The sequence below is a fragment of the Nicotiana tabacum genome, chromosome 3 (genome assembly GCF_000715075.1).
Source record: "Nicotiana tabacum cultivar K326 chromosome 3, ASM71507v2, whole genome shotgun sequence".
NCBI classification, from domain to species: domain Eukaryota; kingdom Viridiplantae; phylum Streptophyta; class Magnoliopsida; order Solanales; family Solanaceae; genus Nicotiana; species Nicotiana tabacum.
In genome coordinates, this window is record NC_134082.1 from 130,607,722 (window position 1) to 130,675,737 (window position 68,016).

General features: G+C 39.0%; 3 protein-coding genes and 1 long non-coding RNA gene across 33 annotated transcripts; 3 read left to right on the forward strand and 1 right to left on the reverse strand.

The window, feature by feature from the left end:
* Nucleotides 1-25,788: 25,788 nt before the first annotated feature.
* Nucleotides 25,789-37,458, forward strand: LOC107829108 (uncharacterized). 25 transcript variants are annotated; one of them, XM_075249917.1, is made up of 5 exons: nt 25,790-26,112; nt 26,224-26,381; nt 26,637-26,711; nt 28,157-28,368; nt 34,297-37,458. In XM_075249917.1, the coding sequence occupies exon 5, from the start codon at nt 35,802-35,804 to the stop codon at nt 36,777-36,779; it is 978 nt and encodes a 325-aa protein (XP_075106018.1). In that variant the 5' UTR covers nt 25,790-26,112; nt 26,224-26,381; nt 26,637-26,711; nt 28,157-28,368; nt 34,297-35,801; the 3' UTR covers nt 36,780-37,458. The 25 variants fall into 25 exon arrangements, 14 of the variants coding, with proteins under 14 accessions (XP_075106019.1, XP_075106018.1, XP_075106017.1 ...); XM_075249916.1 differs by adding an exon at nt 27,000-27,198 and having other exon boundaries at nt 25,802-26,112; nt 26,224-26,711; XM_075249914.1 differs by adding an exon at nt 27,338-27,415 and having other exon boundaries at nt 25,804-26,112; nt 26,224-27,198.
* Nucleotides 37,459-42,179: 4,721 nt separating this feature from the next.
* LOC107829106 (uncharacterized) lies at nt 42,180-44,549 on the forward strand. 6 transcript variants are annotated; one of them, XM_075249919.1, is made up of 7 exons: nt 42,355-42,545; nt 42,669-42,709; nt 42,885-42,952; nt 43,213-43,389; nt 43,549-43,655; nt 43,759-43,992; nt 44,077-44,549. In XM_075249919.1, exons 5-7 carry the CDS (start codon nt 43,638-43,640, stop codon nt 44,341-44,343), a joined length of 519 nt encoding a protein of 172 aa, XP_075106020.1. In that variant the 5' UTR covers nt 42,355-42,545; nt 42,669-42,709; nt 42,885-42,952; nt 43,213-43,389; nt 43,549-43,637; the 3' UTR covers nt 44,344-44,549. The 6 variants fall into 6 exon arrangements, 5 of the variants coding, with proteins under 5 accessions (XP_075106022.1, XP_075106020.1, XP_016512033.1 ...); XM_016656546.2 differs by lacking the exon at nt 42,355-42,545 and having other exon boundaries at nt 42,566-42,709; XM_075249921.1 differs by lacking the exons at nt 43,549-43,655; nt 43,759-43,992 and having other exon boundaries at nt 42,180-42,545; nt 44,077-44,343.
* LOC107829107 (uncharacterized) lies at nt 43,704-48,556 on the reverse strand. Its single transcript, XR_001657839.2, has 2 exons — nt 48,106-48,556; nt 43,704-44,371 (listed from the first exon to the last, which is right to left on the reverse strand). It is a non-coding gene; the product is annotated as an uncharacterized LOC107829107 (long non-coding RNA).
* A 1,439-nt stretch (nt 48,557-49,995) lies between these two features.
* Nucleotides 49,996-50,700, forward strand: LOC142177427 (uncharacterized). Its single transcript, XM_075245967.1, has one exon. It carries the CDS (start codon nt 49,996-49,998, stop codon nt 50,698-50,700), a length of 705 nt encoding a protein of 234 aa, XP_075102068.1.
* Nucleotides 50,701-68,016: the final 17,316 nt, after the last annotated feature.

Below are 68,016 nucleotides of genomic sequence, written 5' to 3' on the forward strand. Positions count from 1 at the left end.
TCCTAAAGGACTATGATCTTACTATTTTGTACCATCCGGGGAAGGCCAATATAGTGACCGATGCCTTGACTAGAAAAGAGATGAGTATGGGCAGTCTTGTATTTATTCTTGTTGGGGAGAGACCTCTTGCGGTTGATGTTCAGGCTTTGGCCAATCGATTTGTGATGTTGGATATTTCGGAGCCTAGTCGGATCCTAGCTTGTATTGTTTCTTGGTCTTCCTTGTTTGATTGCACCAGAGAGCGCCAGTATGATGATCCTCATTTGCATGTCCTCAAGGACAAGGTTCTGCATGATGATGCCAGAGAAGTGACTATCTATGATAATGGGGTATTGAGGATGTAGGGCCAGATATGTGTGCCCAATGTAGATGGGCTTCGGGAGTTGATTCTGGAGGAGGCCCATAGCTCGCGGTATTCCATCCATCCGGGTGCAGCAATGATGTACCATGAATTTGAGACAACACTATTGGTGGAGTAGAATGAAGAAAGATATAGTGGGGTTTGTAGCTCGGTGTCTGAATTGTCAGCAGGTGAAATATGAGCATCAGAGACCGGGTGGATTGCTTCAGCAGATAGAGATTCCAAAGTGGAAGTGGGAGAGTATCACCATAGATTTCGTAGTTGAACTCCTACGGACTTTGAGGAAGTTCGATGCTATTTGGGTGATTGTGAATCGGATGACTAAGTGTGCGCACTTCATTCCTGTGTGTACTACCTATTCTTCAGAGCGGTTAGCTGAGATTTATATCTGAGAGATTTTTTGCTTGCATGGTGTCCCAGTTTCCATCATTTCAGATAGAGGTGCTCAGTTTACATTGTAGTTTTGGAGGGCCGTGCAGTGAGGGTTGGGTACTCAGGTTGAGTTGAGCACAGCTTTTCATCCTCAAGCGGATAGGCAGTCCGAGTTCACTATTCAGATATTGGAGGACATGTTGCATGCTTGTGTCATTGATTTTGGGGGTTTATGGGACCAGTTTCTGCCACTCACGGAGTTTGCATATAACAACAGTTATCAGTCGAGTATTCAGATGGATCCATATGAGGCTTTATATGGGAGATGGTGTAGATCTCCAGTAGGTTGGTTTGAGATGGGAGAGGCTAGGCTTTTGGGTACAAACTTGGTACATGATGATTTGGACAAGATGAAAGTGATTCAGGAGCGGCTTTGTACAACTCAGTCAAGACAAAAGAGTTATGCTGACAAAAAGGTTCATGATATGTCTTACATGGTTGGGGAGAAGGATCTACTAAAGGTTTCACCCATGAAGGGTGTTATGATATTTGGGAAGAAGGGCAAGTTGAGCCTTTGGTTCATTGGGCATGTTGAGGTGCTTCGGAGGATTGGGGAGGTGGCTTATGAGCTTGCTTTGTCACCTAGCTTGTCGAGAGTGCATCCGGTATTTCATGTTTCTATGCTCCGGAAGTATATCGGCAATTCATTTCATGTTTTGGATTTCAGCACAGTTCAGTTAGATGGTGATTTGACTTATGATGTGGAGCCAGTGGCTATTTTGGAGCGGTGGGTCCGAAAGTTGAGATCAAAGAATATAGCTTCACTGAAAGTGCAGTGGAGAGGTCGGCCTGTGGAAGAGGCTACTTGGAAGACTGAGCGGGAGATACGGAGTAGATATCCACACCTATTTGAGGCTTCAGGTATGTTTATATACTCGTTCGAGGACGAATATTTGTTTAAGAGGGGGAGGATATAACGACCTGGCCGGTCGTTGTGTGAGTGATAGCCCTGTTTCCCCTATTTCTGCTTCCTTATGTTTTCCTCAATTGTATTTCATTATATCATGTTGGTTGGTTTGGGTCCGGAGTGGTTTCGGTGTGGAATGAGACACTTAGTCTCCTATTTAGAAGCTTAAGTTGGAAAAGTCAACCGAATGTTGATTTATCAGTAAACGATCTCGGATGTGAATTTTGATGATTCAGTTAGCTCTGTTAGGTGATTTTGGACTTAGGAGCGCGTCCAGAATGTGATTTGGATGTCCGTGGTGGAATTAGGCTTGAATTGGCGAAATTGGAAATTTGGCGATTTTCGGTCGGCAATGGAAATTTTGTTATAGGGGTTGGAATGGAATTTCGGAAGTTGGTGTAGGTTTGTAGTATCATTTGTAATATGTGTACAAAATTTGAAGTCATTCGGATTAGATTTGATAAGTTTCGGGTTTATTTTTGCGAAATTTGGAAGTTTAGAAGTTCTTAGGCTTGAATCCGAGGGTAATATGGTGTTTTAATGTTGTCTTTAGTGTTCCGAAGGTTCGACTAAGTTCGTATGTTGATATGTGACTTGTTGGTATTTTTAGCTGAGGTCCCGAGGACCTCGGGATGCATTCGAATGGTTAACGGAGAGTTGGGAAGTGGGAATAAGGAAGCTGAAGTTGTTACTTCTAATGTCTCCGCACCTGTGAAGAAGGAACGGCAGGTGCGATGGTCGCAGATGCAGAAGGTGAACCACAGATGCGGAATTTGGAAAGCTGAGGCAGGAGCCACAGGTGCGAATAGTGGAGCACACCTGCAAGACCGCAGGTGCGATGTTAGGACGCAGATGCAGTTAATGAGGGAATAAGTGGGAACCGCACCTACGATGCATTTTTTACAAGAGCGGCATCGCAGAAGTGACTGTTGGACCACTGATGCGGAAGTTCTGGGCAGAAAGTATAAATTGTGGGGTTAGGGCTTGTGATTTTTGGAGAGTTTGATTGAGGATTTGAGGGGTGAAATTGGGTCGGATTTTGATAAATCTTGTATGTATGGACTCGTGAATGAAATGGCTTTCTAGTTTTGTATTTTTTGGCGGATTCCAAGACGTGGGCCCAGGGGTCAGGTTTGAGAGAATTTTGGGATTTGTGCCTAATTTGATAGTTTTTCTTGTAGAATTCATTCCATTAGCGTATATTGATGGTATTGTTTTGGTTGTGAATAGATTCGGAGCAATTGGAGGCCAAGTTGAGGGCCAAGAGCATCGCGGAGTAGGGATTTTGACCGGTTTGAGGTAAGTAACGATTGTAAATCTAGTCCTAAGGGTATGAATCCCCGGATTTCGTATCGTTTTACTATTTTGTGGTGACGCACATGCTAGGTGACGGGCATGCAGGCGTGCACCGTTGGAGATCGTGACTTGGTCTGTCCCGTAGCAACAATAAGTTGCGTATTTGGTTGAAACTATATGATACTTATGTGTTTTAGAAAGAATTTCTGTAAATTGGTCTAAATGTCATATTTGGGCCTTGTGCCAGAGCTGTTTGGACCCTTCGAGGCCTTTTTCTTATTATCCTCTCACTATTTATGGTTGAAAATCTATACTCAGTCATGTTATACTTATTGGTTTCATAACTCAGTCTTTATTACTTTGTTTTGATGCATATAAAATGTTGTTTTGGGCTGAGCACCCTATTTTTACTGATAGCCCGAGTGGCTTGAGAGGTTTATGACTGAGTGAGGCCAAGGTCCGGATTTGTGAGGATATATATGGGATCGGGTTGCACACCGCAGCATGTTGTTACTGATTCATGATTGAGTGAGGCCGAGGGCCTGATTGATTTATGCCATGAGGTGGCTTGTTATAGCGCTTGGGCAGAAGGAGCTCCTCCGAAGTATGCACACCCCCAGTGAGCGCGGGTACCCTGATTGTGAGTGATGGTGAGGTATGCCCGAGGGGCTGTATACGATTGACTATGAGGTTTGCCCGAGGGGCTATATATGAGTGATGTTTTGCCCGAGGGGCTGATTATGTTTTCATCATTTTTGCTCACTGTTGCATTGAGCCTCTGTTTGAGAACTGTTGAAAAATATCTTCAAATGATTTTTACTGAAACTAAGTTTAAACAAAATGATTTGATTTAAACTCTGCTTTTAAAAGCCCATTGTATTTTTACTGAGATTTCATGGTATGAACTTTATATGTTTTATTGCTCGTCACTTCTTCTCAGCCTTTATTTACTTTGGTTACTTATTTAGTTGGCGTACTCACGTTACTCCCTGCACCTTGCATGCATATCCAGGCATATCAGGATCCGGTAGTAGTTGTTGACTATTCCAGCCGTAGATCTTCTCAGAGTTAGCAAGGTAGCTGATGGCGATCGCAGCCCTGCTCTTCTCCCTCCTATCTTCCTGTAGTTGTTTATAGTTACATTTCTAGACTGTGTCAGTCTCAGTAAATTTTTGGACAAATTTTAGTAGATGCTCATGACTAGTGACACCCTGATGTCGGGCTTTTTCTTTCTGCACTTTGTTATTCAAATTTTCTTTATGAAGTTGTATTATTAAATAGCTTGGAGTTATCTTTAAATTGAAATATCGGGTTGTTTTTGGTAAAGAGTCGGCTTTCCTAGTCCCACAATAGGTGCAATCACGACATGGTAGTTTGGATCGTGACATGTACTGTCATGGGCGGCTTTCCAGCCGTGCCCCATGACCCCTTGGGCGCGCCCCGTGGCGTCCTAGCAAGCCTTCCAATGCCTAGCGCCACGGACGGCCCCGTGGTCTTGGCCGCGCCAAGTGACAAGCGCGCATGTGCCTCTGTCGCCCCACCAATATCTCTCGCCAGCGCCCAATCGCAGGCAGATGTCAACAGCGCCGGCGCGCAGACAACGCCGCGCGTGCAGACCCTGATGCCAAAGACTATGCTGCCGACAACGGACCTGTTTTCTGCCTTATAGCAAACTAAGTCTTTTTCATTGTAAATATAGAGTAGTTTTATTTCATGTACTTCCATTATGTTTCTCTAGCTTAATCAAGTCTAGTCTTGTAGCTTTGGATTATTTTTTTTAAGCATTATTAGGGGGATCAAGCAATCAAACTTTCTAGCAAGCAAACAATTCTCTGTACTGGTGTCTCTCCCCCTCGACACCGCGTTGCCTTTCTGTAATAGCTTTCATTAATGCAATCAAGCTTTCTTTCATTCTCAATTCTCATTCCTGTTCTCTCAATTGCTCTTGACATTGGTTTTCCCGTACGGCACTGACAATCTAGTCTAGCGTACGGAGGGGACCTCAGTTGGCGGACAGCAACTGCACTGACATCAGTTGCTTAGCCTTACGTCGCCCTTCCAAGGAATCTCAGGAAGGCGCCGCGTAACAGTTGGTATCAGAGCCTAGGCTCGACATCGGACGAGGGAACGCATTGCCATTACCACCATTTCTGACCATGGTGAATCATGGGGACCGCATTGCGGCCCTTGAACAGACGGTTGACGGATTACTGCTCATCATGGATACGGTGCCTGAACTAAGAACCAGCCTAGGGCAAAGGTTGGATGACCTGGACCGCAGGGTGCTCCAGGCCGAAGTTGACATAGAAAACATCAGTCGTGACTCCGAGGGAGATCGGCAAACGGCAGCCACAGAGGCAGCCAAAATTTTTGGCAAATTCGAGGGACTCCAACAGGAGCGTGCCGAGGATTTAGCTTACAGGGCACAAGAGGCAGACAGGGTGACTACCATGCAACAAACTATTGACGACTTGACAGACAAGCTCAATGTTGTCAATGCTGCTTTACAGGGCCTACTGCGAGGCGGTGGAAACCAGATCGGGGGCGCTGCAAACCCCACTTCCGTGACACAAAAACTGAAAATTCCTGAGCCAAAGCCATACAGTGGAGCTAGGAATGCCAAGGAAGTGGAGAACTTCATCTTTGATGTCGAACAATATTTCGATGATGTTGGGGGCCTAGAAGAAGCTAAGAAGGTAGCAACTGCTGCCATGTATCTTCAGGGTGATGCTAAACTCTGGTGGTGGGTGAAATACGAAGCCATCAAGGCCGGTGAAGATGCTCTCGAAACATGGGCAAAACTGAAGGCAGCCATCCGCCTACAGTTCTTCCCTGAAAATGTTGAATACAATTCAAGGAGAAAGCTACGGGAGCTCCGCCAGACCAAATCTGTGCGGGACTACGTGCGGGAATTCTCCGCGCTCATGCTAAGCATACGCGACATGGGGGACAAAGACAAGCTCTTCACTTTCCTAGAAGGGCTGAAACCTTATGCCCGTATGGAGCTACAAAGACAACGGGTAGATACCCTGCCCAAGGCGATCCAAGCAGCTGAATGCCTTGGGGACTATCAAATGGAAGCTCGGAAGGATAGGCCTCAACCGCCTGCCCGAGCAGGATTCAAAGGGGGCCAGTCTAGCAATGGTGGCCCTAGCAGAAGTGGGGGAGATCGGAGCTCAACCAAACCTAAGGCTCCTTCCACAGGCAGCAACAGTGTTGCGTCTAACAACAATGATCGGGAGGAAGCCTCCTTCAGGATGCCGTCATTGCGGCGAACCACATTGGAACAATGAGTGCCCACATGCACAGATGAATGCCCATCAGACTTTTGATGATGAGACGGATGACGAATCAGACGATGCGGATCAGACTGAACCAATAGGTGCTTTCAATGCAATTGTTGGCTCCATTTCTGAGGCATTAGCAGAGGCTAGTGCTGGTATCCGTAAGAAGAAGGACCCATGTCCAGTCACCAAGAAAGGGAAAAAGAAGGAGGATGATGAGACTCCTCTTAAGCACGAGAGGACCTTAATGTTCGTTGAGATGAAGGTGAATGGCAAGCCCATTCAGGCCATGGTAGACACGGGTGCTACCCACAACTACTTAGCCTCGACTCAGGTGGAGTGCCTTGGTCTAGTTGTAGGGAAAGGTAGAGGCCGTGTCAAAGCTATCAACTCACCTCCCCAGCCAATGGGTGGAATAGCCAAAGAAGTACCGATGAAGCTTGGCCCTTACGAAGGAAAATTTAACCTGCGCGTGGTGATCATAGATGACTTCGAGTTGATAGTTGGATTGGAATTCCTGAGGCAAACCAACACCATGCATGTACCGTATGCTGACATGTTACTGATGATGGGAGCAAACGGGACCAAGCCCTACATTATCCCGTGCATGCCTATGAAGATGGCCGTTGAAAACATCTCGGCCTTGCAGTTGAAGAAGGGGGTCAAAAGAAATGAACCCACGTTCCTGGCAACCCTCTGCATCGAAGATGTAGAATGCTCCTCGGGTCCCATTCCTGAACCCGTGAAGGAGCTACTACTAGAGTTTGAAGATGTCATGCCACAAGACATGCCAAAGCGACTACCGCCTAGGCGCACTGTGGACCATGAAATTGAGCTGGTGCCGGGCGCGAAGCCACCTGCCCGGGCGCCTTACAGAATGTCACAACCCGAACTCACCGAGCTTCGGAGACAATTGACGGAAATGCTAGACACAGGGATTATCGTACCCTCCAAATCCCCATACGAGTCCCCTGTGCTATTCCAAAAGAAACATGATGGTAGTCTACGACTCTGTGTGGACTATCGGGCTCTAAACAAAATTACTGTGAAGAACAAGTACCATATTCCGCTAATGGCAGACTTGTTCGATAGACTGGGTGGTGCGACGGTGTTCACCAAAATAGACCTGAAGACAGGTTATTGGCAAGTTCGGATTGCAGAGGGTGATGAGCACAAGACGACCTGTGTGACAAGATATGGGTCGTACGATTTCCTGGTTATGCCATTCGGCTTGACTAACGCCCCAGCTACATTTTGCACTTTGATGAACCAAGTCTTCCGAGAGTACATTGATGAATTCGTGGTGGTCTACTTGGATAACATTGTGGTATATAGCCAAACATTGGAGGAACACCTGATGCACTTACGGAAGGTCCTAGCTCGATTGCGGGAGCATGAACTATATGCAAAGCTATCTAAGTGCTCCTTTGCTCAAAAGCAAATTGACTTCCTCGGACATGTCATCGAGGAAGGGCGGATCAAGATGGACCAGCAGAAGATTCAGGCAATCACAAATTGGCCGCCACCTAAGGATATCCACGCCTTGAGGGCGTTCCTTGGTCTATGCAATTTCTATCGGCGATTCATGAAAAATTACTCCCTCATTGCAGTACCATTGACAGAACTCCTCAAGAAGGTCACGCCTTGGGAATGGGGACCCAAGCGAGCGGAGGCCTTCAACGCATTGAAAGCGGTTATGTCTAGTAGCCCCGTCTTGGCCCTTCCTGATCTGGCCAAGCCATTCGAAGTACAAACAGATGCATCTGACTATGCCCTCGGTGGCGTCCTGCTACAAGAAGGGCATCCTGTAGCGTATGAGAGCCGGAAGCTAAAAGATGCAGAGTGGCGCTATGCCGACCATGAGAAAGAATTATTGGCTGTTGTCCACTGCTTGCGCCTTTGGAGGCACTATCTGCTGAGAACCCCGTTCGTGGTCAAGACAGACAACACAACTGTTAGCCATTTCATGACCCAGCCGAAGTTGAATGGTCGACAGGCCAGGTGGCAGGAACTCCTAGCTGAATTCCACTTCAACCTGGAGTACCGAAGTGGGAAGACCAATCATGTTGCTGATGCACTCAGTCGGAGAGCTGATCTAGCATCGATGTGCTTACTCGCCACCCTAAGGGGGAGCGAAGTAGCCACCTCCATCACGGACCAGATACAAGATCTACTCATCAAAGACCCTGTTGCACAGTATTTGGTTGATTTGGTAGGACAAGGCAAGACTCGCCAGTTCTACATGGAAGATGGTTTTCTGAAAGTGAAAGGGAACCGACTTTATGTTCCTAAAGGAGGAGATCTACGAAGGACTCTTCTGGCGGAATGTCATGATACTCTGTGGGCCGGCCATCCCGGTGAAGAACGCACCATGGCGTTACTTTGCCGTGCATATTATTGGCCTCAAATGGCTGATGACGTTGCTCAGTATGTGAAGACTTGTCTAGTATACCAGAAGGACAAGTCAGACCGCTTAACACAGGCGGGACTCTTGGAACCACTAGCTGTCCCAAAGAGACCTTGGGAAAGTGTTTCCCTGGATTTCATCACCGGATTGCCCAAGGTCGGAGATCTAACAACTATCTTGGTTGTGGTAGATCGGTTTTCCAAATATGCTACCTTTATTGCTGCCCCACAATATATATCAGCAGAAGATACAGCTCGACTCTTCTTCTCTCATGTCGTCAAATATTGGGGCCTACCCAAAGACATTGTTAGTGATCATGACTCACGCTTCACTAGCAACTTTTGGACCCAACTCTTTAAGTGCCTTGGGTCGAAGCTGAGTCACAGCTCAAGTTTTCATCCGCAATCTGATGGCCAAACGGAGCGGTTCAATGGTATGTTGGAGGAATATCTCCGTCATTTTGTAATCGGATCGCAGAAGAATTGGGTGAAGCTTCTGGATGCTGCTCAACTATGTTTTAATTCACAAAAGAGCTCTAGTACAAACAAAAGCGCTTTTGAAATTATTATCGGACAGCAACCACTACTCCCACACACAGTCAACGCACCAAATATGTCTAAATCTCCTCGAGCTGCTAGCTTCTCTAAAGAGTGGAAGCAAAATTTGGAGATAGTGCGGAGCTATCTTGTCAAGGCTCAAAAGCGGATGAAGAGGCATGCTGATCAGAATCGTCGCTTTGTTGAATACCAAGTAGGAGACAAAGTGATGGTCAAAATTCCAAAGCGTTACTTATTTGCGGGGGTCCATGACCCTCGCTTATTGCAAAAATATATCGGACCCTTGTCCATTGAAAGGCGTATTAGGAAAGTTGCATACCGGGTGGATACCCCAGCTTGGTGGAAAATTCATCCTGTCTTCCATGTCAGCCTCCTGAAACCTTTTCGGGAAGATACGGAGGATCCTTCCAGGATCCAGCTCACAATACCCAGTATTCGAGGGCCCAATTCAACCGGGAAAAGGCGTGTTGAAGCTATCCTTGATGATAGAGTGATTCATGCCTTAAGGAAAGATCACCAAGAGTTCTTGGTGAAATGGCAGGGCTGTGATGCAGAGGAGAACACTTGGGAGAGGGGAACAAACCTCAAACACTATAAGAGCCTAATTGAAGATTATCTTGCAAGTAAGGCGCCGAGGACGTCGCCAACTCAGGTGGGGGAGAATGTCATGGACGGCTTTCCAGCCGTGCCCCATGACCCCTTGGGCGCGCCCCGTGGCGTCCTAGCAAGCCTTCCAATGCCTAGCACCACAGACGACCCCGTGGTCTTGGCCGTGCCAAGGGACAAGCGCGCATGTGCCTCTGTCGCCCCACCGATATCCCTCGCCAGCGCCCAACCGCAGGCAGATGCCAACAGCGCCGCGCGCGCAGACCCTGATGCCAAAGACTATGTTGCCGACAACGGATCTGTTTTCTGCCTTATAGCAAACTAAGTCTTTTTCATTGTAAATATAGAGTAGTTTTATTCCATGTACTTCCATTATGTTTCTCTAGCTTAATCAAGTCTAGTCTTGTAGCTTTGGATTATTTTTTTAAGCATTATTAAGGGGGATCAAGCAATCAAACTTTCTAGCAAGCAAACAATTCTCTGTACTGGTGTCTCTCCCCCTCAACACCGCGTTGCCTTTCTGTAATAGCTTTCATTAATGCAATCAAGCTTTCTTTCATTCTCAATTCTCATTCATGTTCTCTCAATTGCTCTTGACATTGGTTTTCCCGTACGGCACTGACAATCTAGTCTAGCGTACGGAGGGGACCTCAGTTGGCGGACAGCAACTGCACTGACATCAGTTGCTTAGCCTTACGTCGCCCTTCCAAGGAATCTCAGGAAGGCGCCGCGTAACAGTAAGTTTGTCAAAATATCTTAGAAATAATTTTATTTTTTGTTTAATATTTTAATAGCCGCATTACCATTGAGACGAGACGGCCATAGAGACTTCAAGGTATATCTGCCATGTCCGCAGACCTCAAAGTTCCTATCTACTCTTCCTCATGATAAACACTTCTTGTATTTCCTTCTTTGTTAGATTCTGGAGATTAGAAGCATTGTTTTCTTCTTTAGCTTGTAACTTATGACATTCCTGGTTTTGGGAGAGTTTATGTACTGTTCAAAAGTGATTATTGTATATGCCAAGCGGCATCTCAATTCCTTATTTTAAGTTTACTTATTAGTCGATAGCTTTTATGTTTTTGTTCCTTTTTCCCGCAAATGTTAGGCTTACTTAGTCATAGAGACTAGGTGTAGTCACGACGGTTCATGAAGAGAGAACTAGGGTCGTGACATTTTGATACGAAAATTGCTTTCACTGCCTATAATAATCCATTTGACGAAATGTACTCAAGTAAATACATTTAAAAAAGAAGAAGAAAGGGCATAGTCTTTATATGCCTGGCAAACTGGCAGTATGGTCTGGCAAGTTCAAATACTCATTCCTAAATTCAACATAATTTGTTTTTTCAATTTCAACAAATATATGAAGAATTAACCTAAATAGTTTTTTTCTCAACTGTCTAAATTAAAAATAACCAAAAATATATATTTTATGTGTAATGTAATATGTACAAATGTATAGGGGCGGATGTAGAATTCAATGGACGGGTTCAATTGAACTCATAACTTTTAAGACGAAGCATAATTTTATATGTAAAAGTTAATAAAATTACAAAAACAATAGTTGATATGAACCCATAACTTTACAAATATAATGATTTCAATGTTAAAAATCTTAATTAAACCCATAAAATTTAAATTTTAGATCTGCTTCAGTTAAAATCTGTATAATCTATGTATACCGACTAATTAAGTAAAAATGAGTCTGAACGACTATTTACGTAAACATCTCACAAAATATCGCGCATACGCTATAGGGATTTTTACCTTCCTATACTATATATGAAAATTTTATTACCCTCCCTAATTAATTTTTAACTTAATTACATGGTCATACACAATTTACCAATTATATACAAATAAGTTTTAAATGAGTACCCTTTATATTAAGAATTGAATAAGGAATATCAGTTATTTTCTTATCCCTTTATACTTGCCCCCCTCCCCCTCTCCCCTCCCCCTCCCCCTCCTCTCTCTCTCTCTCTCTCCGTCTCTATATCTCTCCTTCTCTATTTTTTTCCCAATTTTTCTTCCTTTGATGTCTCTGTTTTTAATGCTTTCTTGTTGTATAGAGTTTTAATGGAATTCATCAATGGATTTCAATCGTTTTAACTTAGCAATTCCCATTCATATTCCACAATTGATGTTCGAATTAAAATTGTCAATAAATAAATTTTGAAGATGTTTGATTCTCCACCATTGACAATCATTAAAAAGCTTCGAGGCTTTAAATTAGAATTTGAATTTTCAAAACCATTATTTGTTTGGATTGGATGTTGTTGCAAACAATTGAGAATATTTTTTGGAGTTTATATCTCAATTTTGAGGGAGTTTGGTGAAGATTAGACTTGATTTTAGCCGAATTTCAGATTGAAAAACGAAGAAGAATAAGAAGAAGAACACATGACATACAATATACTTATGAAATTGTATTAAAGTTGTATTATAGTTATATTTAAGTTGTATTATGTTGTAGTTGTATTTTGTTTTATTTGAATGTTGTATAAAAGTTGAAAAATAGTTGTATAATGTTTGAATAGTTGTAAGAAATTTGTATTTAAGTTATAAATACTATCTTTTTACATAAAATTGTTGATATGTATTAAAATTGTATAAAGAGAGAAAATTTTTATTGGAATTTTAGAGAGAAAGAAGAACACACCACATATAAAATATATACAAATCAGATACAAAATACATACAAAAGACATATTGTATAATTTTTTCCTGAAAATTGTACTTAAGTTTTATGATGTTGTAGATGTATTTAAATGGGTAACTATAATGTATGAAAATTGTATATAAATTATAAACATGTTGTATCATATATTATTAGTTATATAAAATTTATTTTTAATTTATATATTATTATAGATGTATCAAATTTGAATCAAATTTGTACGGAATTTTATTTTTAATTTGTATATTATTGTACCATATAAATTTATCATTGTCGAATTTCTATTGATGTTGTTGCTGGTGCTACATCGATGGAGGTGGAGGCATTGAATATTTTACTTAATTTCGACTCACGTGTTCAGCCACCAAAATCGGCCACTTAAACCACTTTTAAACTCAACAAAATAGTCAACAAATCGCACACTTTTACACCTAAAACCAAGCTCAAAACTATCACGACCCAAAATCTAACTAGTCGTAATGGTACCTAACCCAATCCGCTATGTAAACCAATTAACAACTATCCAAATTAATGAGATTATGCAAGAAAGAAATGATAATGAGATTGCTTTTATACAAGAATTCCCAAGGATTGGTAGTACAAATTATGAGCTTCTAAGATCTAGAATTTACAAAGTTCGTATGAAATAAAGTACATCATCTTTCGAAATATACATGAATAGATCTTTCATAAGTTAGAGCTACTATGAATAAGTGGCAGTTATAACCAGAACGTGGGTATATCTTCAAATCAAGCAACATCAGCAACTAACATTTGAACGCAAGGTGCAGAAGTATAGTATGAGTACAACCATTCCCATGTTCTCAATTAGTAACAAACCTAAGCTTAGGCTAAGAGTAGTGAAGAGCTGGAACTAAGGTCGGAGTCCAACACCAATAGCCAACAACTGTTCATAACAACATGATGAAAGTAATAAAAGAATTAACTCGGAGATAAAATGCTTAGCTCATTCACAGTTCCAAAAAATAGGTCTGCTTTTGAAGTATATCAGTGAAAATCCAAATCCTTTACCGGAATCGCCAAAAAAATATGAGTAAGTTTGAAAACTGTAATTTTTTCCAAAGCTTTCAACATGTAAATGTTTCGTTTTTAAATGGCATGAGAAAAATACATCTCTATGCATATATATCAATATGTGTGAGAAGTTATGAATGTCGTGATACCGTACAATATAAGAAAAATGCATCTCTATGCATGTACGCCAAATGTGCATGTCGAATGTGATGCAACTCAGTGATAAAACCATATGCATACTCTCAGAGTATCAATTCACTCAATCCTCCCAGTAACTCGGTCCTTATAGCCACTCATCCTCATACCCACTCAGTCCTCACAGTCACTCAATCCTCCCAATCACTCGGCACTTGCACTCAGCACTCGCGCTCAGTAGGTATCTGAGCTCACTAGGGGTGTGTACAGACTCCGGAGGGGCTCCTTCAGCCCAAGCGCTGTAATAAGCCAATCATGGCATGAATCAATAACATCTACTGCGGCGTGCAACCCGCTCCCATCATAAATCAATATCCTCACAATCATACCCTCGGCCTCGCTCGGTCATCAATCTCTCCAGTCCCTTGGGCTCACAATGTCATGAAAATTAGCCCAAAAATGATGATGTGGTGTATCAATAAATGGTGACAGAGACTGAGATATGATATGCAAATGAATGTGTATGACTGAGTATGTAATCGCAATGTAAGCAAATAACTAAACAGCAAAAATGACCTCGGTGGCTCCCAACTGAATAAACATGTAGCCTAGACATGGATTCTAACATGAATCACAGCTCGATAACTCTAGTACGTAGAGATTTCATGATTACAGATAAGTTCAGGTAACTACACAGTACCACAGAAATAACGGAGTCACAGTTCACACGGTGCACGCCCACACGCCCATCACCTAGCATGTGCGTCACCTCAACACCAAATACATAACACGTATAATCAGGGTTCATACCCTCAGATCCAAGATTAAAAAAGTTACTTACCTCGAACAAGACGAATCCAATATCGAGCAAGCTAAACAATGCTCCAGAAATTCCATTATGCGCGTATCATCTTCTGAATGGCTCGAATCTAGCCACAATTAATTTGATTCAGTCCATACAATTATAGGAATTAATTCTATATGACAAAGGTCGAATTATTAATCAAAAGCCCAAAATCAGCCAAAAATCAAACCCAGGCCCGTGCCTCGGAACCTCATGAAACTTATAAAATCTGATAACCTATTTAATTACGAGTCCAACCATATTAGTTTCACTTAAATCTGACTCCGAATCGATTTTCAAAGCTCAAAATTTGCTCTATGAAACTTTAGCTAAAATCCCTCAATGTCTATTTTGGAACCCTCAATCAAATGCCGAAAACGAAGATAGATTCATGATATAAAATCAAAAATAAGTAAAGAACACTTAATCCAATCCATATGGTTAAAATCGCTTCAGATCGCCTCATTCCGAGCTCTATAGCTCCAATTATGCAAAAATGGTCATAACCCCCAAAATAGAGTACTTTATAACCACTGGGCAAAAATACTCTACGTGATCGCGGGACATCCTTCACGATCGCGAAGAACAAACTCAACAGCCTCTGAAAAATTCACTAGGCGTTCACGAGCATCACCTGCGAACGCGATGAACATATGAACCTGCACTACGCAATCGCGACAAGAACAATGCGAACGCGAAGAAGAAACTTCTGCCCCCAGCTTCTCAACTCACCACTATGAGAACGTGGATAAATCATGCGAATGCGATGCCCAATCTCCAGAGAATTATGCGAACGCGTAAATCTATTCGCGAATGCGGAGGAGGAACTACTCAGCTTCAAATTTTCCCTCACACGATCAAAAAAGAACACTGGGTGCACCAGACATCAGCAGAACCAGCAGTGAGAACATGAAGAAAAATAGTCTGAAATCAATCCGAAACACGCCCGAGCCCCTCGGGACCACGTTCGAACATCTCGACAAGTCCTATAACATAATACGAACTTACTCGGGGCCTCAAATCACACATAACAACATCGAAACGATAAATCACACCTCAAGTCAAATTTAATTGAACTTTGAACTTTCAACTTCCAAAACTCACGCCGAACATATCAAATCCACCAGGAATGAATCCAAATTTTGCACACAAGTCCTAAATGACATAACAAATCTATTCCAATTCCCGGAACCACAATCCGAATCTGATATCCTCAAAGTCAACTCTCGGTCAAACTTATGAACTTTTCAAACCTTCAAATTTCCATCTTTCGCCAATTTGTGCTAAAACCTTCTAGAAACATCCAAATGCAAATCCGGGCATATGCCCAAGTCCGAAATCACCATCTGGACCTAATGAAAACATCAAAACTCCAATTTGAGGTCATATACTAAAAAGTCAAACTTGGTCAACTCTTCCAGCTTAAAGCTTCAACAATGAAATTAATTCTTCCAAATCAATTTCGAATAACCTGAAAACCAAAACCGATGATCCATACAAGTCATAATACATCATATGATGTTTCTCGAGACTTCAAATAGCTGGACGGAATGCAAATGCTCAAAAAGACCAGTCGGGTCGTTACATCCTCCCCCACTTAAACATATGTTTGTCCTCGAACGTGCCAAGAGTTGTTGCAAAACCATCAAACCGTTGTGTAACCTTACCATGCACATACCCGGGGGTGATCCCATGTCACCCTATCCCATATGGGCCCGAAACTGCAACTTAACTGAAGATCATTACGTCAACCTTAGCCCGTAAACCACAAAATCCAATTTCCAACATCCAAAATTTCCTATTAGACCCGAACCTCGCATATATACATTGTGTAAGTCAGAACAAGTTGTATCAAGCCATAATCATAACCCAAGATGTGGTCAGATGACAGACCACACCACTTGCATACTCGTAGCAAAATTTTCGATCACAGTAGATGTTCAAAACAATCCAATACTGGTAATAAACCTCATATGAAACAAAGCCTCGTTCTAAAACCTCCGTACACCACCGATGATGAAAGAAACACGCAGAAACTTACAACCATTCATCAGATCAACAAGTCATGGAACTCTCCCTCCTTCGACAAGAACTATAGCCAATTTCTAAGCTGACTTCTGATATTATCATTCCAAATATACCGCAATCAGATCTGATATCACTCATTCTAGGCCAGACGACCTCATCTTATCAAATACAAGCTTACTCTACTGACATGCCACGCAATACTACACATAGCCACAAACCGTGTAATCCATCCACCAATACGCAATAATGCAAATGTACTCAAGATAGAAAATGACTCAAACGAGAGAACCGTCCCAGGGGATCGATAAGTACTACCACAACACAATGCTAAAAAACCCATCACACACCGTAGAACCACAACACACAAATCTAATACATAGGATTATCTCTCTACATAACTATGTTGCAATGCGTGACCCCATACAAATACTGGTCCATATGAAATACCTCAAGCCACCATGCTCAAAATCGATAACCACGTGCAATTCGGCATCATACCGAAGGGGCATGACTATAACCATGGAGAACAGATAACACAATACCACGGTCCAGAAGAACATAACCAATGCGCAATCAATCATTTAACACCCTAATATCTATTTCGCTTTAAGTCCACTATAAGGCCCAAATAGAACGCACCTTGTATTCTTATAACCAACAAATCACAACTCCTCGTAGCATAGAGGAGTAACACATAAATCATATAAGAACACGAATAACCTAAAATCTAACCGAATGACACATCGCTCAACAGTTGCAGTACAGAGTCAACCAATCTAACCCAGTACAGAATGCACCTCCTCCTTAGGCCTACCAATGGCCCCCAGATTAACCCTGGTCATCCACAAATAGATACATAACCCTCCAAAAGTCCACAATGACTGAACCATAACACATACTATCATCTGGCTAGCTTTAGTCACATTTTCACAGTCCATAACCACGAAACAAACTGCTCTAGAGAACTCTCGTTCTCCAAATCCATAGAACACACGACCACCATATCTGATCCTAAATCCACCGCCCAACACATCTATCATACACGATCATCCCACAAGGAATACTTCTATAATTCTTCCGTGCCACAAAGAAAAATCTAAATAGCAACAGTCGATCAACCAGACAAGCACCGCAATACCAATGAAGCACTCGTAAGTCAAAACACAGTGCGCCTTCTGAAATGTATACTCTCCTCAAGCAATACCAAATAGTAATATAATTCACCTAGTCATCTGAAATCTTCTGTGTTGCCTAAGAATTCATGACCTTCCCTTCAAAACTGACATGTGACCTTGCACACGCAAATCTTAATCCCACTCAACATACCACATCAATCATGCCATCATATGAAAAGTACGAGTCTCTTAATTAACTCTGAGAATGCACATTCAATTATCTAGGAACCTTCCATTTGATCTCATCCAGGAGAAAATCGCAATATGCAACATGTTCCTCACGCAAGTAGGAAATATACACCTCGAATCGTGGTAGTAGCCATCGAGAACTCGTTGAAACCCATTTGCACATAACTAGGCCATCCTAATTAAATCTCTCTAACTCAACCAAGCCACGCAGATCACCAGAACCCAAAAGCATTACCACAATTCACATGTAGAGACTCGCCAGATCAGAAGTACCCAAAGAACTGATCATATCCATTACTATGTTGATTCAACCTACTATCAAGTTGTCCTACTTCTCTGAGTTTCTTTTGAATTGCCTTCAAGTCGATACTTCTCCTTGCTCATATACCACAATTCTCAACCAAAACTCACCACACGAGACCCTAACATAAAACCACACTGCCTTAAGGCCCATAAACCAATGTATCCCTTCTTAAGCACCACCAAAAGTACCACAACCGAGACACCCACTCTGAGAAGAGCTTCTGTGAATCCAAAATCATTTCCTTCACCCTCTTGATAATGAAATGTAAAATCTATAAAGATATAGAAATTCCACAAGTCTCGACACCATCCAACTTAAATCTCATATTCTATCCATACACAAATCCGCAAAAATCTCAATTGCTACATATAAATCTTGAATCTATTAGATCTTTCTCGAGAATCATCCACTCTGCTCAAATTTCAATTACACTGACCAAAGAGGCCGAACGACCTATGCCCAATTAGCACAATTACACCCAAAGATGTAATCCACACCTCTAAGCAACCGAATAAATTCCTACTCTATGGGCACTACATTTTTCACAGATAATAATTCAAATCATTCCATGATTCGTATATATCCATAAAGTGCAATGAACCATGCACCCAAAAATTCCTTACTTGAGTCATCCTCAAGACCAACTTCTGAAAGCCATAAACGATCCACAAGTATGCCTCAGACCAAAACCAATACAACACATAACCATGCAATCAAATCGTCAATAGTAGACTCCCCCACTTGGCTCAAATCCATAGAACAAAACACTCGATAACTCATAATGTCCATGCTCTATTACTGGCATAATCCCGCACCAAAATTCAACTTAATCCCTCATAAGCTTATGTAACACAAACCCTCTAATACCTCGAATCATCTGCAAACCTCGGATTTATTCTCGTGACAATTAGGTCAACTATTACAACCGATCCAAACTTAAATCGCACAAGTACAGCCCATTGGTAGAAAGGAAAGCCTCCACACACAACATCATAAAAATCACACATCCGCAAATTACCCCGCAGGTGATAACCCACCTGCTTAGCCTCAAACCGACATCTTGTTATACCCTTTCATAGCCACAACTACTATGCAATCACATAACATCTCTGAGTTTGAACTCATCAATAAGACATGAGAAGCTAATTCGTTCCACAATTTAACAACATGAAAAATCTTTCAATACACTCATAACTCGAGACTATACGTCACATCAAGACAGAAATCAAGCACCCAATAGTCATTTTTACATCTCAAGCAAACTCTTCTCGTGACATTCAACCCATCTGAGCACATCCCGCAGTCATATCTTACTCATTATATAGCCATCCAACCACTCATCGAGCCACAAATACCACCCATAGGGACACTACTAGACATGTAAGTCCAAAAACACATGCTCACACAACCAAAATCCTCATGCTCAAGCTACGGTAAAAAACCAGCCTCAAGTCTTCCAAACTGGCCCATCATCAGCACCTAAAAATCACATCTCGCACCTCATCCGTGGAATCACAAACCATCGATGCATAGTTGATACCGAGCACTCATATGCGCATATGAATGCGTGGAAGGAATTCAAAGAGTTACACTTCAAGTTGAATCAATATCGCACAATAAGGAAAGACAGATGGGAAGTTTATCCTAAATGCCATGTAGCCTCTCAAAGATAGGTATGGACGTCATCATACCGATCCGCAAGACTCTACTAGATACTTGCTCATGACTTGTAGAACCTATGAACTTAGTGCTCTGATACCAACTTGTCACGATCCAAAATTCACCTAGTCATGATGGCACCTAACCCAACCCTCTAGGTAAGCCAATTAACAACTATCCAAATTAATGAGATTTTTCAAGAAAAAAATGATAATAAAACTACTTTTATACAAAAATTCCTAAGAACTGGTAGTACAAATCATGCGCATTTAAGATTTAGAATTTACAAAGCTGGTATGAAATAAAGTACATCATCTGTCTGAAATATACATGAACAGATTAAAATTCTAAAGCTACCATGATGGAAAGGGCAGCTATAACTGAAACGCAGGTACATCTTCAAATCCAGCTCCCATCGAACACAGCAACATCAACAGCCAACATCTACACGTAAGGTGCAGAAGAGTAGTATGAGTACAACCAACCCCATGTACTAAGTAACAAATCTAACCTTAGATTGAAAGTAGTGCCGAGTTGGAACAAAGTTCGGAGTCCAACACCAATAGCTAAAAACAATTCATAACAACATAATGAAAGTAATAAAAGAAGTGACTCGGAGATAAAATGCTCAGCTCATTCACGGATACAGCAAATAGGTCTATTTTTGAAGTATTCTCAGTGAAAACCCAAATCCTTTATCGAAATCGCCAAAAAAATACGAGTAAGTTTGAAAACTATAATTTTTTCCAAAACTTTCAACAGGTAAATGTTTCGTTTTCAAATGGCATGAGGAAAATACATGTTTATGCCTATATGTCAATATGTGTGAGAAGTCATGAATGTCATGATATCATACAACATGAGGAGAATGCATCTTTATGTCTGTATGTCAAGTGTGCATGTCGAATGCGATGCAACTCAGTGATAAAACCATATGCAAACTCTCAGAGTATCAATTCACTCGGTCTTCCCAGTAACTCAGTCCTCACAGCCACTCAGTCCTCACAGTCACTCAATCCTCCCAATCACTCGGTACTCGCAATCAGTAGGTACTTGTGCTCACTGGGGGGTGTACAGACTCTAGAGGGTCTCCTTCAGCCCAAGCGTTATAATAAGTCAATCATGGCATGAATCAATAACATCTGTTGCGGCGTGCAGCCCACTCTGATCATAAATCAATATCCTCACAATCAGGTCATCGGCCTCGCTTAGTCATCAATCTCTCCCGTCTCTCAGGATCACAATGTCATAAAAATTAGCCCAAAAATGATGATGTGATGTATCAATAAATGGTGACAGAGACAGAGATATGATATGTAAATGAATGTGTATGACTGAGTATGTAATTTCAATGTAAGCAAATAACTCAACAGCAAAAATGACCTCGGTGGTTCCCAACAAAATAATCATGTAGCTTAGACATGGTTTCTAACATGAATCACATCTCAAAAGCTCTAGTGCACAGAGATTGCATGGTTGCAGATAAGACCAGGTAACTACACAGTACCACAAAAATAACAAAGTCACAATTCACATGGTTCACGCCCACACGCCCGTCACCTAGCATGTGCGTCACCTCAACACCAAACACATAACACGTAATTTGGGGTTTTATACACTCAGCACCAAGTTTAGAAGTATTACTTACTTCGAACAAGCAAAATCCAATACCGAGAAAGCCAAACGATGCCTCAAAATGCCATCATGCGCATACCGACCTCCGAATTGCTCGAAACTAGCCAAAAGCAACTCAAATACATCAATCAATGCCTAAGGAAATAATTCCAAATGACAAAGGTCGAATCTTTAATCAAAAGCCCAAAATCGGCCAAAAGGTCAAACCTAGGCTTGCACCTCAGAACTCGATGAAACTTATAAAATTTGACAACTCATTCAGTTACGAGTCCAACCATACTAGTTTCACTCAACTCCGACTCCCAATCGATGTTCAAAACTCGAAAATTTGGTCCTTGAAACTTTAGCCCTAAAACTCCCAATTTCTCTTTTGGAACCCTCAATAAAATGCCAAAAACGAAGATAGATTCATGATATAAAATTAAAAATGAGTACAGAACACTTACCCCAATCCATATGGTGAAAATCACTTCAAAATCGCCTCATTTCGAGCTCTACAGCTCCAATTATGCAAAAATGGCTGAAACCCCCGAAATAGAGTATTTATAATCACTAGGCAAAAATACTCTATGTGATCGCGGGACATCTTTCGCGATCGCGAAGAACAAACTCAACAGCCTCTAAAAAATACACTACGAGTTCGCAAAGCATCATCTGCGAACGCGATGAACACAGGATCCTACACTACGCGATCGCGACAAGAACAACGCGAACGCGAAGAAAACGCTTCTGCCCCCAGCTTCTCAACTCACCACTACGCGAATACGGGCTAAATTATGCGAACGCGATGCCCAATCTCCAGAAAATTATGCGAACGCGTAAAGCTACTCGCGAACGCGAAGGAGGAATTACTCAGCTTCAAATTTTCCCTTACACAATCGCGTCCCTCAATCCGCGATCGCGAAGAACACTGGGTGCACCAGACATCAGCAGAACCAGCAGTGAGAACATGAAGGAAAATAGCCCGAAATTATTCTGAAACACGCCCGAGCCCCTCGGGACCACGTTCGAACATCCCGACAAGTCATCTTTCAACTTCCAAAACTCGCACCGAACATATCAAATTCACCCGGAATGAACCAAAATTTTGCACATAAGTTCCAAATGACATAATAAAGCTATTCCAATTTTCGGAACCACAATCTGAATCTGATATCCTCAAAGTCAACTCTCGGTCAAATGTATGAACTTTCCAATCCTTCAAATTTCAAAATTTCACCATTGCGCCGAAACTTTCTAGAAACATCCAAATGAAAATACGGGCGTACGCCCGAGTCTGAAATCACCATCCGGACCTAACGAAATCATCAAATCTCTAATCCGAGATCAAAATACTAAAAAGTCAAACTTAGTCAATCTTACAACTTAAAGCTTCAACAATAAAATTTATTCTTCCAAATCGATTATGAATAACCTAAAAACCAAAACCGACGATTCACACAAGTCATAATACATCATACAATATTGCTCAATACTTCAAATAGCTTAGCAGAATGCAAATGCTCAAAATGACTGATCGGGTCGTTACAAAAACTACCCATCAACAGCCGCAAAAATATGCTCGAAAATAGTCCAAAGAGCTTACAACAACCATGGAAAACCAATTGAAATTACATTAAAAACGCAGCTGAAAAACAACATAGGGAAAGAGGAATTTTTCCAATATTTTTCCACTTTAATATAAAAGGAAAATAGTGAAACTAAATCCACTATTTTAAGGCACTAGTAATGGATTGTGTGTGTGTGTGTGTATATATGTATATATAGTGAGAGAGAGAGAATAGGGAAAGAGGAGAGGAGAGAAAAAAGTAAAAGGGTGTAACTAAATCCTCTAATTTAAGGCATTAATAATGAAATATATATATAATTTGTGAGTAATTCTTATTTAGGTAGGTAATATATAAAATTAGAATAATTTTAGTAAATAAATTTCAAATATTGTATAGGAAGGTAAAAATCCTTATGCTATATCCATTTTACTCCTGAATAGATGGGCCAAGTGTTAGGAGCTTAGGTAAAAATTGCACGGGGCGCTCTATTTGGTCGCCCCCGTTTAACCTGTACCCATTTTTTTAAAACTTTTAACTTGTACCCACTTTTTAAACAACTTCAGCCCCCTTTCTCCTCCTCCTTTGTTTTCTTCTTTCTTCTTCTACAATGATGACTTCAACATTGCTCTCTTTGATTAATGAAGCTAAAGCAAATATACTGAGGACTTCCACTTGGATTATTATAACATTAAAAATCCCAAACCAAGAGACAATAAAAGTTCTTTGAAATTTCAGTTCTGTATTTGTGCGGTGGAACAAACTAAAGTGGCATATGTCAAGCCGTTAATATTATTAAATACATTATGTCGTCTTTTTTTACAATGATTCAGAACAATACAGAGGAGATGGAGGTGATGGTAATGGACATTGGGTTTATGATAAGGTACAATATTTCCAAAATTAATGAAAACTACCTTTTCTCATTACATATAAGACATATTGCTTATTAGTCCAATGCATTGACAAACTTAAACATGAGTGAAAACTATGGATACCTTATATACTGCAACATATTGGACAAAAGAAAGAAGAGTTTGGATCAGATAGCATAAAACATGCTGAAGTTAATCAAATATAGAACAAAAACTTCAGCTCTAGAGCTGAAGTTCCCCAGTTACAAAGACAAAAACTTCAGCTCTAGAGTTGAAATTCCATAGTTACAAAACAAAAACTTCAGCTCTAGAGCTGAAGTTCGCCAGTTACAAAACAAAAATTTCAGCTCTAGAGCTGAAGTTCGCCAGTTACAAAACAAAAACATCAGCTCTAGAGCTGAAGTTCGCCAGTTACTAAGCAAAAACACAAAAACAAAAACTTCAGCTCTAGAGCTGAAGTTCGCGAGTTACAAAACAAAAACTTCAGCTCTAGAGCTGAAGTTCGCCAGTTATAAAACAAAAACTTCAGCTCTAGAGTTGAACTTCAAGCCCGGCTACTAGAATGTTGAAGTTTTGCGTGATTGTCTTTGCTACTTCAGCCCAGTATGCTGAAGTTATGCGAAAAAGCGGGTACGCTTGCAAATTTTTTTACGCGGGAACAAGTTAAAACATGACACAAAAAACAGGTATAGACACAAATGCCCCACTATTTCAGACTTTCCGGTGCGCCCTATTTGGTCGCTCACATTTAACATATACCCATTTTTTTAAAACTTTTAACTTGTACCCACTTTTTAAATAACTTCAGCCCCCTTTCTCCTCCTCCTTCGTTTTCTTCTTTCTTCTTCTACAACGATGACTTCAACATTGCTCTCTTTGATTAATGAAGCTAAAGCAAATATATTGAGGACTTCTACTTGGATTATTATAACATTAAAAATCCCAAACCAAGAGACAATAAAAGTTCTTTGAAATTTCAGTTCTGTATTTGTGAATTTCGGTGAAACAAACTAAAGTAGCATATGTCAAGCCGGTAATATTATTAAATACATTATGTCGTCTCTTTTTACAATGATTCAGAACAGTACAGAGGAGATGGAGGTGATGGTAATGGACATTGGGTTTATGATAAGTTACAAAATTTCCAAAATTAATGGAAACTACCTTTTCTCATTACATACAAGATATATTGCTTATTAGTCCAATGTGTTGACAAACTTAAACGTGAGTGAAAACTACGGATACCTTGTATACTGCGTACATATTGGACAAAAGAAAGAAGAGTTTGGATCAGATAGCATAAAACATGCTGAAGTTAATCAAATATAGAACAAAAATTTCAGCTCTAGAGCTAAAGTTCCTCAGTTATAAACCAAAAACTTCAGCTCTAGAGCTGAAGTTCGCCAGTTAGAAAATAGAAACTTCAACTCTAGAGCTGAAGTTTGCCAGTTACAAAACAAAAACTTCAGTTCGCTAGTTACAAAACAAAAACACAAAAACAAAAACTTCAACTCTAGAGCTGAAGTTCGCGAGTTACAAAACAAAAACTTCACAAGTTACAAAACAAAAACTTCGGCTCTAGAGCTGAACTTCAGGCCCGGCTACTAGAATGATGAAGTTTTGCGTGATTGTCTTTGCTACTTCAGTCTTGTATGCTGAAGTTATGCAAAAAAACGGGTACGCTTGCAATTTTTTTTTTGCAAAACGAATACAAATTAAAACGTGATACAAAAAACGGATATAGATACAAATGGCCCGGAGCTTAGGCCTAATGTTAAAGGCTTCTGATGGGCTTAGTTATATCATATGTGGGCTGCTCTTGGACTTGCTTGCGGTTAAGCTTTCAATTCGGAAGAGGACATGCGAGTTCACCACATGTCACAGAACCAGTGGTCAAATCCAGATTGTTCTAATCATTGGATCAACCGCCACAAACGAAACGTCGTACATCGTACAGCTTAATCTAAGTCGGCTATGTTTTCCTCCTACGATTTTGTCGCCGCCACGCAAAAAGTTCTTATCTTAGTCGGTTACCATCTTATATATAGGCTTTATATTCCCTCAACTACAACACCAACTATTGAGATTCTACAATCTCAGCTGTCGCGTTGGCTGCTCTGATAAGATGGTCTCTCCTGCCTTCTTTGCCTCTGGTAAGAATCATGGTTACATAGATTTCTTTTGCTTATCTTGTTGGTACTTGATTGGCAATTGCTGGAGGTTTCCGCTGTTATGCTCAATTGTTTCCGGGGTTTGCCGTTCAGGAAAGTTTTTGGCTCAAAAAGCTGGAATGCAGACAAATTAAAATTCTTTGCGTGGTTTGCTGGATTTTCCATATTGTAAGATGTGAATCAAGGTTATGTATTCAGAAGCGTGGAGAACATCCGTAGGAATTTTCTCATGTTGAATGAAGATGTAATAGGTATAATGGGGACATAAAAGGCCTAATTTCAGGGGGTCAAGTCCCTTTTAAATTACTCTCTGTTACAACTCTGGCCTTTGCCATGTCGGGTGCGCTCTCATGGCAGGTCGCTCACTTAATAAAGATTTGTTTTTGCGGGTTTTGGGGTGGAGATAGCACGGGAACTTTTTGGCCCGGGATCTCTACCCTCATTTCTGTGTGTGTGTGTGTTTTCTTGCTTCTCTAATTCTTCTCTGCTCCTTACGCTCTACGTAGATGCATAAATTGATCGTCTGACCTAAGTGCAAATTCTCAACGAACTATATATCCTTAGTTCGCAGCCCATCTCAGGTACACAACACGTTTCTGGTTGAACTTGCAATTGATTATAATGCATAGTGTTAAGGCAATAAGAGCTTATATTTTGATTCATGCCTACTAGAATTATTCCAAGTATTGTCAATTGAAGCAACCCAAACACAAGACGTTTCTACTTAATTTGCAATTGATATGTTATAATGCATACTTGTCAGAAAACAAGAGCGAGTAATATTATTATGCTTAGCAGAATTATTCTAAATTCATTGCAATGGAAGCAACACCTAATTCGGGTTTAATATATGTCGCAAGTTTGTGCAGTTAGCGCTGTAGTGGATGGCGAATGCGATCTCCCATCTCCCAAAGTGTCGGACATGAATTTCATCACAGTTGTAACCCCAAAATTAGTAAACCAATTATCCTGTGAAATTGCTTGCTACGGTATCCACGTGAACTTATCTATCTAATCAGCTAAGCAACTTCTAAGTCGGTTGTTTGTACATTGGCAGCTGGACCTCAGGTATGCATTGTAGGCTTGTAATTTTGATTTTGCCCAAATTCACAACTAATAATGCATGTAAGACGCAGAAAACTAAATAATGTATAGTGCTTTCAACTTGATGCGTCTATAATTTGATAAAGCGATTACCTACATACAGATGTGATCTACAGACTTGAATTTTAATTGCAGCAGAATGAAGAGCCGAATATCTGCTAGTTATAGAGTATCCAAACTGGTATTGATTTTTCCTTTCAATGTTGTCAGTTATCTGACACTTCTGCATTAGAGGTGTCATTGCTCTTCTTTATCATTCACCATATATTATTATGAGCCCTAGTGAATTTGTGATGAATCTTCGGAACAAAAGAAAAAGAATTGCGATGAATCTTGGAGAATTTCAAATATTAGTTGGAGGTCTGCAATGGTTAGAACTTTCTGCAACCGAAAACTAGAGAGTTCACCTGCATCACTTTGTAAATCTGGTATTGGTGGCCATCATTCTGATTTCTAGTTATCGGTTGAAATTTTTTTGCTGTAGTAAGATTTTATCTGTTAAACTTGAATGCAATTGGTATCACATTCGTGGAGGGCTGGCATTGGTGGCTGTTGTTCCAATTATCTTTTACCAATACAGAGGATATGCCAGAATTACTTTAGCAGTAGTATGAAATTTGAAGGTTAGATAGCGATCATGTTTTCAGTTCAAATAAATGAGGTGAAATTGCTGTTGTATAGAACAACTTAATTATAGTGATACTTCTGCATATCTAAAGATTTTGAGGATGTATGTTATAATCAATTTAATTTGCTGTTTGAGCTATCCATTCTAGTACTGTAGATGTGCTTTAGCACCAGGCGCTCGGGTTGCTTTTTGCGTGTTTCATTGTAGGCTTTGGGTTTGTAGATAAGCAGAGGTTTCTGTTACTGTGCTTTGGTAGTAGTAGATTGTTGGTAAATCCATTGTTATGTCGAACAGTGAGCAAGTACAAGATGGAAGGTCTCTTTTCCTGTGTAGAGAGGGTGCAGATGTCTCGTACACAACAGCAAGGGCGAATGTTGTTCAAGATTTTTGTTTTTGTTGCTGTGCAAGCTTTTCTTCGGCTGGTAGCTGGGTAAAACAAGCTATTCATGGGGTTGAGTTTGGTCAATGATAATGTTTGGCTGCAAAAGATACTTGTACTTCTTCAGGTATTGCTTTTCGAGTGTGATTCTGTTCCTTTTACTTTCTTTTTTGCTGGTAAATTTGTCTCATCCAGTTTATGGAGGTATTGCATTCTATAATATGAACCGTGATGCATTTTTTAAGTGAGTGTATGTTTGATCAGAGAATCAAGGCAAAACCACAAAAAAGAGTCAAGAGGCTAACTTGGAAAGTCAGTCAGAAAGAAAACAGAAGGAGAGGAATAGCTAGATGTTCTAAGAAAATCAAAATGACTCCGTGGAAAGTTCTGTGTAAGACCCATATGAGGTATTCATGTTTACATGGTAATTATCGATTAATTGAGAAATAAAATATGAGAGGCACCCCAGATGAACTGGCAAGCAATGTGTTTATTTCATACATGGAAAATAAGATTTTTGGCAATGTGCTGGGCAATCTGGATGTCACAATGTATTAGTACAGCAGCAGAAACAGATAGCCCATCATACAGGTTTAAGTAAAGCTGCTTAGTCAACCTCAACATAAGATAATAAAACAGTGGGATCAATCTCTTGGACTTCAAACAGATAAAAGGCCGAGGAATTGTAATGAAATACTAACTAGTAATAACACTCTAGAAATAGGAGCAGTCTTAACCCATGTTGCGCGGACTCTCCAAATTGTTGTCGCACGCATGTCGGATCCGACACGCACCCGGAGACATTTTCGGAGAGTCCGAGCAACATAGGTCTAAACCGAGTTAAGGCCAGCCTCGAAAATAGAAACTGTACTGCTGAGTGTTGAATTATACTTAACAATATTGCTAGGACAAGTTCATTCAGCAGATGTCACAGAAAATATGACAGCACTTAAACGACCCTTGCAAGGCTGAGGAAGTGATTGAGATGTCGAATTGTGAAGGAAATATCAGGCTGGGTGTAGTGCGGAAAATTCAACTTTGCAACCGGATAATCTGACTGAAGAATCCAAAGAAACAACTGGGAGGTTAAAAAGATTCCGGTGTGTTTGTGTTGATTGACAACATAACTCTGTGGGAGCTGAGGGATTTCATCTAAGGCAAAGGAAATAAAGAACAAGTCATACACCTTCTTGATCCTGTACAATTCATTTAGGAGAGACCTCAGGGCGAGCATTTAAGCATCATGATTACTAGCCAAAATATGTGAGAGACAATGTGACAAGAGGTTTCGTAGAGTTGTGGAAAAAACATTTGCATTCGGGGATGAATGATACACCTATTTTGAACCTCTTTATCCAAGGACTTCAAAGGCAAAATTAAAGGACATACTCTACAAGAGATGTAATGTAAGCCGATAGAGGACAGGGTATTCATATGTTATTCCTATTTTTTACATTTTTAGGAAGGCTGTCGATGATAGGCTGTAATTACGTATTTTAGTCGATTATTACACTCCAATTTACTGCACTTTAGTTGAGTTTGCGCTTTAATCGCTAGTGTTTTGCACTAATTGTGTGTTTTATGCCTTATAGGTGTGATTCCGAGCTATATAGATGTTATGTAATGAATTTAAGTGGTTTGGAGCTTTGAAGTCTGAGTAATAGCTCAAGGAATTAAGCCGGGATCGCGTTCGGGGATCAACGGATGATAAAACAACAAAACGAAAACTCGAAGAGGCATATTGCGCACTGTCTAGTAAAATAGAAATAACTTTTTACTCAAAACTCCATTTGAGCTCTACAATATATGGTTGGAAAGCTAACTCAAAGGGCTACAACTTTCATGTTTTACGTTTTTCCAAATTCCAAACAGAATAGGGTCAAAAACCGCGACCGCGGCAGAACCGCGGCAGAGGGCAGTCGCGGACAACTGAAGAATCTGAGAGTGTGTTTGGCCGCGGTTCCGGCGCGACCGCGGTGGAACCGCGGCAGGACACGGGATTTTAAGGGACCAAAGTGCAAAACACGGGATTTTAAGCCCTAAACCCTATATTAAACCAAGGAAGCCAGCCAAGAATTAAAAAGGGACATATTTTTGACATAGATTTGACCTAAGGAGACAGAGACACAATAGGAGGAAGGCTTGGGAATTCTTCTACAAGTTTTTTCTTTCCTCTTCCTATTTTTCATTGTTGGTTATGACTTTTAGTATTGTAGTTTTACATACTATTATGAATAGCTAATTTGTTATCTAGAGTTTTGATAGAACCTTTTGTAGGATAAATTCTTGTTATGTTTTTATATAATTGAGCCGTAGTATAATCTCTATTTATTCAACTACATTCTTATTGTAGTTAATTGAAGAGCTCTCAATTAGCTGTGCCTATTTAGTGTGCATAACTCGAGAGAGAGTGCATATTTAGGTAATTGTTGAACAACACCACTCCCAGAGTATATGAGGGATCAATAACCGAGGGTTTAAAGGCGGGATTAGGGATAACGAAGCCTTGGGTGCGATCTGAAGTGAGCTGTATCAAAAGCCAGCTAGCGTAGCTCGGGAGAGTGCGTCTAGTAAATTGTCGTGATTACTCGGGAGAGATTTACGGTAATAAGAGTGCTCATGATCGGTAGAGAATACTTAGGCGAAATTATAGAAGACATAGCGGGAAGGATTCCGACAATTGGGGAAATCATAACTCTAGGCCTCCTTAATCTTGTCTCTAACTCTTAGTATCTTTAGTTGTTAATTTATTATTTTAATTTGTTAATCAATTAGTTAAACACAAGAATCTAAATATCTATAAGTTAGGAACTGTTCAAGCTTGTCTTCTTGGTGATAGTGAACAGTTGTAGCTAAGCCTTAGTTCTCTGTGGGATTCGACTCCGGACTTGTAAACCGGATTATATTTGCAACGACCGCATTGTCCTTTTTTTAAGGCATAGTTGGGCGTGATCAAATTTTGGCGCCGTTGCCGGGGAACTAATGGTGTAGCTGTAGGTGTACATATTGCTAGGTTTCCAGTTTGAACTTTTATTTTTATTTTTTATATTTGATTTTTTTTTGTTTTACTTGTTGATTTAAAAAAAACATGGCATCATTGAATTATGAAATTTTTGATGTTGGTAATTCTACTTTTAATCCTCCTTACGAATATTGTGATTAAAACTACCCTTGGCAAAATTATCAAAATATTCCCGAAAGCGAGTTATGTGCACCAACTCAATCTTATGTGTGGAATGTGTGTGATATGTGTGGTGGTCAAGATGGTCACTTTCATGGTTGTGCTTATATTTTTTATCTCCCCCCAACCCCTTATTATGATGATTCTACGTTTTCTTGGGAGGATAACAGGAACAAAGAACCTAGGGAAGCTGACCTAAAGAAGATCGAAGATATGTTAAAGTGCATTATAGAACAACAAAGTAAAATACAGCTGCAGGTAGAAAGGCAAGATGAAACTGTTCGCAACTTAGAGGCTCAAGTGAGTCAACTAGTTGAAGCTTTTAATGCTCAATATGTCAATATTATGGATAGTAGCCGGGAGCAATTTGCATTAGAGACGGAAATTGAGGTGCCAATGGAGGGATCCAAAGTAGAACTCCAACACTCTAACCATCTAGATTTTGAGGATGCCGATGTCGTAGAGGAGATACTAGAGTCAACCAAGGATATTGAGGATACATATTTAGTTGACTCTATTGTCATTAGTGTTGAGAATGTAGACTGTCCCAATGTTCATGTAGTTGAGCGCATTGGTCCTCACTCCAAGCATTTTTCCACATTGTGTTTAGATGATGATATGAAAATAGAGTCGTCCGAGCCACTTGAGGAGTCAAGGAATGAGGAACAAAGTGCTTACATTTTGGAATTCTTCTTTCCAGAAAGTCGGGATTACACACCTCATCTAAAGGCCAAGAAGTGCAGAATACTACATTATTTTATTGGGCCAGTCAAATTCGTTCCACCGCCCCATGACCATAATCATAAGCTTGAATCAAAACTTGGGGTTCAATTCATAAACTCGAGGTGGAGGCAAAAAGTGATCCGCATCGTGCCGCGACGTTAAATCAAGCGCTTGTTGGGAGGCAACCTAACTTTATTGTTTTCTTTTATTTATTTTTTTATTTTTTTAATTGTATTATTTTTGTAGTGTCAATTTTTTATTTTCTAGGAGCATGGAAAGCAAAGGTATTGGAAGGATGCAACAGCAAACCAAATGGTTGAAACTAAGTGTGAGGTACCCGCACAAAGGACCAAACTTGGGATAAGTCTGAGTACCCCATGAGCTGTTAATGTTTCGGCCTTTGGCCTACCAGGGAGTCTCTTTTACCCTTTTTATTAGTTATGGTGTGCATTAGGGACAATGCACAATTTTAAGTGTAGAGTGAGAAGATTGTCTGGGTGACTTTCTATGCTATTTTAGTTGTGTTAGTTTAATTGAAAACAATTTTTTTTAAATAGAAAAGATTGGACTTTTCCCGACGATGGATCTATTAGACAATTTTCTTGAGGGATTTAAGTCTAAAGAAAAAGTACAAAAAGATTTTCTTTTGTTAGGTAGTGTAATAATTACCCCTTGGTTTTTCTTTAAACCACGGTTCTTTTCCAAGGGTTTTATTTGAACCGAGGTTAGTTAGTTTTTTATTTTTAGGAGTAGGAGCCATTGTGTTGTGAATTGAATTGAAGCAATATCTCTTGACTTTATTATGCCTTGAGAATAGTGAGTACTTTGGTTGTGACGCTTAGGCTCAGTTTTTGACTCTTGTAGAAGTACCTTAAATTGTATGATCTTAACTTTGCTTAACTGCTTTGACTAGAGTGTCTTGATTATCCAATCTTGAGTGAGTCATGTGCCATGTATGTGTAAGAATTTGTTGTATTCTGTGCATTGCATTTGATGCCTAGAACTTGCCCCGTGTGTTTGCAAAGCGAAATAGTAGTTTTATTCAGTCTAGGAAGTGATATAGGCATTTCTTTGTTGAGCCAGATATGTATATTTTACCCACCTAATTGTTATGTATCGTAGTTAACCCCTTTGAGCCTATAATCTTATTTCTTTGGCAACCACATTACAAGCCTTACCCATTTGTTTGAATTAACCATCTATTTGAACCATTGTAACCTCTCATGAGCACTTGAATTGTTTATGAACTTTGTAAAAGCTAAAGTGTGAGTTGGTTGGTTTGGCTTTTGAGTGGAACTAATGAAATAAGGAGAAAGGGTGCATTGATTTGAAGAGCAAGAGCCACTCGAATTGACAAAGAAAAGAAAAAAAATAGTTGCATTGCTTTGAAAAAAATATATTCTTTGATAGTGGTGACTCTTGATATAATTGTACTTAAATAATTTGGGAGTTGATGTATATTGATGTGAAGGTGGAGTTTGACTTGACATAAGTATGAGGTTTGAATGTTAAAGTATATGTATTAAAGTGCTTAGGGAGGTGTAGTCACTCTTATATCTAAATGTATCCTACCCGTCCCGTAGCCTACATTACAACCAAATAAAGTCCTAATTGATCCTAGATTGAATGAGCTCGATTAGTGGAGTAGTACATTACGGGCAAGCTTATGGTGCATCTTTTATGGCATATGAATGTTATTTTTTAGAGTGAGTGAATTCTTTCTATCTTGAGTTCCTAAGTGTTCTTAAATTTTATTGTGTGGAACTACTCTCTTTTATTGTGTGAGGGCACTTGATTCATGAAGGAAAGGTAATGTCAGTAACCTCTATGTTAGAGTAAGTAGGTGAATTGTGAATAATGCGTGGTACTTGTGAGTCAAATCTTGAGGTGAAGATGTTACGCTTTTGTGCTTAGTCTACTTTAAATACTCTTGGTGCGATGAGTTAGGAGAATTGTTTAAAAAGGTCGTGTCTATAAAAAAACTGTAGTTTGATTGCTCGAGGAAGAGCAATGGTTTAAGTGTGGGGTGTTGATGATAGGCTATAATTACGTATTTTAGTCTATTATTACACTCTAATTTACTGCACTTTAGTTGAGTTTGCGCTTTAATCGCTAGTGTTTTGCACTAATTGTGTGTTTTATGCCTTATAGGTGTGATTCCAAGCTATATAGATGTTATGTAATGAATTTAAGTGGTTTGGAGCTTTGAAGTCTGAGTAATAGCTCAAGGAATTAAGCCGGGATCGCGTTCGGGGATCAACGGATGATAAAACAACAAAACGAAAACTCGAAGAGGCATATTGCGCACTATCTAGTAAAATAGACATAAATTTTTACTCAAAACTCCATTGGAGCTCTCCAATATATGGTTGGAAATCTAATCAAAGGGTTACAACTTTCATGTTTTACATTTTTCCAAATTCCAAACGGAACAGGATCAAAAGCCGCGACCGCGGCAGAACCGCGGCAGAACCGCGGCAGAGGGCAGTCGCGGACAACTGCAGAATCTGAGAGTGTGTTTGGCCGCGGTTCCGGCGCGACCACGGTGGAACCGCGGCAGGACACGGGATTTTAAGGGACCAAAGTGCAAAACACGGGATTTTAAGCCCTAAACCCTATATTAAACCAAGGAAGCCGGCCAAGAATTAAAAAGGGACATATTTTTGACATAGATTTGACCTAAGGAGGCAGAGACACAATAGGAGGAAGGCTTGGGAATTCTTCTACAAGTTATTTCTTTCCTCTTCCTATTTTTCATTGTTGGTTATGACTTTTAGTATTGTAGTTTTACATACTATTATGAATAGCTAATTTGTTATCTAGAGTTTTGATAGAACCTTTTGTAGGATAAATTCTTGTTATGTTTTTATATAATTGAGTCGTAGTATAATCTCTATTTGTTCAACTACGTTCTTATTGTAGTTAATTGAAGAGCTCTCAATTAGTTGTGCCTATTTAGTATGCATAACTCGGGAGAGAGTGCATATTTAGGTAATTGTTGAACAACACCACTCCCAGAGTATATGAGGGATCAATAACCGAGGGTTTAAAGGCGGGATTAGGGATAACGAAGCCTTGGGTGCGATCTGAAGTGAGCTGTATCAAAAGCCAGCTAGCGTAGCTCGGGAGAGTGCGTCTAGTAAATTGTCGTGATTACTCGGGAGAGATTTACGGTAATAAGAGTGCTTATGATCGGTAGAGAATACTTAGGTGAAATTATAGAAGACATAGCGGGAAGGATTCCGACAATTGGGGAAATCATAACTCTAGACCTCCTTAATCTTGTCTCTAACTCTTAGTATCTTTAGTTGTTAATTTATTATTTTAATTTGTTAATCAATTAGTTAAACACAAGAATCTAAATATCTATAAGTTAGGAACTGTTCAAGCTTGTCTTCTTGGTGATAGTGAACAGTTGTAGCTAAGCCTTAGTTCTCTGTGGGATTCGACTCCGGACTTGTAAGCCGGATTATATTTGCAACGACCGCATTGTCCTTTTTATTAGGCATAGTTGGGCGTGATCAAATTTTGGCGCCGTTGCCGGGGAACTAATGGTGTAGCTGTAGGTGTACATATTGCTAGGTTCAAGTTTGAACTTTTATTTTTATTTTTTATATTTGATTTTTTTTTGTTTTACTTGTTGATTTAAAAAAAACATGGCATCATTGAATTATGAAATTTTTGATGTTGGTAATTCTACTTTTAATCCTCCTTACGAATATTGTGATGAAAACTACCCTTGGCAAAATTATCAAAATATTCCCGAGAGCGAGTTATGTGCACCAACTCAATCTTATGTGTGGAATGTGTGTGATATGTGTGGTGGTCAAGATGGTCACTTTCATGGTTGTGCTTATATTTCTTATCTTCCCCCAACCCCTTATTATGATGATTCTACGTTTTCTTGTGAGGATAACAGGAACAAAGAACCTAGGGAAGCTGACCTAAAGAAGATCGAAGATATGTTAAAGTGCATTATAGAACAACAAAGTAAAATACAGCTGCAGGTAGAAAGGCAAGATGAAACTGTTCGCAACTTAGAGGCTCAAGTGAGTCAACTAGTTGAAGCTTTTAATGCTCAATATGTCAATATTATGGATAGTAGCCGGGAGCAATTTGCATTAGAGACGGAAATTGAGGTGCCAATGGAGGGATCCAAAGTAGAACTCCAACACTCTAACCATATAGATTTTGAGGATGCCGATGTCGTAGAGGAGATACTAGAGTCAACCAAGGATATTGAGGATACATATTTAGTTGACTCTATTGTCATTAGTGTTGAGAATGTAGACTGTCCCAATGTTCATGTAGTTGAGCGCATTGGTCCTCACTCCAAGCATTTTTCCACATTGTGTTTAGATGATGATATGAAAATAGAGTCGTCCGAGCCACTTGAAGAGTCAAGGAATGAGGAACAAAGTGCTTACATTCTGGAATTCTTCTTTCCAAAAAGTCGGGATTACACACCTCATATAAAGGCCAAGAAGTGCAGAATACTACATTATTTTATTGGGCCAGTCAGATTTGTTCCACCGCCCCATGACCGTAATCATAAGTTTGAATCAAAACTTGGGGTTCAATTCATAAACTCGAGGTGGAGGCAAAAAGTGATCCGCATCGTGTCGCGACGTTAAATCAAGCGCTTGTTGGGAGGCAACCTAACTTTATTGTTCTCTTTTATTTATTTTTTTATTTTTTTAATTGTATTATTTTTGCAGTGTCAATTTTTTATTTTCTAGGAGCATGGAAAGCAAAGGTATTGGAAGGATGCAACAGCAAACCAAATGGTTGAAACTAAGTGTGAGGTACCCGCACAAAGGACCAAACTTGGGAGAAGTCTGAGTACCCCATGAGCTGTTAATGTTTCGACCTTTGGCCTACCAGGGAGTCTCTTTTACCCTTTTTATTAGTTATGGTGTGCATTGGGGACAATGCACAATTTTAAGTGTGGGGTGAGAAGATTGTGTGAGTGACTTTCTATGCTATATTAGTTGTGTTAGTTTAATTGAAAACAATTTTTTTTAAATAGAAAAGATTGGACTTTTCCCGACGATGGATCTATTAGACAATTTTCTTGAGGGATCTAAGTCTAAAGAAAAAGTACAAAAAGATTTTCTTTTGTTAGGTAGTGTAATAATTACCCCTTGGTTTTTCTTTAAACCACGGTTCTTTTCCAAGGGTTTTATTTGAACCGAGGTTAGTTAGTTTTTTATTTTTAGGAGTAGGAGCCATTGTGTTGTGAATTGAATTGAAGCAATATCTCTTGACTTTATTATGCCTTGAGAATAGTGAGTACTTTGGTTGTGACGCTTAGGCTCAGTTTTTGACTCTTGTAGAAGTACCTTAAATTGTATGATCTTAACTTTGCTTAACTGCTTTGACTAGAGTGTCTTGATTATCCAATCTTGAGTGAGTCATGTGCCATGTATGTGTAAGAATTTGTTGTATTCTGTGCATTGCATTTGATGCCTAGAACTTGCCCCGTGTGTTTGCAAAGCGAAATAGTAGTTTTATTCAGTCTAGGAAGTGATATAGGCATTTCTTTGTTGAGCCAGATATGTATATTTTACCCACCTAATTGTTATGTATCGTAGTTAACCCCTTTGAGCCTATAATCTTATTTCTTTGGCAACCACATTACAAGCCTTACCCATTTGTTTGAATTAACCATCTATTTGAACCATTGTAACCTCTCATGAGCACTTGAATTGTTTATGAACTTTGTAAAAGCTAAAGTGTGAGTTGGTTGGTTTGGCTTTTGAGTGGAACTAATGAAATAAGGAGAAAGTGTGCATTGATTTGAAGAGCAAGAGCCACTCGAATTGACAAAGAAAAGAAAAAAAATAGTTGCATTGCTGTGAAAAAAATATATTCTTTGATAGTGGTGACTCTTGATATAATTGTGCTTAAATAATTTGGGAGTTGATGTATATTGATGTGAAGGTGGAGTTTGACTTGACATAAGTATGAGGTTTGAATGTTAAAGTATATGTATTAAAGTGCTTAGGGAGTCCAAGAATTAAAAAGGGGCATATTTTTTACATAGATTTGACCTAAGGAGGCAGAGACACAATAGGAGGAAGGCTTGGGAATTCTTCTACAAGTTTTTTCTTTCCTCTTCCTATTTTTCATTGTTGGTTATGACTTTTAGTATTGTAGTTTTACATACTATTATGAATAGCTAATTTGTTATCTAGAGTTTTGATAGAACCTTTTGTAGGATAAATTCTTGTTATGTTTTTATATAATTGAGCCGTAGTATAATCTCTATTTGTTCAACTACGATCTTATTGTAGTTAATTGAAGAGCTCTCAATTAGCTGTGCCTATTTAGTATGCATAACTCGGGAGAGAGTGCATATTTAGGTAATTGTTGAACAACACCACTCCCAGAGTATATGAGGGATCAATAACCGAGGGTTTAAAGGCGGGATTAGGGATAACGAAGCCTTGGGTGCGATTTGAAGTGAGTTGTATCAAAAGCCAGCTAGCGTAGCTCGGGAGAGTGCGTCTAGTAAATTGTCGTGATTACTCGGGAGAGATTTACGGTAATAAGAGTGCTCATGATCGGTAGAGAATACTTAGGCGAAATTATAGAAGACATAGCGGGAAGGATTCCGACAATTGGGGAAATCATAACTCTAGACCTCCTTAATCTTGTCTCTAACTCTTAGTATCTTTAGTTGTTAATTTATTATTTTAATTTGTTAATCAATTAGTTAAACACAAGAATCTAAATATCTATAAGTTAGGAACTGTTCAAGCTTGTCTTCTTGGTGATAGTGAACAGTTGTAGCTAAGCCTTAGTTCTCTGTGGGATTCGACTCCGGACTTATAAACCGGATTATATTTGCAACGACCGCATTGTCCTTTTTATAAGGCATAGTTGGGTGTGATTAGCTGTACTTGCCAAATTGTAATTCGAGATCGCGTATCTTTGTGTATTGCTCTGTGGAGTATGTTTTTCTAGAGTATCAAATTTTATCCAGAAATATGATCTTCTGGGGAAGTTGGTGTATTAGAACTCGAGTTGTAATGTGACGCAATTTGATTTTACAGTGAGTTTGCAAAACGCTTAAAGGTTGATATCTTTGTTTGGGCTATAACATTTACGTAGTTAAAAAAAATTATTTATTTATCATGAATAAAATTTTAAATTTAAAGTTAATTTCTTTTCGAATATAGAAGTGTGTCATTCTTCTTGTATGAGTTATAAGAAAGGTGTGCATATAAATTGAAACTGAGGAGTAAATTGAAACTGAGGAGTACGTTAGTACATTTTGACAGGTTTTCCTTTCAATTAAGACTTTTCTATTCAACAGCATCAGTATAGTATTATTTTTCGAGTTGAGATCGGCACGATTTATTCTGATCGTTGGCTCTATTTTTTGTTTTTCAAGAGATGACTCCTAGGAGTATCTAGTGGTTAAACTTTCCAAATTCAGAAGGGGCGATCATATTGCTTCCTTGTAAGCTGTAATACAAGTGATATACAAATGGTAAAATTTATCTACATCGGATGTTACACCAAATAATATGATTATGAGCATTAATGAAGAGAAAGGTGTGTTTGGCGGTTGCTCGTTAAGGAGGATATCGATAGAATGGGTGAATGTACAATCAGCATTGTAATTACGGTGGAATAAAGAATTGGAATTTGACAGGGAATAACTCAAAATCAACATTATTTTTTGTATGTATTTTCTTGACAGGCTAAGACTGCGGCTTATGGTCGTATGTACGAGGAACTAAGGAAAAAAGCGGGGAATTATTCCGGCTGGCCAAGACGAGAGAAAGGAAAGCTCGGGTTTTGGACCAAGTGAGATGCATCAAGGACGACGATGGTAGAGTATTGATGGAAGATGCCCAGATTAGGAGGAGATGACAGACTTACTTTCATAAACTTTTGAATGAAGAAGGGGATCGGGATATTATGCTAGGTGAACTAGAGCATTCCAAGAGTCACCGTGACTTTGGGTACTGCAGGCACATCAATGTTGAGGAGGTTGTGGGAGCTATGCGTAAGATGAGTAGGGGCAGAGCGACCGGGCCAGATGAAATTTCGGTGGAATTTTGGAACTGTGTGGGGAGAGCAGGTTTGGAGTGGCTGACTGGGTTGTTTAATTTTATTTTTAAGGCAAAGAGGATGTCGGATGAGTGAAGGTGGAGAATGGTGGTTCCGTTGTATAAGAACAAAGGTGATATCCAGAGTTGTAGCAATTATAGGGGTATCAAATTACTGAATCATACCACGAAAGTTTGGGAGAGGGTGATTGAAGCGAGGGTGAGGATGATGGTGTATGTATCCGACAACAGGGTTCAGGTTCATGTCGGGTTGTTCTACTACGGAAGCTATACACCTTGTTAGGAGGTTGGTGGAATAGCACAAGGAGAGGAAGAAGGATATGCACATGGTGTTTATTGACCTAGAGAAAGCGTATGACAAGGTTCCTAGAGAAGTTCTCTGGAGATGCTTGGAGGCAAAAGGTGTGTCAGTTGCCTACAGTAGGGCGATTAAGGACATTTATGATGGGGCTAAGACTCGGTTAAGACAGTAGGAGGCGACTCTAAGCATTTTTCGGTTGTTAGGGGGTTACACCAATGTTCTACGCTCAGTCCGTTCTTATTTGCCCTGGTGATGGACGCGTTAACACACCATATTCAAGGGAAGGTGTCATGGTGTATACTATTCGCTGATAACAAAGTTCTAATTGATGAGTCGCGAGTCGGTATTAACGAGAGACTAGAGGTTTGGAGACAGACTCCTGAGTCTAAGGGTTTCAAGCTTAGCAGGACGAAGACGGAATACCTGGAGTGTACGTTCAGCGCTGTGCCGAGGGAAGTGGGCGTGGATGTGAGGCTTGAATCACAGGTCATCCCAAGTAGAGGTAGCTTCAAGTACCTTGGGTCGGTTATCCAGGGAGGGAGAGGGAGGGGAGATCAATGAGGATGTCACACACCGTATTGGGGTGGGATGGATGAAGTGGAGGTTAGCATTTGGTGTCCTGTGTGACAAGAGAGTACCACTGATACTTAAAGGTAAATTCTATAAAGCGGTGGTTAGACCGACCATGATGTATGGGGCTGAGTGTTGGCCTGTTAAGAACTCTCATATCCAAAAGATGAAAGTATCATAAATGCGGATGCTGAGGTGGATGTGCGGGAACACTAGGATGGATAAGATTAGGAATGATGATATGCGGGAGAAGGTGCGCGTGGCTCCCATTGATGACAAGATGCGGGAAGTGAAGCTCAGATGGTTCGGGCATGTACAGAGGAGAAGCCCAGATGATCCGGTAAGGAGGTGTAAGCGACTGGCTGTAGAGAAGCTCAAATTGTGTTTTACTACTCTTTCGTTTCTTATAGTGCTGGGTTTATTTACTGGCAATTGTTACTTTGCATCTATCTTCTGGTTTTCATGTTGTTGCTATTTTTCCTATGATTTCTATGGTGGTACTGATATTGTCTCCTTTTGTCTTCTTGGGCCGAGCTCTACTCCTTCAAAGTAGGGGTAAAGTCTGCGTACACACTACCCTTCCCAGACCTCACCAGTGAAATTTCACTTGTCATTGTTATTGTTGTTTCTTGATAGACTCTTGCTGGCTTCTCTATACGTCTTGTAATGACGACAGGCAGGCATCATACTCCTCTTGAAATTACCATAGACATACTTATTTATTGCTTCTTCTTTTTTTGGGCAGAAAGTTCTAACCAATACTGAATCTAATACTAATGGTCCGTGTACACATTATAGAATTAAGTAGGTAATTTATGGTCAATGTTGTTAAATATTACTTTCTCCGATCCACGACCAATTTGCTTTAGGCACACTCATTAAGAAAATACTAAATTCTAAACGAAAATAGTTAGTGTGACTAAACTACCCTTCATTAAATGTTGCACCATAATTATAGTAGTAGTACTTACTTCTCTTCTCAAATGTGAGGAGTAAATGACTTTTTAGGGAAACGTACGTAAGGGTATTTTTAGAAAAACAAATTACATTTTTTCTTGATTATATAAATAGACACTTATTTTGGAACAAAAGAATAGAATAAAAAAGTAAATTGGTCACTTATTATGGATCGGATTAGTAGTTAGTACAGGAATGATCCAAAAGAATAGCCGAAGGCAAATATGGACGTAACACCTAAGATTTGATCTTTACCTAAATTCGGAAGCTTTTAAATGCTACCTATATCATAGGAACTATCTGTGCCTTCCTATAACGGCAAGGTGTAGGAAAAATAATTACTACGTAAAATTTTAGTTGAAATTTCCAACAACTCTTAGTCAGCAGTTCAGTTGGTTTTTCTTCAAAGTATTTGTTAGATCCATCCAAAAGAGAAGACTCCAAGCGTGTCAAAATTCCAATGTCCGGTCGTTTCCCTCTTTAATAAAGTTAGTAAAATGAAAGATCACCAACTCTGCGTGATTTCCCTAGAACTATGCGTGGTTTTGTCTCTCTCATTTATTACTTTATGTTTAGTTCAAGAATTAATTATTATTTTTTCTCTCTTTCAGGAAAGCTTTCAAGTGCAAAACTTTCTACACATAATTCCTAGGTAACCATGTCTCTTGAACTAATTTTGCCAAATCCCTTTGGAACCTATCCAAAAATAAAATGTGGAAAGTTGACATTTTTTGAGGATACTCTTGATTTACTACTCTTAAATTTTTCTTAATAACGATGAAACAGGAATTCAGAGCTTACGTATAACTCATTTACTTATTATTCAGGAACCATGTTTCGGAGAAAGCTTTGCCCCACGAGTCAGGCAAATGATTCTGCTAGCCGTGATGCAAAGGTAACAGGCAAATCTCAGAAAAATGCAATCTTGCTTGTTTGTGATTTCTTTTAAACGCTTGTTTACTTTCAAGTATTCTTCAAATTAACCCGTACGACATATATAGTATTATAAAGATAGAACGTTTACAAGTTAAACTAACAAGTACTCTATTATTAGGCTAGTATTTCCACCTTGAAATAACCTGCAGCTGAATTAGTAATTACGTATTTACTACTCTGACGTTACAGAACAGGAACTAATTTTCTTAGTCAAAACAGATTAGCCAGTTAAGGGCTGCTCTTGGACCTCTATGTGGACGTAGCTTACAGTTCTGCACCGATGCGTGTCTGAGGCGATACTTAGAAGCACGAAACTGGAAACTTGACAAGGCAAAGAAAATGCTTGAAGACACTCTCAAGTGGAGATCTACCTATAACCCTGAAGAAATTCGATGGGTAAGTCTTGTCTGTATTGAACCCCAAAGGGTTTTGATTATTGCTGCACTAAGTATTACTACTAGAGCAACTTCGTTTTTTTTTGTCGTCAACTTAGCTTCTGTCACTTGGTATAATCTTGGAATATGATTCTGAAATGGCGATGTCGCACTTTATCAGCATGAAAAGTAGCACATGAAGGTGAAGGTGAAACTGGCAAAGTGTCCAAAGCCAATTTCTGTGACCGACTAGGCGGACTCGTACTTATAATGAGACCTGGGAAACAGGTTAAATACTCTTGATATCTTACCTTTAAATAAAATCCATTCTATATCTGATATCAAATGGTTAACATTCTCAATTCTCATTGCTCTACTTAAGCGATAACAGAATACATCTCCAGAAGGTAACATTCGTCATCTAGTCTATCTGTTGGAGAATGCTATCTTTAACCTACCAGAAGGCCAAGAACAAATGTCTTGGTTGATTGACTTCAACATATGCTCATTAAACACCAACATTTCCGTTAAAACTGCTCGTGATGTCATTTACCTTTTGCACCCCGAGAGGGTTGCTATAGTTGTTCTTTATAGTCCGCCTAGATTTTTCGAGGCATTTTGGAAGGTTAGATTCTTCCCTCTTCATTAAAAGTTTAAGGAAGACCCCTTTTTTTTGACAAGTCAATACAATCTGTTCATTGTTCTGCAGGTTGTAAAATATTTAATTGATGCAAAAACATTTGCGAAGATAAAGTTTGTGTATCCGAATAACAAAGAGAGCACGGAGTTGATGAAGATATTTTTCGATGCTGAGAATCTTCCAAGAGAATTTGGGGAGAAAGCTACATTGAATTACGATCATGAAGAATTTTCAAGATTGATGGCTAAGAAGATGTTAAAACTGCTAAATTTTGGGGCTTTGACGATTTGCCATCCCATACAAATGGCAATGGACGCTCCAAAGCAGCAGAAGTAACGCCTGTGCCCGTGAGTGTTGCATCAAGCTGCAAGCGAACCAGAGTTCAGTTGTCTATTATAGCAACTACCAGTGTATGGTTTAAACAGTGTATTATGTTGTGCATCGTCAATGCTTTAAAAGGCAATCCCTATGTTTAATTCAGTTCTTCCATAATTAATGGCAAAATAACTTAATACCCCCTAAACTTGGCATGCATTATTGGTTACATTCTTGAACTATATATGGTCTTAATTACCCCTCTATGCTTAGTTATTGAATTCGATAGTGGTTACCCCCTTGGATGGTCTGATCCCAGGAAAGTGGCATGTGAATTACCCCTCTATGCTTAGTTATTGAATTCGATAGTGGTTACCCCCTTGGATGGTTTGATCCCAGGAAAGTGGCATGCACTTGCCTGCCATGTGAATTTTTCTTTCTATGTGGCATTTTTTTGTAAAATAAAATATATTTTAAAATTTTTAGATAACTCTTTCCAAATAAAATTTATAATAAAACTTGGATAGAACTACATTATTTAGGATAATTTTTTTATTTGGCTAAAAATAATAATGTTTTAGTTTGTTTGTTTTTTTTTTGAATTTGACCTGAAAATAAAGATTATTAAAATTGAAATAAATAGTCAAGGCATCTAAAAAGTTATAAAAAAAATACAAAGCTTGAAATTTATAATTTTGGCTATAATTTTTTATATAGCTCTAAATTATGGTGCTCTAAAAATATATTTTTTTACAGATTTTACTTGAATATACGGTTGAAATAAATAATCATTGCATCAAAAAAAGAAATAAAAAGAGTGTACAATTGCAAGTTCATTATTTTGGCTATACTTTTTTTATTTGGTAAAAAATAGTGGAGCTATGGCCAATTCTTTTTTATTGGTTTGACTCGAAAATAAAAATACATAATTAAATTAAATAGACATTATATATAAAGAAAAAAATAGGAAATATACACAACTGGTACTCTGTTATTTTTGCTAAAAGTTTTTTATTTGGCTAAAATGATGGAGTTCCTACCAAACGTTTTACAAATTCAACCAAAAAGCAACAAAAAAAAAATATGCAGTTGGAACAAATAGACATTATATCTTAGAAGAAATTAAAAATAATGAAAGTTAAAGTAAAGCCCACATTTTATGTTAAGATGAAGAAATACTTAGTTGTAATAATTAAATCATTATATACGACTATATGACAATTAAAAGTTAAAAAATAACCTATTTGAAAGGGTCAAAATTATCCCTGTACTATCGAATATAATTTAAAAATATCCTTCGTTATACTATTTGGTCAATTGTGTCCATGCAGTTATATTATTGTTCGAGTCTACCCCTAACTTAGACGTCTGGCCACATAATTAACCCATCTCCAATTTAAAATACCCGATTCATCTCTTATCCGCTCCGTTACCCGACTCTAAACCCCCCAACTAACATAACTCCACCAAATACGAGCAGGTTTCCGAAGTTGCTCCAAGCAATCATTAAATGGATTTTTTTACGTTGTTCCTAACAATTATTATTTGAACAAATGAATGAAAATGAGATTAAGTTGGGAGGACAATTAAACAGAAAGTTCAACACGTGATTGTGCTTTCTTATTAGCAGAAGTCTTAAGCAAATTTTTGCACAGTGGCCGAAAAGATTTCTATTAACACAGAGCAGATTTCTAAAGGTCACCAGAAATTTTTTTTATTAACATGAGCATATATTTAAAGGTCATCAGAAATCCAAAAATAACGAGCACATCCAAGAATTTTTAGTGGGATCTGGCAAGGATCCATTTTCCAACAAAGTTCAAAAAATTCTGAAACCTCCCAAGTTTTTAGATCTAACAAATTGCAAAAAAGAAAGAGAAAATGACTAAAAAAATGAAAGAGGATGGGAGTGAGGCAGTGGTATTTTAGCTATTTTTTTGTCAAGATCTGTAATGGATCTAGCCGGTTTTCATTGGTTGAAAATATCAAGGGGAAAATAGTGAGAGAATACAGGTAGATGGTGGTGGTGATCTTCTGATTTTTCCGGCAAGTTTCACCGGTTCCGTTTGCTGGTTTGGTGAAATGGGGTTGCTGTTTGGATGACGAAACATGAAAAAGAGGGGGCCGGTACAGTAAAGGTTAGTACTGCCTGGAGAAATTTTTCAGTGAGCTACCATTTCCGGCGATTTTGGTGTAATGTGAGGGAAGAGAATGATGTTGGGGTCATGTCTGGTGGGTTATTTTGGAGGTAGAGGGGTTTAGGGTCAAGTAACGGGGCGGATAAGAGATGAATCGGGTATTTTAAATTGGGGATAGATCAATTGAATTTGAGAGTGACACGTGGACAACCGTCTAAATTAGGGGTAGATTTGAACAATAGTATAACGGTAGGGACACAATTGACCAAATAGTGTCACACCTCCTTTTTACCGCCCGAGGGTGGATATAAGGGAGTTTTTCCAATTAAAGTGACATTATTCGAAATGGGATTATTTTATTTATTTTTCAGAGTCGCCACTTGGAATAGTTTATTTGGTGTCCCAAGTCACCGGTTTATTTTAAAATCCCAAATCGAGAAAATTTCGACTTTATTTTAAAAGCCTGCAAATCAGAAATTCTAAGTAAGGAATTCTGTTAACCCGGGAGAAGGTGTTAGGCATTCCCGGGTTCCGTGGTTCTAGCACGGTCGCACAACTATTAATATTTGACCTATTATCTGATTTATTACATGTTTTAAACCTATTACGCATTTTTAACTTTATAACCGCTTTTAATTATTTAAAACCGCATTTTATGAAATTATTTCTTGAACAAGTTACGATTGTCGTACACTTGCCGTGTTGGAACACATTGCAAATCACGCTACATGAAATGCCCCCGTGATTTACAACATGTTTATTTTATTATTATTCGAAGTTGTTATGATCGGGTCACATGAAATGCGCACCCGAATTGGGGATTATGTACCATGACTATGCCCCGGGAACCGTACCCATAGTCACGATAGTTAAATAATCGCGCCTAAAGCAAACAATGATGTTCAAATTATTTTCTAAACTATTTTTGAGATTATTGCAAGGCTATTGCATTATGGAAAGATATGTAGTGTTTCATTAATATTTGGCCCATTACTATTTTGAAAGAAATCTGATTTTTAACCCCATCCATTCCAAATTAAAGGCAGCCCATTAAAATTGAGAGCTCAAGTCTTGAATAATGTGTAGAAAGCACTGAATTTGTCCCACTTCATTTGGAATATTTTCTATTGATTCTGACTCACCATATAAATACCTTATAAGATTATTTTTTCAATACAGAGAATATTTTTGTTCTTAACAATAGACAAGCAAACCAAGAAACAGAGCAACGAAAAATGAAATTTGACGAGCTATCAGTGTAACTATGACAATTAAGTTTAATTGGATGGTAATCCATAGCCGTAAATATCTTCATCACATAGCAATAGCATTGCAATAACATTCTGATTCCAAAAGGAATAAAGCAATTAGAACAGTAACAAATTCAAGTCATTGGTAGACTTAGAAACTCTAGTTCTTCATTAACAGTAGATATTGAAAATGGAAATGGAGTGCAACTTCAAAATTCCCATTTCTTCAGATCAAATCTAAAACCACATGCTATTTCTTTGAACCAACTAAAGAACACACACAAACTCAGTATGCACATATGTGGATTCTAAACCATTCTTTCGTAGACAAGCTAAATAACAACAATAATTCCATAATAAAGCGAATCTGAGAACAATTTTTATGGAAAACATACCTCGTTGCACAAGGTTCAAATTTAGAAAAGGGGAAAAGTCGAATAAAAGCCGAAATCGAAAACCGGAGCTCAGCAACAGTTTGGACAGCAGCGAAACGCCAAAATCCAGACCAAATAATGGTCTTCAATTGTTGAATTTGTGATTTCAATTGACTTCCTTCGTTGCTTGTTACAGAAGCAGCAATCACAGGTCGGGTAACACCACATGCTCGACCAAGAGCTTGCTTTGAGGGAACAAAAACATATGGGATATTCTTATCTTCAGCAAGGAGTGGGAGATGAAGAAGAGGGGTTGTTTTTGTGTCGTTCAAAAGTGATAGTAGAGAGCAGTCCTCCCTCTTTTGGGTAAACGGCACTGATACCTTCTTTTCTCAAAGGAGTGTTCTCTTCTTCTCATATCGTCTATTCTAGGTTTTTATTAAAGGCAAGGGGTTTGAGTAGGTTAGAGAGGTGGCTAGGCATTTTCATTTTTTGAGGGAATTGGGCCATGCAAATTGGCTCATATCCCAAATTAAACCCAAAAATAGCTTAATTCCCCTTTTCTTTTCTTTAATTTTAAAAAAAATCCTAATTAAATTAATTAAGTCCTAAATTAATCTATTTTGTAGAAATTAAAATTCTTTATGTATTTTTAACATTAAAACAACTAATTAACTTAAAACTAAAGAAAAGTGCTAATTTTAAAGGCTAAAATCTATATATGTAAAAATGACCATTTTTGTAATTTTTTGCTTAATAAAATTAATTCCTACATGAAAATTGAATTTAAGATGGCATGAAATTAAAACTTGATAATTTTTTATGATTTTCTATGATTTTAAAAATATAAAAAAATGCATGAAATGCAACTAAATAAAGAAAAACTTCTAGAAAATCAACGAAAATTATTTTTGGTCTATTTTTAGGAATTTTTTTCATGTAGGGCAAAAATTATATGCTTACAAATAGTATAATGGAGGATATTTTTAAACAATATTCGATAGTACAAGGACAATTTTGACCCTTTACCGAAGCTAATTTTTCAATTTTTCTTCACTCTATGCGCTTAAAAGAGAGTGCACCAACACTCTTTGCCACATAATGACTCTCAAAAGGCCAAGTTAAGGGGGGTAATTAAGACCACGAATAATTTAGGACTGTAACTAATTCCGTTCCAAGTTTAGGGGTTTATTTTTAGGTATTCCGCCATAATTAATACATTCAATCCACTTCCTCACACTTATGTTGCTTTGAACACCTGTGGAACATGATTTCCCCTGGATATGGAAGTTACACTGCTCCAATAAAATAAAATTCTTCCTATGGCAATGTCTCCATGGCAGAATCCCTAATCGTCAATATCTCCATCACATTGGTATTAATATTGATCCGCAATGCACTATATGCCGTAGAGATGGAAAAAAATTACACACATCTTCCGAAAATGCCCAAGTGTTGAACAAATATGGAAGTCATTTGGCATCAACATCCAAAATATCCTTAGTCATAATCAATGGCTGATCAATTTAAAAGAATTAAATCTCATATCACAATGTCCTACAATTGAATGGGCTGATCTACTCCCTTTCCTTTTATGGGGTATTTGGACTAACAGAAACAAAAACAATTACAACAACACTAATTTCCCACCCCCATTGAAAATTATGATGATGGACAAGAGGGGTTGGTCTGATGGTAAGTAACCTCCACTTCCAACCAAGAGGTTGTGAGTTCGAGTCTCCTCAAGAGCAAGGTGGGAAGTTCTTGAAGGGAAGGATACCGGGGGTCTATTTGGAAACAGTCTCTCTACCTCAGGGTAGGGGTAAGGTCTGCGTACACACTACCCTCCCCAGACCCCACTAAGTGGGATTATACTGGGTTGTTGTTGTTGTTGTTGTATTGAAAATTATGATGGGTCAAGCTAGGGAATTCCTCTTTCTAAATTCCAAAGATGATCCTCTTCAAACAAAAATATCAGTTAACATAACTTGGCATGCTCCCCAAAAATATTGGTATAAACTAAACATTGATGGTGCATACAAAAATGGTGCAAAAAACTTAGGATTAGGTGGAGTGTTCACAGATCATATAGGTACGTGGATCATTGGCTTCCAAAGACAACATACTACGATTTCTCCGTTACATACTGAATTACAGGCAATATACGATGGACTCCTACTAGCAATAAAATTCAAGCTCTTTCCCCTTGAAGTGGAAACTGACTCAACAGAAGCCATCAATGCAATACAACGGGATCATTTAGTTTGTTCTAATATTGTTCATGCATGCAGATCTTTAATGCACCAGCAAAAGGACCTTCGATTTCGACATAACTTTCGTAAAGGCAACCATGTGGCGCATCTCCGAACTAAAGACGCTACCATAAATAACTTCAAGCAGTTTAGTTTGGACAACCCAAAACTCCATGCAATCCCACCTCTTTTTGTGAAGCAACAACTAACGATGGAACAAAATGGAGCCTGTCTTTTTGCAAAATCTTTACCAACTACTGCTTGTAATATGCTTAGAACCTTAGGTAATCAAAATATTGCTTGTGATAATCCATCAATGTGTGGAAACTTTTCAACTACTTGTAACAAGGTAAACGATTTCTAGTTATTATAATATATGTACTATAAAAAAAAAAAAAAACTTATTCCATATATAGTTCGATCGCTCCTAAAATAATGTTTTAAGTATGATAGTACATGAAGTTTTCTAAGCAGCCAGACCAATCAAATAGTCTCAGTCCCAAACAGCCCCATAATCAATATTAGTAATCCAATGTACAGAAAAGGAAACGCATTCTAGCCAAGTAGATACCATTGTAGATCGATAAAGGGAAGTAAACAAATATTTCACGATATAAGCAGCACAAATTGTTAAGTTATTTTTCCCATAAAAAGTAAATCATTTACACTGATGTATTGTACTTTCTTGACCATGTCATCATAAAAAAATGCTGAAAAATCTTCCTAAAGTGAGAGAAAGAGGGAAAGCACACTACAAGCCTCCAACTAACATATATAACCGCCAGCTAGAAAGCGTTAGCTAGCGCTGAATTTCTCTAATGGGGCTTGCTTCTTTGAGCTACGCCAAACCTATACAAGATGTTGTTTCCTTTATCTTAGCCAGTAGTGGCTAATGTAGTGATCGACATTCCTACGTGCTCCTCCTTGCCCCTACACTTATTGTTTGACTCAAAAGATATCGTAATTTTTTTGAATAAATCAATCAAATAAAATGAAGGGGTAAATCTTAGTCAAGCATAATAAATTCCAGATCAAAGAACCGATAGTATAGATAGTGTATAGGATGAAAGAAGTACAGTAGATCTTATTAAAATTGTACATTGAAATTCTCGTTGATCGATGCAGGAGGTAACTTTACCTATTATTCTTCTGTGTATTGTTTCTCTCCTAAGAAGATTACAAGAAATGAGAAGATCTGGAGAGAACAGGGGGAGAGCCCTTTAATCGAAGGTTTTCCCTTACTATTATAGTCAAGGCACTTTTTCCCTTTACTTGGTCCGATGCCCTCTTGCCTCCAATGTGTCTTGGTCGTCCCTTTAGGCGCTGCTCTTCCGACTCGACGGATGTCTGGAAAGGGATACAAAGTGGGCTTCGTTATTTTTCACTGCCCGGTCACTTAGGAGGGACGTTGGTCGTTTCGGTTGTAACGGTCAGATTTTGTCCAATACACTTATGAATCCAAATTCATATATCAATGGAATGGAGTCCTCTAAAAAAGGTGGAGTAAAAATATTAGAAATCATTTTCATAATCGTTAATTTGACAAATCATATAAATTGGACATACATGTTTTCCCCATTTTGAGTTAAAATTTGTTGCTGGGGTTGGTCTTGACATAAATGAAAGATGTCTACGGCTAGGTTTGGTGGCTTTAATTAATTTTGGGGCACAAAAATTGTTAAGCCACTTTCAATCTTTCATTGTGGGGTCTGCTACCATTTTGGCTATTTAACTTCAGAGAGAATGGAATTGACTGGCATTTAAGTTGGAGAGAGGAGCATTCAACATTTGAACAAGCAATTATTAAGCAAGCTATTTCTCTTGTAAAAAAATGTTGTCAAATAAGTTGTCACGTAAAATTTCAGAAATTTGTATTGGTTGAAAATTTGGGAGTTTTCACAAGACCTCAAAGGAAAAAAGAAAAAAAAAAAAAAAGGAACAACTACGCAAAGTTGTTTTTGTTTTAAACAACTTTTTATTAAAAAGTTTCTTCAAGAAAAGTCAAATGCATCTACGTTGAGTCAACTACAATTTCTTTGTCTGTTGCTGCATACACATGTATACTGCAGGCGCAAAACTTAAATATTATTTGCACTAAACTAAAACAACTTCCTTTGATTTACTAGCAAATAGCTATAAAGAGAAAAAAGAAATTAAACCACAAGAAAAAGAAAACAAAACGATTGCCTCAAAAAATGGCTATTATGTTACTAATTGAATTTGAAGTTAAGAGAGGGATTAGGTTTCTATCGCTTTTGGAGTGGCCCCAAATCCCAATGAGAAGTTCATAGTATTAGTGAAGATTTAATTGCATGGAATTCTCTTTTATGTTTGTCTTTTTCGTATATTTATTGAAGAACACATTTTCGTCGAATTTCTAAAAAATAACTGCTATGACATGAAGAAGGGAGTCTTTCCCGAATCCATTTGCAACTGATTTCTACGTATTATCTTATATATGCCATTTTTTCTTCATCTAAAATTATATTTTATTTATCTTCATTCTTATTATCGAACTAGTTTTTTGACACGCCTCATATGAATGACAAAATTAAAAAAAAAAAAAAGTTATATTACTAAATGTATTTGAGTTATAAAATTAAAAGTAATTAAACTCTTAAAAAATATATATAGGATCTTATATAAAATTAAAGAGACAAAGAATATTTTTTGTATTCGAGTTCCAATCGAGAGTGAGGAATTGTGTTAGATTCGTCAAGTCCACATCGTCGTTTTGAACATTGATGTGGGACCAGAATGCCTTTGCATTTTCTCAAATGCCCCATTCGCATTCATAATGCTTCCTTTTAGGGAGGCGCGCAGTGATTTTGATAAATTAAAAATGAAAAAATAAATAATTTTCAATATTTTACTGATAAAATAAGCATTCATAAGGACATTTCAACTTATCTTACTTCAAAATGATCCTGGCAATTCATTGAGTAATGAACCAATCAATGTAAATAGATAACTTGCAATGCACTACATGAATAGGATTTGTATCTCAAAACATGATATTCATTTTTAGTTTTCACAGAGTAGTATGAATTGCTCACAAATAGTCGCAATTTATTGAAAAAATATATTTTGAGTATTTAAAGTTTGGAAACAGAAATAAGAGGAAGAGAAAAAAGAGTAGTAACGGAATAAGTTGTTGGATGAAATTAGGCAAACAAAATATTCAAGGCGACTCCTCAAATTCTTCAAATATTTTACAAAAATAAAGAGAACATTGGTTAATATAATTAAGCTTGCTAAAATGCTTTTTTGTAAACGTTATGGAATTATAAATGCTAGCTCTTAAATGGTGATACAAGCATAGAAGGTTAGAAGAAGTTAATTTTCAAAAAATAAAAGTTAATCAATAAATCACAAATGACATAAATAATTCTTATTAACTCATTATTTAGCAGCAAAAATAAATGGAAAATATAAGGTAATTAACGTCTAAACTTTATAGTTTATATTAAATTAATGTGTTGTTATAAGTCATCATTTAATAGTATTTTCAATTAACCACATTCGTGTTAGTGGAGAATTATTTAATATTTAATAGGAGGTTACTTTTTAATGATGAAGATCAAAGAGTTGCTAACTTTGTCTTTGTTTTAATTAAATATTATATCTTTTTAACTAATTTTTGTAGAATGTATATTTATATCTTTATACAAAAATATTATGTTGAAGGGTATTATAATCACTCAACTTTATAAGGTTATTTTGGTAATTTAATTTTGAATTTTGGGCTTCACATTTTTAATATAGTATGATAATAAGATGACATGATATGATGATGATATTAGCAAAAATTATGATGTGTTAAAGTGTATGGACCTATGGAAGTCAAACAACCGTAGGAAGTCGAGACCGGAGAGTAAGTAGTGACGCCTAAGGTTGATAATTTCCTTTTTCTTTTCTATTATAGAGTACTCTTTTTTGTGACTAGTTCTTTTAGTATTATTCTTGGCTTCCTGCCTCTATCGAACATTAGTGACTCGAGTGTTGAAAGAACCCCAATTTATTAGGACCTGTTGCTAACCAGTGTTTTAAAAGACATTTTCGGGGCGAGTCCTAGGGCGAGGCGTATCAAAAACGCCCCGAGATGATGGTGTGGGTGCGAAAATCTCAAGAAACGTACGCCCAACAATTCGGGGCGTACGCCTGGACATTTGAGGTGTGTTTTTTAGTGAGGTGTAAGCCCCGGAGACTTTTTCAAATTAAAACAAAATTTGTTGAATAAGTTTTTCATACAATACCCAAATTCTCAAAAGTCAGCTTGGTAATTGTTCAAAAGTATTAAAAAGGAACTGAAATGTATTAAATTTAAAAGTTAAGACCTTTTTTATTGATTGAAACCCTAATTTATGGTCTTTCCTAATTCTTTATCTTGTCCGCTAATCTGCTAATATCTCCCAAAAGTAACGAATATTTAATTTTTAAGAAAAAATAAAGAGAACTACATTCTCCTTCATAGCAGCAAGTTCAAAATTCAAATTACCATCCTTTTTGTTTCTCAATGTAGAAAACTTTGTTATTTTCGACTCAAGTTATCTGCCCCCCCCCATATATATATATATATATAGTTTTCTTCAATTTTTATGCAATTTTACCTGTTTATAAATATTTACTGCAATTATATTGTTTTATAAATATCTATTAAATATTATTATATTAAATATCGTTGAGGCGTATGTAATACGCTTCGCCGTACGTGCACACCTTTTAAAAACATGTTGCTAATGCTACTCTTATGTACTAGTGAACCCGCGCGATGCGCGGATAATTTGACGAAATATTAATTTTATAAAATGATGATCTAATATATCATATTATTTTAATAAATATTATACTGATTAAAATTCTTCAATTATCTAAATTTATCAATAATTTTCTTGAGTGTTATTTATTTATATGTTGTTTATTAATTAATTCAAAATACAAATATTGTAATATTATCTTTATCCATCTTTGTGATGACCCAAAAGGTCATCACTTGTTTTAAAAATAAATTATGCGTTTCAAGGCCTTAAAAAAAATCTCTTTCTGTCTCACCTCGATTTGCATGCGCAGTTCGGGTGCGTAGCCAGAAAGCCAATTTGTGAAAGTCTGTGAAAAATTATGAATTTTGACTTTAAAATGAATTAAGTTGACTTCGGTCAACATTTTGGATAAACGGACCCGGACCCGTGATTTGACAGTTCCGGGGGTCCGTAGGAAAATATGGGACTTGGGCGTATGCCCGGAATCGAATTCCGAGGTCCCAAGCGCGAGAAATGATTTTTTAAAGAAAATTATTTTCTGGATTATTTATGAGTTTTTGAAAATGAAATGTGCTTAAAATTTGATGGTATCGGGTCCATATTTGGTTCCGGAGCCCAGTACAGGTCTTATATATGATTTAAGTCGAGTCTGTGAAATTTGGTAAGAAACGGACTTGAAATGACGTGAATCGGACCTTAATTAAGAAAATTGGAAAATTTGAAATTCTTAGGTAATTTCATGATTTTGATGCTAAACTCATAGTTGTTGATGTTATTTGAGTGATTTGAATGCACGAGCAAGTCCGTATGATATTTTTAGGTTGTTGTGCATGTTTGGTTTGGAGCCCCGAGGGCTCGGGTGAGTTTTGGATAGGCCACGGGGTGGAGTTTGGACTTGGGAAAATTGCAGGTTTAAGTTGTTCTATTGCAGGCCAGCAGGCTTCGCATTGCGAAGCCTGGCTTGCAAATGCGAGGGCTGAGTCGCAAATGCAAAATAACCCAGGCCAGCCATTCCTCGTAAATGCGAGATTTTTCTTCGCAAATGCAATGATCCCCACTTGGGTCTGTCATCGCAAATGCGACAGGGTGTTCGCAAATCCGACTTCGCAAATGCGAGCTCAGCGGAGTCTGGGTTCGCAATTGCGATACCTGCAACCTGTAAGTTCATAACTTAGATGCATTTTCAACTATTTTCACATCTTCTCAAAACATAAACTCTCTAGGGCGATTTTTCAAAGGCAGCTTCTCTTCCTAATCGATTGTAAGTGATTTCTAACTAGGTTTCTTCAATCCGTAACATCTTTTCACATGATTTCAACTCAAAATCAATGATTTTCATGGGGAAATTGAGTGTTTTGGGTAGAACCTAGGTTTTTCAAATTTTGAGGATTTGGACCTCGATTTGAGGTCCGATTTCAAAACAAATTATATATTTGGGTTCCTGGGGTAATGGGTACTCGGGTTTTGACCATGTGGGCTCGGGGATGATTTTTGACTTTTTGGGTAAAACTTTGGAAAACTTATTTTCATGCATTAGAATTGATTCATTTAGCAATTATTAATGTAATTAAGTAACTTGTGGCTAGATACGAGCGAATTGGTGGTGGAATCAAGGGGTAAAGCGATAGTTAAGACTTGAATTGTGTTCGTGGCATCGAGGTAAGTGTTTGGTCTAACCTTAGCTTGGGGGATTAGGAGTTGAGTCCTATTTGCTAGGTGGTATTTGTTGAGTACGACGTATAGGCATGGTGACGAGTATCTATACGTTGGTGTCAAGCATGCCAGCGAGTCTTATATTGTGATTATTATGACTTCATTGTATTATTCACACCTTGGTGATGATTTCTATTGTTGGCCAAAGTTTGTGGAAGTAATTGTGATATTTGAACATTGAGGAGCGTTGGATCAAGTTGTATAATGAAATGTGAAAGTATAAGTGGTAATTGAACCTTTTAGAGCATTGACTCAAGTTGTAAAGTGAGTTGTGAAGTAAAAGTGAAAAAGAGAAGAAAATCATTATATTGCCTCCCTTGTCGGGATATTGTTGCTTTTAATGTTATCTCCCTTGCCGGGATGTTGAGGTTTTTTGATGTTGTCCCTTGCCTGGACTTGATTGTTGAACTATTGTTCCCTTGCCGGGATTCTTATTGTAATTTCATTTATTTCCTTGCCCTATTTTTTGTGATTGTTGTTTGGGTGAGGAAGAGTGTTAAAGAACGAAGGGTAATGCCGTGTATTATTTTGGTGAGAAAGTGTTAAAGCACGAAGGGTGATATCGTGTATGATTTGTGAGGAAGAGTGTAAAGCACGAAGGGTGATGTCGTGCCGCACGATGTACAATTCCGTGCCGATTATATTGATTATATGGTGTGGACGAGAGTAAAAGCACGAAGGGTGATGCCGTGCACATTTTCATTACTTGATCACTTTGATGAGGACGGGAGTAAAAGCACGAAGGATGATGCCGTGCACATTTTTATTACTTGATTGCTTTGGTGAGGACGAGAGTAAAAGCACGAAGAGTGATGCCGTGTACTTGTTTGATTTCTGATTCTTGTTGATAGTTGAGATATGGTGTTCCTCTTATTTACCCGCTGTCTTTCTATTCTTAATTGATGTTTTCCCGCAATATGTTTTTCCCTCCCATACTTGACTGTATATTACTATTCTTTTTTTCCGCTGTATATAGTTAAACTGCACAGGTTTATTTGGTAGTCTGGTCCTAGCCTCATCACTACTTCGCTGAGGTTAGGCTAGGCACTTACCAGCACATGGGGTCGGTTGTGCTGATACTACACTCTGCACTGTGTGCAGATCTCGGAGCAGTAGCTTTTGGACCTTAGTTTGGGTGGCTCCCTTCAGTCCATACGGAGATCCAAGGTAGTCCTGCAGGCGTTCGCAGGCCCTGGCGTCTCCCTCTATCTCTTTATCATGTTTCATTTACTTATTTCAGAAACAGTGTATCATTTATCTTTCGGACTTTGTTTGTAGTAATTTTAGACCGTCTGTGAAGCTATGACTCCAGTTCTGGGTAGTCTTGTTAAACAGTTGTATTGGGCTTACTCAGTAATTTTATTGTTTTCTTCCGCTTGTTATAAATTCCGCTATCTTTAAGTTATTGCTCATAATTGTTAAAGGATTAAAAATGGAAAAGAAAGTAAGTTGTTCAAACAGTCGGTTTGCCTAGCTTCCTTTAGTAGGTGCCATAACGACTCCCGAGGGCGGAAAATCCGGGTCGTGAGAAGTTGGTATTAGAGCTCTAGGTTACATGGGTTTCGCAGTTCACAGACAAGCTTAGTAGAGCCTGAGGGATCGGTATGGAGACGTCTGTATTTATCCCCTAGAGGCTATAGAGTTAGGAAAAACTTCACATTTATTCCTTCCTGTCGTGCGCTTTAGTTTCTCAATGCTAATTGAATTTCTACTCTGTTCTTTCGCAGATGGCGAGAACACGCGCTTCCTCATCCACTGACCAACAACTCGAGCCCCCAGCAGCAGCTCCCACGAGGGTCAGAGGCCGAGGCCGAGGCCGTTCTAGAGGCTGAGGTAGGGGCAAAGCTCAACCTAGAGCAGCAGCACCAGCGGCGAAGCCTCAGGTTGACTTCAATGATGAGGTTCCGACCCAGGAAGTTTCGGTGGGCCCAGCTCAGCTACTCGCACTCCGGAGCAGGTGGCTCCCCAGTTTCAGACTCCAACAGTTCAGCCAGTTGGAGCAGTTCAGCCGGGTGTGGTAGCTCAGATCGGTGATTGAGCAGCTATGTCTGCCAATGCTTTGTGGAGATTGGATAGTTTCACCAAGCTCTTCACTACTACTTTCAGCGGTGCATCTTCTGAGGATCCCCAGGATTATCTAGACAGCTGTCATGAGGTTCTCAGGAACATGGGGATAGTGGAGACCAATGGGGTAGATTTTGCTACTTTTCGCTTGTCTAGATCCGCTAAGACTTGGTGGAGAGATTATTGTTTGGCTAGACCAGTCGGGCCACCAACTTTGATTTGGGAGTAGTTTACTCATCTATTTCTGAAGAAGTTTCTCCCTATCACTTAGAGAGAGATCTATCGGAGGCAGTTTGAGCGTCTCCAATAGGGTTCTATGACTGTTACTCAGTACGAGACCAGATTCATCGACTTGGCCTGTCATACTCTTATCATACTTCCCACCAAGAGAGAGAGATGGGGTGATGAGGTTCATTGAGGGACTTATCCAGCCTATTCGACTTCAGATGGCCAAGGAGGCGGGGAGTGAGATTTCTTTTCAGGAGGCGGACAATGTGGCCAGGAGAGTTGAGATGGTTCTATCGCAGGGAGGTGGTCAGGGGTCTGACAAGAGGCCTCATCATTCAGGCCGATTCAATGGTACCTCGTTTGGAGGCAGAGATTCGTATGGTAGAGGCCATCCTCCTAGGCCTTTTCAGTCGGCACTTCAGGTTTTTCACGGTGCTTCAGGTGGTCATGGTTCTCATATGTAGTATTCTGATCAGCAGTCCTACAGTGCACCACCAGCTCCTATCAGTGCACCACCGCTCCAGAGTTTTCAGGGTGGACATTCAGGTCGTCAGGGTCAGCAGTCTCGGCAACCGAGGGCTTGTTACACTTGTGGTGAGATGGGTCACATTGCTAGGTTTTGCCCTCGAGCATCGAATAGCTTTCAGCATCAGGGTTCCCGTGCCATGGTTCAGGCACTGAGTGTTCCACAGCTCGTCCAGCCAGCTAGAGGTGGGGTTAGAGGTGCTAGAGGTGGAGGTAGAGGTAATAGAGGCAGAGCTCAAGCCGCTAGAGGTGGAGGCCAGCCAGTAGTAGCCCGTCCTAGAGATGTAGTTCAGGGTGGTGGGGCCCAACCCTGATGTTATGCTCTTCCAGCCAGGCTCAAGGCTGAGGCTTTCGATGTAGTTATTACAGGTACTATTCTGGTTTATAACAGAGATGCTTCAGTTTTATTTGATCCAGGATCTACATACTCTTATATGTCGCCTTATTTTGCACTGTATCTGGTCATGCCTAGTGATTCTTTGAGTGCTCATGTTTATGTGTCTACTCAGGTGGGTGATTCTATTATGGTATATCGAATCCATCGTTCATGTATAGTTGTGATTGGGGGTCTTGAGACTCGTGTAGATTTACTTCTTCTGGACATGGTTGATTTCGATGTCATATTGGGGATGGACTGGTTATCACATTACCACGCTATCTTGGATTGTCATGCCAAGACTGTGACCTTACATTTAGAGTGGACAGGGACTCCTGGTCATTCTACCCGTAGTGTTGTCTCATATATGAAGGCTCGACGTATGGTCGAGAAGGGGTGTTTGGCTTATTTGGCCTATGTTCGTGATTCTAGTGCTGATGTTCCTTCTATTGATTCTGTGCCCATTATTCGTGAGTTTCCTGAGGTATTCCCTTCAAACCTGTCGAGTATGCCACCCGACAGGGATATTGACTTTTGCATTGATTTGGCTCCGGGCACCCAGCCCATTTCTATATTGTCGTATCGTATGGCCCCACTTGAGTTGAAGGAGCAGTTGCAAGACTTGCTTGAAAAAGGTTTCATTAGACCTAGTGTTTCGCCTTGGGGTGCGCCGGTATTATTTGTTAAGAAGAAGGACGAATCGATGAGAATGTGTATTGATTACCGGCAGTTGAATAATTTTACAATTAAGAATAAGTATCTATTACCGAGGATTGATGATTTGTTTGATCAGCTTCATGGTGCCAAAGTATTTTTGAAGATTGACTTGAGATCTAGCTGCCATCAGTTGAGGATTAGGGCATCTGATGTCCCTAAAACAGCTTTTCGCACTCGGTACGGGCATTATGAGTTCTTGGTGATGACATTCGGGTTGACAAATGCCCCAGCAGCTTTTACGGATCTGATGAATCGAGTGTTCAGGCCTTACTTGGATTCGTTCGTGATAGTCTTCATTGATGATATTTTGATCTATTCCCATATCCGGGAGGAGCATGAGCAACATCTTAGAGTGGTTCTTCGGACTTTGAGGGATAGTCAGTTGTATGCTAAGTTTTCGAAGTGTGAGTTTTGGTTGAGTTCAGTTGCATTCCTGGGTCATGTTGTATCAGCAGAGGGTATTTAGGTTGATCCGAAGAAGATTGAGGCAGTCAAGAACTGGCCTAGACCAGCATCAGCTACAGAGATCCGGAGCTTCTTGGGATTGGCAGGCTACTATCATCGATTTGTGGAGGGTTTTTCGTCTATTGCAGCCCCGATGACCAGGTTGACCCAGAAGGGTGCCTAGTTCAGGTGGTCGGACGAGTGTGAGGCAAGCTTTCAGAAGCTCAAGACAGCTTTGAATATGGCACCGGTGTTGGTTTTGCCCACAGGTTCAAGGCCATATACAGTTTATTGTGATGCATCTCGTATTGGACTTGGTGCGGTGTTGATGCAGAATGGCAAGGTCATTGCCTATGCTTCGTGGTAATTGAAGATTCATGAGAAGAACTATTCGGTTCATGATTTGGAATTGGCAGCTATTGTCCACATGCTGAAAATTTGGAGGCATTATATGTATGGCGTGGCATGCAAGGTGTTCACGGATCACAAGAGTCTGCAGTATTTGTTCAAGCAAAAGGAGCTAAATTTGAGGCAGAGAAGGTGGTTGGAGCTATTAAAGGACTATGATATCACTCTCTTATATCATCCGGGAAAGGCCAATATGGTGGTCGATGCCTTGAGTAGGAAGTTAGCTAGTATGGGCAGTCTTGCTTATATTCCGGTCGGTGAGAGACCGCTTACTTTGGATGTTCAGGCTTTGGCCAATCAATTCGTGACGTTGGATGTTTCTGAGACCAGCCGTATGTTAGTTTGCATAGTCATTCGTTCTTCCTTATTGGAGCGTATCCGAGATCAACAACATGATGATCCTCATTTGTGTGTCCTTAGAGACACGGTGCAGCACGGAGGTGCCAAGCAGGTTACCTTAGGAGATGATGGAGTCTTGAGATTGTAGGGTCGAGTTTGTGTGCCTAATGTGGATGGGCTTCGAGAGTCGATTTTAGAGGAGTCCTATAGTTCCCGGTACTCTATTCTTCCGAGTGCCGCTAAGATGTATCAGAATTTGCAGCATCACTATTGGTGGAGAAGAATGAAGAAGGATATCTTTGCATATGTGGCTCGGTGTTTGAACTGTCAGCAGGTTAAGTACGAGCATCAGAGGCCCAGTGGTTTGTTCCAGAAGACTGATATTCCTGAGTGGAAGTGGGAGCATATCACTATGGACTTCATTGTTGAACTCCCACAGACTCAGAGAAAGTTCGATGCAGTGTGGGTTATTGTTGATAGGCTGACCAAGTCAGCACATTTCATTCCTGTGGCAGTCTCATATTCTTCCGAGAGGTTAGCTGAGAACTATATCCGAGAGATTGTTCGTCTTCATGGTGTTCCCGTGTCTATCATTTTGGATCGAGATATGCAATTTACCTCACATTTCTGGAGAGCAGTTCAGCGAGAGTTGGGCACACGCGTTGAGTTGAGCACATCGTTTCATCCTCAGACGGACGGGCAGTCCGAGCGGACCATTCAGATTTTGGAGGATATGCTCCGAGCTTGTGTCATTGACTTTGGAGGCTCGTGGGATCAGTTTTTGCCTTTAGCAGAGTTTGCCTACAACAACAACTACCAGTCGAGTATCTAGATGGCTCTTTATGAGGTTTTGTATGGTAGCGGTGTCGGTCGCCAATTAGATGGTTTGAGCCGGGAGAGGCTCGGTTGTTGGGTACGGATCTAGTATAGGATGCCTTGGACAAGGCCAGGATCATTCAGAATAGGCTTCGTACAGCTCAATCCAAGCAAAAGGGTTATGGCGACCATAAGGTTCGTGATTTGGCATTCATGGTCGGTTAACGGGTATTGCTTCGAGTGTCGCCTATGAAGGGCGTGATGAGATTTGGGAAGAAGGGCAAGCTTAACCCTAGGTTTATTGGCTCATTTGAGATTCTTGATCGAGTGGGGAAGGTGGCTACAGACTTGCGTTGCCGCCGAGCTTATCAGTCGTGCATCTAGTGTTTCATGTGTCCATGCTTCGGAAGTATCATGGCGATCCATTCCACGTGTTAGATTTTAGAACTGTCCAGTTAGACAAGGACTTGTCTTATGAGGAAGAGTCGGTAGCTATTCTAGACCGGCAGGTTCGTCAGTTGAGATCGAAGAGTTTTCCTTCTGTTCATGTTTAGTGGAGAGGTCAGCCTGCTGAGGCATCGACCTGGGAGTTCGAGTCCGATATGCGGAGCCGTTATCCCCATCTTTTTCCCGACTCAGGTACTTCATTCTTCTGTCCGTTCGAGGACGAACAATTGTTTTAGAGGTGGAGAATGTGATGACCCAAAAGGTCATCACTTGTTTTAAAAATAAATTATGCATTTCGAGACCTTAAAAAAACCTCTTTCTGTCTCACCTCGATTTGTGTATGTAGTCCGGGCACGTAGCCGGAAAGCCAATATGTGAAAGTCTGTGAAAAATGATGAATTTTGACTTTAAAATGAATTAAGTTGACTTCGGTCAATATTTTGGATAAACGGACCCGGACCCGTGATTTGACGGTCACGGAGGGTCCGTAGGAAAATATGGGACTTGGGCGCATGCCCAGAATCGAATTCCGAGGTCCCAAGCCCGAGAAATGAATTTTTAAAGAAAATTATTTTCTGGAATATTTATGAGTTTTTGAAAATGAAATATGCTTAAAATTTGATGGTATCGGGCCCGTATTCTGGTTCCGGAGCCCGGTACAGGTCTTATATGTGATTTAAGTTGAGTCTGTGAAGTTTGGTAAGAAACAGACTTGAAATGACGTGAATCGGACCGTATTTGAGAAAATTGGAAAATTTGAAGTTCTTAAGAAATTTCATGATTTTGATGCTAAATTCATAGTTGTTGATGTTATCTAAGTATTTGAATGCACGAGCGAGTCCGTATTATATTTTTAGGTTGGTGTGCATGTTTGGTTTGGAGCCTCGAGGGCTTCCGGTGAGTTTTGGATAGGCCACAGGGTGGAGTTTGGACTTGGGAAATTGCAGGTTTCAGTTGTTCTATTGCAGGCCAGCAGGCTTCGCATCAAGGGCTGAGTCGCAAATGCGAAATAGTCCAGGCCAGCCATTCCTCGCAAATGCGAGATTTTTCTTCGCAAATGCAATGATCCCCATTTGGGCCTGTCATCGCAGATACGACAGGATGTTCGCAAATCCGACTTCGCAAATGCGAGCTCAGCAGAGTCTGGGTTCGCAATTGCGAACCCTGGTCGCAATTGCGAACCCTGGTCGCAATTGCGATACCTGCAACCTGTAACTTCATAACTTAGATGCATTTTCAACCATTTTTCACTTCTTCTCAAAACATAAACTCTCTAGGGCGATTTTTCAAAGGCAGCTTCTCTTCCTAATCGATTGTAAGTGATTTCTAACTAGTTTTCTTCAATCCGTAACATCTTTTCACATGATTTCAACTCAAAATCAATAATTTTCATGGAGGAAATTGGGTGTTTTAGGTAGAACCTAGGTTTTTCAGATTTTGAGGTCCGATTTCAAAACAAAATATATATTTGGGTTCCTGGGGTAATGGGTACTCGGGTTTTGGTTCGAACCTCGGGTTTTGACCATGTGGGCCCGGGGATGATTTTTGACTTTTAGGGTAAAATTTTGGAAAAATTATTTTCATGCATTAGAATTGATTCATTTAGCAATTATTAATGTAATTAAGTAACTTGTGGCTAGATACGAGCGAATTAGTGATGGAATCAAGGGGTAAAGCGATAGTTAAGACTTGAATTGTGTTCATGGCATCGAGGTAAGTGTTTGGTCTAACCTTAGTTTGAGGGATTAGGAGTTGAGTCCTATTTGCTATGTGGTATTTGTTGAGTACGACGTATAAGCATGGTGATGAGTATCTATACGTTGGTGTCAAGCATGCCCGTGAGTCTTATATTGTGATTATTATGACTTCATTGTATTATTCATGCCTTGGTGATGATTTCTATTGTTGGCCAAAGTTTGTGGAAGTAATTGTGATATTTGAACATTGAGGAGCGTTGGATCAAGTTGTATAATGAAATGTGAAAGTATAAGTGGTAATTGAACCTTTTAGAGCATTGGCTCAAGTTGTAAAGTGAGTTGTGAAGTAAAAGTGAAAAAGAGAAGAGAATCATTATATTGTCTTCCTTGTCGGGATATTGTTGCTTTTAATGTTATCTCCCTTGCCGGGATGTTGAGGTTTTTTTATGTTGTCCCTTGCCGGGACTTGATTGTTGAACTATTGTTCCCTTGCCGGGATTCTTATTGTAATTTCATTTATTTCCTTGCCCTATTGTTTGTGATTGTTGTTTGGGTGAGGAAGAGTGTTAAAGCACAAAGGGTGATGCCGTATATTGTTTTTGTGAGAGAGTGTTAAAGCACGAAGGGCGATGTCGTGTATGAATTTGTGAGGAAGAGTTTAAAGCACGAAGGGTGATGCTGTTTCGCACGATGTACAATTCTATGCCGATTATATTGATTATACGATGAGGAGAGAGTAAAAGCACGAAGGGTAATGCCGTACACATTTTCATTACTTGATTGCTTTAGTGAGGACAAGAGTAAAAGCACGAAGGGTGATGTCGTGCACATTTTTATTACTTGATTGCTTTGGTGAGGACGAGAATAAAAGCACGAAGGGTGATGTCGTGCACTTGTTTGATTTCTGATTCTTGTTGATAGTTGAGATACGGCGTTCCTCTTATTTACCCGCTGTCTTTCTATTCTTAATTGATGTTTCCCCGCAGCACGTTTTCCCCTCTCATACTTGACTGTATATTACTGTTCTTCTTTTCCGCTGTATATAGTTAAACTGCACAGGTTTATTTGGTAGTTTGGTCCTAGCCTCATCACTACTTCGCCGAGGTTAAGCTGGGCATTTACCAACACATGGGGTCGGTTGTGCTGATACTACACTCTGCATTGTGTGTAGATCCCGGAGCAGCAACTTTTGGACCTTAGTTTGGGTGGCTGCCTTTAGTCCATACGGAGATCCAAGGCAGTTCGCAGGCCCTCGCATCTCCCTCTATTCCTTTATCCTGTTTCATTTACTTATTTCAGAAACAGTGCATCATTTATCTTTCGGACTTTGTTTGTAGTAATCTTAGACCGTTTGTGAAGCTGTGACTCCAGTTCTGGGTAGTCTTGTTAAATAGTTGTATTGGACATACTCAGTAATTTTATTGTTTTCTTCCGCTTGTTATAAATTTCGCTGTCTTTAAGTTATTGCTCATAATTGTTAAAGGATTAAAAATGGAAAAGAAAGTAAGTTGTTCAAACAGTCAACTTTCCTAGCTCCCATTAGTAGGCGCTATCACGACTCCCGAGGGCGAAAAATTCGGGTCGTGACAACCTCTTTTCATAGATTCATTTTTACTATAATATATGATTAGTTTTCTCATTTTATATTTACTAAAAAATGAAAATACAAAAAAATATTTACTCATTCAAACTGGAGTTTTAAAATTATTTTACATTCATTCACTTTTACTTGGCACATTTTGACTTTTTACGCCCCTTAAGAAATAATAAATGAAGTGCATAATTTATCATGATACCCATATTAATTGATGCATATTTTATTGGATTTGAGAAAATGATTTGAAATGAGTAATAAATACTGTGGATATAACAGGAAAAAAAACTTTATCTTCTCTTGAAATGCGTAAAGTGTTAAGAAAAAATAAAAATTTATTTTTAATATACATGACAAATAAAAGTGAACGAAGGAAGTACTTTTTTAGAGGACGTATAAAAGAGAAACACATAGTGATAATACGAGACAGAGTTCATAAATCCTGCTAGAGGTGTCAAAACGGGCTAGCCCAGCCCAAGCCTAGTGGGCTTTTAAATTTGATGGGCTAGGGGGGCTGGCCCTCCATCTATATGGGCCTTAAAATTGTCGGCCCAGCCCAGCCCTAAGAGGTCCGCAGGCTAGGGCGGGACGGCCCTGCAATTTGTTTAGAAAAAATATTTTTTCAAATCATTAGATATTTCTTCGTGACATAATCTTTTAATCATATGAACGACTTCTGTTTATTTAGAATGTACAAGAATCTTGATATTTGACAAGGAGTCTCGTAATTGAAATGCAAATTCTCTATATCTCCAGCTCTTCTTTTTTTAACGTTAAATGAATATTCTTTTAGTATTTTTCTTTCACTTTCCTTAGGTTCAGGAATTGCATCAATAAGTTTATATGTTAAAGTTTTTTAATTTAGGTTTAACATTATTTGTTGATTTCATCATTATAGTCCATAAATTTTTAAAATTCATGAAATTTGCTAGTGTTGTTAATTTTCTTTGGTATTAAAACTTGACCTTTTTTTTATACTAAAGAGCAATTTAATAATTAATAATATATTAAAGTAACCAAACTGATTATTGGTCACTTAAAGTAATATTTTCTTTTGAAAAAAATTATTATTGGTCACTTAAAACTTTTCTAGTTCGTTGTTAGTTAAGCAAAAGAAAAACTAATCTTGTCATACTACATGCATGTCAAAAATATAAATTCTAGTTGATATGGAAAGGTAAATGAGCAATCTAAGATTGAAAAATGGGGATTATATATAATTAATATTTTTTAGTTTTTACTTTTTTTATATTTAAATTTGAATTTAATTAATTTTTGGCCCACAGACCGGCCTAGGCCCAGCCTAGTCAAGCCTCAAGGGCCAGCGGGCTGACTTGGGTCGGGCTTATAAGCCTCAATTTTAAATGAGCTAAAAAAAATCCCAACCCAACCCTACTTAAGTAGCGGGCTGGATTAGGCTGACCTCACGGGCCAAACCCATTTTGACGGCTCTAGATCCTGCCCATGGTGCTTGCGCAGTTGTACCAAGCAAATCTTATTTTGTCTTGCTATGCGCACAAAAAAAAGGTTGGACTTCCTCGCAGTGGCGGAG

Coding starts and splice junctions, on each gene's coding strand:
- LOC107829106 (XM_075249919.1), top strand. Junction 43,993..44,076: donor TTTTCGAGGCATTTTGGAAG/GTTAGATTCTTC, acceptor ATTGTTCTGCAG/GTTGTAAAATATTTAATTGA.
- LOC107829108 (XM_075249918.1), top strand. CDS start 35,802: ATGGCATCATTGAATTATGAAATTTTTGATGTTGGTAATTCTACTTTT.
- LOC142177427 (XM_075245967.1), top strand. CDS start 49,996: ATGGGTCAAGCTAGGGAATTCCTCTTTCTAAATTCCAAAGATGATCCT.